Here is a 72,089-nt window from a genome sequence, read left to right as displayed (position 1 = left end):
CCTGTGATCGTAAACATGGCTATCACTTACTGAACACTTTGTTTTTTGCCAGGCAGTATGCTAAGAGCCTCACACACGTCCTCTCACTTCATCTCAGCAGCCTTGGGATGTACTATCATTATCCCTGTTTACATGTAAGAAAACTGAGACAAAAAGAGGTTAAGTAAAATTTCCCAAGGCCACTCACGTTCCAGGTGGCAGACCCAGCATCTAAGTCTAGTTGGTATGATTCCAAGTCTGTACCCCTATCCATCCCCAGGATGGCATCTCCTACATAATCTACGAGGCAGGATGAAGCCACCTCACTGCTCCCTGCAGGCGTGTGGTTACAGGCCTCCAGAGGCTCTCCTGGGAGTAGCCAACATCCCAGTGCTACAAACCAACAGGGATGCCCGGGTGGAACTGAGAATTATGGAAACAGCCACAGATACTGCTGACACTCCTGATGTCCCACTGTGGATCCCAAAGGACATCCGACATGTACAAGCCCCAGCCCCTGCTCACTGCAAGCTTTTGAAAGGAAATGTGGAATTAGAAGCAAATTAGGAAAGGCAGTGATGCCTGCAAAATTACCTACAGCATTGAAGACCTCCTGAGGAACAATTTCCAAATGTATTGATAGATTGATTTGATTTTTTTTAATTCTCCTCCAATCTACCCCTTGTTAACCCTAAACATCATTTAAATTTAACAGTCTTTATTCTTTTTCATTGTAAATCAAGTGTACTTCAATAAAAATTAGTCTGTAAAATAAATTCCTGCGGGGGCTTCCCTGGTGGCGCAGTGGTTGAGAGTCTGCCTGCCGATGCAGGGGACACGGGTCCGTGCCCCGGTCCGGGAAGATCCCACATGCCGCGGAGCGGCTGGACCTGTGAGCCATGGCCACTGAGCCTGCACGTCTGGAGCCTGTGCTCCGCAACGGGAGAGACCACAACAGTGAGAGGTCCGTGCACTGCAAAAAATAATAATAATAAAATAAAATAAAATAAATTCCTGGGGATGATTTTCTCTGTGAGGCTTCTAGTTCATTAACCTACAACCCATGAAACATGTTCATTTGTGTAGGAAGAGATAAAAATAAATGTAGGTGACACTTTAATGAAGTACAGGTAGTAGCATAATATTTACCAAGATGTTCAAGCCCCAGTTCTGATTAACCACTCTTGATTGTTCTCAGAGTCTCTTCTAGGGTAACAGAAATGGCGTTAAGTAAGAATGTTTTATTCAAAAGCACATCTATTTTTCAGGGCAGATAAATGACTGATATTGGGGGTCAGTGCATATTAGAACACTCCAAAGGCCGGAAGGCAATGATAAAGTCAGATAGTAATTAAATGTGCCCTAGAAGTTGTTGGGTTTTTTAACTAGAACTGTAATTACAGGGCTACTAAAGATGTGAAGGTTATAGTTAAGGTTTCGTCAGCGTTTTTATTGTAATACTTAGTGAGATTAGTCATTTTAGTTGTTCCCTTTCTATTCCAAAAATGGAAGACAGCTGTTTGTGCTCTAAAAACTGTTTTCTTAAGGATAGTCCTCTCTGTTTATCAAGTGTATTTTGCCACCAGGGAAACATATTTTAAAGCTTTGTGCACCGTCAAAATGAAGTGAGTAGGAATGATTGCTTTAGCTGTTACTCCTGGATAATGACAGGAAGCTTGAACCCATAGAAACGCCACACAGGGATGATGCAGAATATCTGGATTTCCATCTGTACCTGTAAAGAGGGATTTCTGATGGCACTGATCATTCTCCAGATTTATCCCCTGAGCTGGAGAGTTACTGCAGCAGTATTTAGAGGCAGTTCTGTGAAGGCCGGTAACCTAAATCACCATGAGCAGAAAGCCAGCTTCTTTTCGTAAAGCTGGTGCCTCTTAGTGAATCGAATCGAAATCCAGGAGTTGTGACTGGCCTACAGGAATCCATCTCCCAAAGTATAATAAACCCCAGGAATTTGTTTCCACCCGTATCTTAAATATCTGTAGCCTAACACACCTTAAAATTTGAAGCTAAATTAAATTTTAAACAAAGCCCACGTTTATCATTTGTTCTTAGTGCCAACTTGTCAAGTTTCTCTAAGAAAGGTAAGATTTATCTCTCTTTGTGTGGTTTGATGGCCATCATTCTTTTTATTCCAGAGGCATCCAGTTATTTTTGTTGCCCAGTTCAATCGATGATCTAATAAGAAACCTCAGGTGCTGCTTTGCAGAAGGGGTTTAAAAAAATCCATAAAATGGCGGACTCTTTTTTTGTTTGTTTGTTTTTACCATATATTACTTTGGGGGTTCGGTTGTTGTCCTGAGGCCCTAACTCTTTTTTTTTTTTTTTAATAAATTTATTTATTTATTTTTGGCCGTGTTGGGTCTTCGTTTCTGTGCGAGGGCTTTCTCTAGTTGCGGCAAGCGGGGGCCACTCTTCATCGCGGTGCACGGGCCTCTCCCATTGCGGAGCACAGGCTCCAGATGCGCAGGCTCAGTAGTTGTGGCTCACGGGCCCAGTTGCTCCGCGGCATGTGGGATCTTCCCGGACCAGGGCTCGAACCCGTGTCCCTTGCACTGGCAGACAGATTCTCAACCACTGCACCACCAGGGAAGCCCAGCTCTAACTCTTAACAAGGTTATAATCTAGTTAGTGAGGTAAGACCTCAAGACAGAAAACAAATGACAACACAAATCAGCAGCCTGAAAGATGCAGCTCAGATCCCCCCTTCAGGAAAGAATTCCCCGCCGAGCTGTGAGGACCATGGTGAGCTGACAGCCTCCAGCTATGAGCCCCTTCAGCTTTTAGCCAGGGTCACACTCTTCTCAGGAGCAAAAGCCCCGCCACCTCCAGAGAATAACTGAGCAAGGTAGCACTCAAGGGCCTGGCCATTTCCACCTGGTGAGTATTCCCCTAACAGCCATCTCTGCTCCAGAACTCTCCATAGGGCTGGCAGGGACTATGTCACGTCTGCATGGGGTTTGATGGTCCCCATGCCCAGTCTTGCGGCCCCTGCTTTTCCTCTTACAGTGGCCACTCCCCAATAAACCTTTTGCAATCCTCACTGTGTCTCAGAGTTCGCTTTCCGAGATCCTAATCCCAACAATGTCAAACTATAAAGAGAAACCAAGAAGCGGGTGGGACCAAGACTCTGTGTGTGCCTTCAGGGAAGTGAGAGGTGTTGGAAGAGGTATTTAAGTCCCCGAGGGAATTGTGATGATTAATGAGCTTTGGGTTCCACTGCCTGAAATGATACCTGCTCTTGGAAATCTGGGGAGATCAGGAACAAGTGAAGGAGAGACCTGGGTGGACCAATCCAGTGTAGGTCAAAGAAGGGCACCCAGGAAGAGAAGAGCTCACCCTCCATCATCCGTCCATCATCGCTCCACTGAGGAAAAAACCTTGCAGTGATGTAGTAGAGGAAGGTACCTATCCTGCATTCAGAAAAGCTCAACTTGTACCCTAGATCACTCTTTGATGACCTGTGTGACACTGGACAGGTCACTTCATCTGAGATCTCCCTGGACCTCCCTTGTTCACTGGGAATGATGCTGATTCTCCCGACACTTACATGGAATCAAGTAAAATGGTACACATGAAAGTGTCTTATTGGCTGAATGGCCCCATGAGAACTTAAGTTATTACCTTGCCACATCTCAAAGGCTAGGAGGAAACCATGGAGCACCACCTACTCCTCCTCCAGACATACTGTGTTAGGCTCATCCACCCTGGTGTGCTCAGCTCCCCACTCCCAGCATCACAGCCCCCAGTCTGAGTACTTATGCTGAAAATATAGTTAGCAGATACCTACCTTTCAAATGTATATCAGTTAACCATTTTATTATCTTCTTCCTGGTGTATTTATAGTTTAATTTGGTGATCCTGGCACAAAATATACACTCAACAAATATTTGTTGAGTTGAACTGATTTGATCCTTTAATTTGTCTCTTGGTCTCTAAATGTTTTGTGATAGCTTTTGCAAACTAATTTTTTTATGATACTGTAACATCCTGTTCTTTATGTCAGAGTGAATGATTTCGTCACTAGTTAAATAACATGTTAGTTACTCCTTGCATTAGGAGATAATGACTTGAATTTAATGTCAATTTATCAAGGCTGCATGAAAAATAAATATTCAGGGACTTTAGCTTATCTTTAGTGAATTTTGTCCTAAAAAAAATTTATTTTTTTTTAACCTAGAATAAAAATAAAGAATTTTATCCTAAAAAAAAAAATTACTTAAAACCCTAAGATAGGGACTTCCCTGGTGGCGCAGCGGTTAAGAGTCCTCCTGCCAGTGCAGGGGACACAGGTTTGATCCCTGGTCCGGGAAGATCCCACAAGCCACAGAGCAACTAAGCCCACGAGCCACAACTACTGATCCCCTGGGCCACAACTACTGAATCCCGCGCGCCTAGATAGAGCCTGTGCTCTGCAACAAGAGAAGCCACTGTAATGAGAAGCCGGCGCACCGCAGCAAAGAGTAGCCCCCGCTCGCCGCAACTAGAGAAAGCCCACACACAGCAACGAAGACCCAATGCAGCCAAAAATAATAAATTAATTATTTTTTTAAAAAACCCTAAGATATTTCTTATGATGTATATATAGTCTTAAAAATAAGTGTCGTCTAGACATGGGGGAGGGGGTAGATATTTTATTTTGTCTTTGTTTTGTCTTGCTTTTTCCTGTTCAGCACCCCTTCCCTCAATTTCTTCTGATGATAACACTCCCACTTTGCAGGGAGAACCACTCTCCCTACCTCCATTTAGCTTTGGTGGAACTGCCAACCACAGTAACTATGGCCCTGGCCTCAGGGTGAGCTCACAGCCCAGATGGGCTACACCATGGTACTCATCCCTCTGGCCTGGGTGACCGACCCAGGCCCATAGACACAACCCAAGCTGGGCTAATTGAAGTGATTTATGGATGGATAGTAGGAGAGCGGGGGGTCAAGATTGGGCAGGGGTAAACTTAGAGTGATCTAAGGTCAAAATCCTGCTTTTCCTCACCACGTGGAGGTCTGTGCGAGGTGGGAGAGATGAGCTCAAATTCCAAAAGAGCAAGGCTGGGGGAGGAAGAAGGGAGAAGAGAGACAAAGAGAGGGACAAGGAGAGGGAGAGAGGAAGAGGGAGATGGGGAGGGGAAGGAGGAGGGGGAGGGTGGGAAGGAAGAAAGATGGAGGAGGAAAGGAGAGAATGAGGAGAAAAGAGAAGAGGTTTAGAGAGAATGAGAACGAAGCAGAGGGAGGGTTATAGAGAAGGAAGAAGAGAAAGGGGGTAATAGAGAGGAAAGAAGGGGAGAAAAGAGGAGAAGGGATTGGAGAGACAGAGAGAGAGAGAGGAAAGAGGAACAAGGGGGAAAGAGAGGTCGAGATTACCGAGGACAGTTGTATAAACACTACAAAGTGAAATGTTTCAGCATTATCATGTTGGTTTACTTGTTAAACCCCAAAGAATTCTGAGAAAGTACATTTTGTGATTGAGAAAATAAGACTTTTCTAGAAGAGAGGATACAAATCATCATAGAGTAATTTTAAGATCATGACATTGAAAATTTTTGAAACAGTATGCAAAACAGAACAACGTTAGTATTTTTCCACCTTATGTAATTAAGATTCCTCAGTCAGAAATTACACCTTTGTATTCCCTTCAGTGCCTTGGACATAGTAGATACTCAATAAATGGCTGTTAAGTGAACATGGGATAGATGGACAGAATAAACACATTAAAAGTTAGAGGCTCTCAAATGGCATAGCCAAGGCTATAGCTAAGACCCCACAAGACAGTAAGACTAACATTTGACTGTGGCTTTCTCAGCCTCCTCTTTACGGACACTTTCATGTCTTTTTGGCAGCCACCGTGCCCCCCACTGCTTTTCCCATTTCCCATCTAATAAAACCTGCTTTCAAAGGACAATCCAACACTCCTGCTATAGAGTTGTAAAGGCCCAGGAGAACTTAATGATCTGTTCTCAATGGGGCCCTTCTAAGGGCATTTTAAACGGAGACAAAGGAAGGAAAGCTTTAAAAACCACAAAAATAAATGTTTAATTCTGGAATTTCTGGCCAGTGCTGGAAGCATTTCGAGATGATGGCGCAGGAAGGCAGGGGCCTTCTGGGGCCCCGTGGTTGTACAAGTGGTCACCTACATGCTAATTCTGGGTGACAGTGGTGCAGAGTCAGGGTTCAGACTCCAGATTCCTGAAATCCTGACCACCGCCCCCCGGAAAGAAACCGATCCATTTGAGTCGATTTCATTTGTTTATGTTTTGCATTTTTCTTGTAGGAAAGTACGTAGTTAGTTTGGCCACGTTGTGCCCACTGAAATCGCAGAATGTTTTCCAGTGCTTTTAATGTCCACCACAAAAAGAACAAATTTATAACTATTCCACAACTCCAGAGAGTTTTCTCAGGACCTCAAACCAAACTATTTCTTATTAATAAGCTAACACACACACAGAGAAACCAAAAAGGGGGCAACGAAAAATGCTCATCAGTGATTAATGTGAACCACCTTACCATAGAATTCTTTTAGTCTGTTTCTGCCTTGAGTTACTGGTGAGGAAAAGAATAGCTTTTTCTAGAAATTTCCAGGTATTTTTGCATCAAGGGCAGCGTTCGTCTTGCTTGGCAACTCTACTGGATTGTTAGTGGCTGACTACAGCACTGCCTTGACAAGGTTGTCAAGACCACATCCAGGTACAGTGAGACAAAGTACCATGACTGATGATCAATGTCTGCCATGGGTGCAGGAGGGAAAAAGGTGGCTCCCAGGGCATCAGTTGTTCTTACCGCTTGGCATTCATTCACTTTTCTCTTCGTAACTGAACCCAGATTTCCCCCTGGGAAACAACTCATCCTTCCAAACCAGCCCATATACTCAGGGCTCAGAGTAGAACATAAGACCTGGTCCAAGCTAATCAGTATTTCCTGTTCTCTGAATCATAATGACAGGTTTATGGTGGTCAAACGACCCTATCAGAGCCAATAACACTTCAGGAGGAGATGCCACAACAGGGACTCTCACTTTTTTCTGCAGGGTTTCACTTGGAAAGATTCTATAGCTCCTAGTAAATATCTTGCAACCATGAAAGAAGATTCTGCCTGAGAATGAATTCAACCCAGAGGAAGTGGAACCAAAATTGACAAGGGTAACTCTCCATGGCCTTATCATTGAGCCCTATTTAAAGCCACACCTGAAGTCATATTTTTGCTTTGCTTAAGTTGCTTTGGGTTAGATATTCTATTACTTGCAACCAGAAGATTCCTAACTGATATAGCCATTAATGCTATTTCCTCCCCTGGCTATGCCCTTTAACCAGTACATTTTAAAATTAGTTTACCCTAAGGAAGACATCAAACAAAAATTGAGGGTGAAGAATTGTTGATAGATTGTTAAGGGGCCTTTTTCACAACTTGGGGGGGCGGTCCCAAGAGGTCAGAGAATTTCCAAGCACTCCATACCAGAAAAATATAAGCTTCACAAAAAGGTTTTGGACCTTATCTCCATCCACACTCCCGGACATCCTCTCTACACGCTTAGAAATCAGAAGTGATTGGACAGCACAAGAGGGAATCCCTAGAATATGCGGGTGTTCTGTTAAAGAACCTCGATAACAATCAATAGGATATTTACTGAGCACCTGCCACGTGCTAGGCCCCGGGTCAAGGGTCTGAGTCTACAGGGATGAAGATAAAATATAATCTCATCAGGGAGCCTATGAGGTAGCACAGGACAATAGCCCACATTAGCCACCTGATCAGCATTCCAACAATGCCTTCTCCAGCCCTTGTGGGAGAAGCAGCTTGTCCAGATCGTCAGTGAAGGTTCCATGCATATTAATGGAGAGCATGCACTAGAGATTTTTTTTCACTCTTAATCATTCATTTGAGCACACACAGTCCTCTGTCAGGAAAGAGAACTCTCTTCTTCGCCTTTGCATCACCAGAAATTTGCCTTGCAAAAGGGAGGGTTCCCTGGCCAGTTTAGGTTTGCTTCAGCCACACCAGGGATAATTCTCAAAGGTGCCAATATCAGAACTCCCAACACCCTTCCCCTAAAGAGACTATGAAAACCTTATATCTTTATAGCATCACACTTTAGGGGTCCCATCAAGACGGAGGGAAACAACAGCTCCTTCTACACCTCTCTCAGGGCACTCCTATCTACTCTCCTGACTCCCTAATATAAATGTCCATCCCACATCCTTTTCCTGATTACGAGACCTGTAACAACTACTGGACACCTCTACTTGCTATAACATGAGCATTTAAAGCACACCATGCCATAAACAGAACTCACTATTTCTACCCCACCCTGCCATTCCCCGTCTCAGTGACTGACCCTGTGGTCCACTGGGTTGTCCACGCCAGAAGCCAGGTCCTCGCCCCCATCTTTACTCACCACTCCCTGTTTCTCATCAAACAACACTTCCTTTTAAAAATTTTTTTTTTGGAAGTATAGTTTAGTTACAAAATTGTGTTAGTTTCAGGTGTACAGCAAAATGATTTGGTTACACATACATATGTATATATAAATAGTCTTTTTTTATTCTTTTCGATTATAGTTTATTACAAGATACTGAATATATTTCCCTGTGCTATACAGTAAATCCTTGTTGTTTATCTATTTTACATATGGTAGTGTGTATCTATTAATCCTATACCCCCAATGTATCCCTCCCCCCGAATCCCCTTTGGCAACCATAAGTTTGTTTTCTATGTCTCTGAGTCTGTTTCTGTTTTGTAAATAAGTTCATTTGTATCATTATTTTAGATTCCACATATAAGAGATATATATTTGTCTTTCTCTGCCTGGCTTACTTCACTTAGTATGATAATCTCTAGGTCCATCCATGTCACTGAAAATGGCATTATTTCATTCTTTTTATGGCTGAGTAATATTCCATTACACACACACACACACACACACACACACACACACTTCTTTATCCATTCATCTGTCGATGGACACTTAGGTTGCTTCCATGTCCTGGCTATTGTAAATATAGTGCTGCTATGGACATTGGAGTGCATGTGTCTTTTTGAATTAGAGTTTTCTCCAAGTACATGCTCAGGAATGCGATTGCAAGATCATACGGCAACTCTATTTTTAGTTTTTTAAGTAACCTCCATACTGTTCCTCCATAGTGGCTGCACCAATTTACATTCCCAAGCGTAGGAGAGTTCCCTTTTCTCCACACCCTCTCCAGGCTTTATCGTTTGTAGATTTTTTGATGATGGTCATTCTGAACAGAGTGAGGTGGTACCTCACTGTAGTTTTGACTTGCATTTCTCTAATAATTAGCGATGCTGAGCATCTTTTCATGTGCCTGTTGGCCATTTTTCTTTGGAAAAATGTCTATTTAGGTCTTCTGCCCATTTTTTGCTTGGGTTGCTTGTTTTTTTATTATTGAGCTGCATGAGCTGCTTAAACAACACATCGTATTGATCTCTCATTTTCATCTGCTTCTTTCCATCGCCACTAGCACCACTTTGGACCAGCCCACTGCTCTCTCTCTTGCATTCCTGTTATTCTCCTAATTAACTTCCCCACCTCCAGTCTTACCTGCTCTGGTCCAGCCTCCACAGTAATTTTCATAGTTCAAAAGTATTATCATGTATCCCCCATCTAAAATACTTTTTTTTTTTTTTTTTTTTTTTTGCGGTACGCGGGCCTCTCACTGCTGTGGCCTCTCCCGTTGCGGAGCACAGGCTCTGGACGCGCAGGCTCAGCGGCCATGGCTCACGGGCCCAGCCGCTCCGCGACATGTGGGGTCTTCCCGGACCGGGGCACGAACCCGTGTCCCCTGCACCGGCAGGCGGACTCTCAACCACTGCGCCACCAGGGAAACCCTAAAACACTTTAATCAGACCTCATTGGCCTCAAAAGAAAGTCCTTAGTGTAACTCACCATACCTTTCATTATCTAACCTCTGTTTATCTATCTCGCTTCACAGGATCTTCCCACCTTATTCTCCATAATGCATACCGTTCTAATTGCAGCTCTTCAAATGAAAATGCCCTCTATCGTCTCTGGGATTTTGAACATTTCTGGTTGAAATGTTCTTTCATTGCCTTCTGTCTGTTCTCTCTATCAACTCCACGTTCCTTCAGTTTCCCACTTTTTTTTCTGCTTAACCTTCTAGGAAGCCTTCCCCAGCACCCAGACTCCTACTTCTGTGTTGATCTCTGAAACATACTCCCACAGTGTGCTCAACTTACCTTAAACTGCAGCTTGAACCCACTGAATTGAATGGCCTTCTAGACTGTAAACTTCCTGGGAGCCAGAACTATGACAAGTCTATTGTTGAGTTCCTGATGATTAATACAGAGACTGACACAAACAGAACATCAAGAAAGGTGAATCACATCACAGAATGAATTAACAAGGACTCTTAAATACCCACAGGTGAAGCGAAGGACATACGCATATCTGGATTTTGATGTCACATATAGTGTTTTAGCTTGTATGTTTACTCACAAAATATCTGTTACATGCTGTTTCCCATTTATCACACTTCTATTCCAGTGACCTTGTGAAGAGTCTGACAAGAGAGTGAAAATGTTTCTCAAAACTAATTACCTGGTGTTGCAATAATTTCTCCCTGAAACTATGCTAACCATAGCTACAGAGTGTGTAAGAAACCACCTGATTTTTTACTATATATATATACACACACAGATATATATATATATATATATATACACTCAAAACATTCCAAGTTGAAGTTGAAAGCTACAATTTCTGAATTCAGTGCCTCTCATGGTGGCTGCCCAGCTACTGTAAGTCACACGCGCTGTCCCTCTCGGGGCCCTGCCCATGGTGTTGGCAGGCTTCTAGAAGCCTGGTCTGTGCTGCGTGGTCCTGCCCCTCAAACCTCAGCTCACTGATCCGAGGTGGACATTGACCCTCACTGGCCCAATAAGACTTTCTCCCAAGAGTTGGGAATCTGGGGTTAATCTGGTGTCCATGGAGCTGAGTCATTTGACGTGATCTCTATAAATTTCCACGGTGCCTCCCCTTCCCAAGGCCTCCCTGTGCAACTCTCACTTAGGGCCTCTGAGGGTCTTCAGAATCATTTTAATAAATCACTATTTTTTTTTGTTTGTTTCTGGTTTTTTTTTTTTGCGATACGCGGGCGTCTCACTGTTGTGGCCTCTCCCGTTGTGGAGCACAGGCTCCGGACACGCAGGCTCAGCGGCCATGGCTCACGGGCCCAGCCGCTCCGCAGCATGTGGGATCTTCCCGGACTGGGGCATGAACCCGTGTCCCCTGCATCGGCAGGCGGACTCTCAACCACTGCGCCACCAGGGAAGCCCAATCACTGTTTTTTTTACATCACTTTCTGTGACTTCTCACCAAAAGTAGTCACTTCTCACTAATACAACAGCAACGTTACTGAAAACTATCAATAGTGTGTTTTCCCTGTTGGTTCAAATTTCTCAAAGGCTATATTCTCTATTATTAAGCACATTTCATTCCATGAGTTATAGAATGCCTTGTTAGATAAAAGGGAAATAATTGGATTGCATCTTGTTAGAAGTCTAAATTTCAAAAAGAGACTTTATAAGAAAACCTTTCTCAATCATTCTTACAGGAAAACACCTTACACCCTGAAGCCTCACTTTAATGCTCTACTCACAGCCTATGCTGTGGTACCTAGTGCAACCCTAAAGGAAGAAAGTGGCCTGAAAGATCTACAGGATGGCCCATGCCAGTGAAGCAATCCTTTATAGAGCATTCCTGGCATATAATCTATCCCTAAGTGAAAACACTGGTATAATTCATCAGGTTCTTCTGGCAATGACCAAGTATGTTTTGAATACCAACTCTTTTTTCAGAATCCTTTCTATATTGGAAAACATTAAAGCAAACTCTAATTTATAATTTAAAGCAGGCATTGAAAATCTCAGTGATAAGCCAGTAAGAAAAATTTCTAAATTCTGAAAGAGTACTAAGTCTCTATTAATTGATTATCCTGTATATTTACTATATATGCTGCTATTTATACTCATGCTATTTATACTAAGGGATTTTTTAAGTGTCCTAAAACCAACCTTTTTGCATCAGACACAAATCTCTAATTAGTTGAGAATAAGGCGACAAACAACTAATGCTTAAGCATAACTTTCAATGTATGTTATCTATTGACACAAACACAAGAGAAACTCAAATTCCAGAGGTTTGAGTGAATATTTTATTTTTAAAACAAACACCCCCCCAAAAAAATCTTCCCTCTATTTTTTTAAAATAAATATACAAGTAAGACAAGATTAAGTTTTAATGAATGTTCTGCCATAGTGGTAGACCAGAGAAATGTACCTTTATTACCAGCACACAGCATCTGTCTGTTTTTTTCCAAGCCCACCTGTTGGCGGTTCTCATGACTTCTATAGCAAATGTACGTTTAACAATACTCCATAGATTAGCAGTAGACTATACAAGTAGCCAAAATTCTCCTCAAAGGCTTTGTGAATGAGTGTATCCCTTTCTGGGTTAACACTAAAAGTCCCATGGAAAGGGAATTTACCACAGAAGTCCCAAAGATGAGACTGCTCTTTCCAATAAGAGAGATCATGAATGCCCAAAGCTTTGGAAACATTAATTATTTGATTAAATTTAGGGAAATTGGTATTACCAAAGAGTCCCTGCAAATCTAACTGAGTCTATTTCAGAGAACAGTGATACTGGCTGAAAACCATGGTTTACATTCCATCTTCAAAGTGAGATAATGCAAGAATGCCAAAAATTCCACAGAGCCGTCTCAAGTAACAGTTTTGTCCTTGAGAAAGCATTGGGATTCTGAGTTGTGGAATTTTCCATTCATTTATTCTTTCATTTTCCATCTCCCTTTGCCTTCAAGTGTCAATTGGCTTCTCTCAGTCACAGCTGTACAAATCACAGGACTTTTTTTTAATTGGCGGAAGACATATACATTATTCATCGATTCAGTTTCATCTGAAGGAAATAAAAAGAAAGACACAATTTTATTTTCCAACAAAATATTTAAAGCTGCTTTTTCCCCATGAGAAACTGGACAGAAGACCTCATCCGTGATCTATGTAAGAACAACATTTTTTGCATATCAGAGCGTGTATGAGTTCGGTTTTATTAAAATGTAAGCCTCCTCTTTTCCTGTTATGATTCATAGTACTTGCATATAAATTGTAGCAAATTCAATGTTTTGATTAGTTTGTGAAGCGTTACATACCATAATAATACCAAGAACACCCTGTGCTTTTCCCAGCAAGTATTGACTTAAAAGGACACTTTGTTTACATTTGTGCTACATCCTTGATAGAAAGCACGTTGGTATTGCATTGCGGGATGTGTTTTTCTCTAACTGTAAATACAGTGAAGCAGAAAAGTCAAGTCTACACCAAGTAATTACCTTGGCCTCTGGGTTACTGATTGAACTAGACCGCAGGTTAACGTCATGATGACCCTCATTTAGAAAGCTCTCCTGTAGCTAGAGAAAATGACCTGTGTCCAACTCAACACGCACACACCTTCCTATTTGACAAGCCGGTTCTGAGTCACAAAAATCCCATATGAAATGAAGGAAGAAAATGATGTTCACGTTGGTAGTGAGGTGTGTATCAGCCTTGCACCCTGGCCACAGCGATAGGTGCATGATATGGTATAAGGATAAAACTTTCTCTCCTCCAGGAGATAGTTTACTACCCTGCTCTGTAAAAGTCTTGTGGGACACACAGAACAGCAGAGAGGAACGTCCACCTGCGTCCCCATCTTCAACCCAGCTCACCGTGACGGGAGAACTCAATCCTTGAATAGTCACCACCAACTACTAACAAAAACACAGAGCTCCAAGCTCTCTGTCAGAAGATAAAAGCTCCATTATAAAAGAGACAGTCACGGCTTTACAAGCCAAACAGAAATTTCTCAACATCTCACAGGCATCTCATAACCGATGCTCTCTCATCATGAGTGATCATGGTTATTTAGAGTCAGAAGCAAAATATGGAGAGCTCTGTCTACAGGCAAGTGGAAACAAGGCATAATAAAGGAAGAGCTAGGTGTGTGAGGAAAGTGATGAAGTGGGCATATTTTAATGCTTAATTCATAAGGAAGAAAATGCAACTCAGGCAGGAATTTAACCCCTTTCTGGTTGGAAGTTCAAATAGACACATAAACAATTATTGCTATTTCTTTCGACATCAATCCGCCCTATATGGTTTGAACGTCTCTTTTGCCCCAATACTTGCATGTATTTCAAGGCTTGGTAAAGGCACTTCATAAAAGCCTTTCACATAGAAAAAGGTACAAATTTCACCATCTTTAATTGTTTCTGAAAACTCATTGATTCTAAGTGGAAGAAGTTATCATTTGTGATGATTCACTCCCAAGTGGCATCAAGTTTACCATTGAACTCACAGTTGGGCATCTCAAATGAGAGATGGAATTTTGGGGGGACCTCACACTTCAGGGGCAGCAAGGAGGGTGGCCCTACAGTAGCTGATGTTGAAAAAGACTTTAAATTCAAATAATACAGGGCACCCAGAACACACCCCAGCAGCATCTCTCAAGCCTTATCTGTTCTGCAGGGGCTTGTACACAAGCCTGGAGGTTTATTTGGTGATGTCACCTTCCTGTTTCCCCATTTCAGGTTGCCCTCCTGTTCATTTTAACCTAGTATTGTCCGTGTACAGTTGTTGGCGCAAAGGAAAGAACTGTGCGATTTGGGACTTTATATTCCTTCGTGGAGGATTTTGCATTACCTTTGAGTAAAGAGTTTGCTCGAATGAATATTTTAAGAAGTAAAGGGGGATGGAGGAGAGAAAGAGTGGTCATTTTTCCCCTGTTTTTCCTAAGTTAAAATGTTTAGAAAGTTCGTACGTTTAATGGTTATTTATATCTAAATAAAAATGATAATGATATGTGACTTTTGTTTATCTCTGGAAATAGGGTAAGATGGAGCAGAAAAAGGTAGAATAAGGTATGATGGGACAGCCTAGCTTCACAGAGCATATGGTAGCAGGTGAGGGGACAATAGTACTAGAACAAACTCTTAAGACCTGCTAGTTCAACACAATCGTTTTGAAGCTGAGAAACTGAGCTTCAGTGAGGGAAGGATCTTTGCGCAAAGACAAAGAATTGAACGGCTAGGGTTATTATATGAAAATACCACACATTTTTATAAGAAAAACAAAAATGCAGATCTTACTTACCTGCCATTTACTAGCTGTGTCACCAGGAGAAGGTTACTTAACCTCTCTGTGGTTCATCCGTAAAACTGAGATATAATGGTCATAGGCTTACTGGGAAAAGCAAATCAGTCAATACTTGTAAAGCACCTAGAAACAGTAAGTATTTGATAAATGTCAACTGTTTTTATTATTATTATTACCGCTACTAGTGTGAATTCAGCCAGGCCTTTCTCAAGTAAGTGAGCTTTTGTTGGTTGATGAACTGGAAAACTCAATCCACTATGGCTTGGCATGTCACAGTGGTGTAGGTGTCAACATTGTAAGATACACTGAGGCAGAGCCTAGCTTCAGCTTGGAGTCGAACCAAGTGGGGGGTGCCTGGGGACTCTTGTCCCCATGACTAATGGTCACTTGTACTTAAAAACACACAGGTAGCAACTTTCATGTAGCATAAAAAAACCCTCCAAGAATGCAGTTGAGGGCTTCCCTGGTGACGCAGTGGTTGAGAGTCCGCCTGCCGATGCAGGGGACACGGGTTTGTGCCCTGGTCTGGGAAGATCCCACATGCCGCGGAGCGGCTGGGCCCGTGAGCCATGGCCACTGAGCCTGCGCGTCCAGAGCCTGTGGTCCACAACGGGAGAGGCCACAACAATGAGAGGCCCGCGTACTGCAAAAAAAAAAAAAGAAAAAAGAAAAAGAATGCAACTGAAAACCCAAACCTTTCTTGAGTCCCAATTTTGATTTTTGGAAACCTTGACCAAGCCACTTCCATATCTGGTGTTAATAACAATCTTCACCTGAATTGTTATAAAGATTAAATGTATTTGAAAACACTTTATGACCTATAAATTCTACAGAGAATTGTACATTCTTAAAAATGTAATGATAAAGCAGAAACTAACACACCATTGGAAAGCAATTATACTCCAATAAAGATGTTAAAAAAAAGAAAACACAATGTATTACGGTTACAAAATGTTTCTCTTATTTTGAAATCACAGGGAAAAAAAAATCATTCTTGCTTTCTTCCAGGGATTTAGCGTTGACCATGAAAGTAGGGTATATGGCCAGAATATTCATGGAAAATGTCTTCGAAAGAAAGAACACTGAGCTGGGAAGCTGGGAGGTTTGGGTTCCAGCCCCAGCTTTTCCATGGACACAGCATACAGCCTCAGGCAAGTCGTTTAGTCTTCCTGGCTCCCAGTGTCCTTTTCTGTAAAACACAGGGTGAATTAGATGATGTCCCCCACCTCATTCTATAATTCTAAATGTCATATGTACATTTGCACGAATCCGTGAGGCACGAAAACCTGGCAAATTTCAGAAAATTATTTAATAAACAAAATGTCTCATAAGCAATCCGAGCGATCTTGGAACTGACTCCCCAAATATTGCATAATTGTGTTTAGGCAAAGACTTCAAACCCAAGACCAACATCTTGGAACTGGGCCTCTTTTTACCACCACTCGCAATTCACAGAAGACAGGCTGTCCAGTTCCTGTGTTCACACTCATTCTGCCCTAAGGGCTCAGATCATTTTGAAGGTCTCTCATTAATTTGGCGGGGGCGGGGGAGGGGGGTGCTTAGTAAACAGAAAATCATATTGCTTCTTTCAAAAATGAAATGAAAGCCTGCGAACGTGTTTTACTTCTATAACAAGTTCAGCATCTCCAAATGCTTTGATAACAACTTTAGCTTTTCCGCCCCCCTCATTTCTGATTTGATCAATATAACAACTTTGCGAAGTAGTCTGGGCCCAGGAATTTTTGTGCCCGTTTTACAAATGACTATCCTGGGGACAAAGAAATAAAGTAACTTGCTTTCCTCTTGGCATTGATGGTCCTCATTCTTGGATCTCCTGACTGTCACGTGAAACCCAACCCCATCTCGGAGTAATCTCCTCGCTAGGGTCCACCTGCCTGCAGATCAGCCCCTGGAAATGCCTGCCTCAGTTCCCTTCACGAGCAAAAGGCTCTCCTCTTCCTTACTGCCCAAATCATTCTCTGGGACCCCGTATAGAACTGAAGTGGTTCTCCGAGTGCTTTAGCCCTTTGAAAGAACTTCCATGCAAAAATAAAATTCCCAAGATAGAAACAATGGACTTATTGAGGACCGAATTAGACCCTGCCTCCATGCCCTGTGGTTTTGCCCTATAAATGTTTTTCCCGTAATTCACTGGCTGCTTTGGGAGAGCTGTCCAGAACTATTTCATCAGAGTTATTTTTTCATCCTAAGGTTTTGGCCATCTCTCAGTTTATTTTGAAAAAGGGGAAGGGATGAATCATGTCCTAGAAAGAAAGCTCTTACAAGGTCCTCAACATTTTATATCCATGGGGATAATTAGGAAGATTGGAGAATTATAGCCCCCTCCATTAACTGACTGAGGAGTAGACCAACTTCAAATCACAAATACAGGATTCTGAACACAAAGTATAATTTTATGGAACTCGCTTCCCGGCCCCTGTGATAGAGACAAGACAGTGACATGTTGGAAGTGCCTGCCCTGCGCTTTGCTGGCAGATGGAATCCAGCAGAGGCAGAGGGCTCTGAAAGATCACACAGGGATTTGCTCCACAAGGAACGTGCCTGTGTTTGCATAATATTGACGTTTCCACCTTCATAATGGCCTCATTTCCTTTATCCCCCAAATTAAGTGGCAGAGACAGCTACTCCTGGTGGCACACATGGTTCCATTGCTTCTTCTGCTGGACTTGTGAGGAGGGCACTGTTGCTTCCCTTCTGGCCACTGAGGCAACATAAACACAGCTCCCCATCTCAGACTCACTTTTCACTTAAAATGGAAGATACTGGCAGCCATACACATCCCTTCACCTAATTCACCTAATTTAAGAAACTACTGTGGGCAAGGTGGCGTGTTAGGTGCCTCAGGGGACCAAAATCTGAGCTCAGTCGAGTGCGTGATGGCTGGGACGGGATTGTGGCGGGCTGGCGATGGGGGAGATGAGTCTTCAAATTACTGTTTAGAATCAAAGGTTTTATAACAAAAGCGTACCTAATGATCAAACACAACAAACTGGTCCTATCAGACTAGGGACCATATCTCCTTTGAAATATCCTTGCATCCCACTCTGGTACTTTAAAAAAAAAATTTTTAAGCAAAGGGAAGAGAGGTATCTTGAGGGTTCAGAAAAAGGATGATTCTTAGGGGGATAAGTAAAGGTTTCATGAAGCAAGTGGCGCTGGAAATGAGTTCTGAAGATTGAGTAGATTTTAAATAAATGGGTAAAATAATAACAAATATATATATATATATATAATGCACAATATTTTTTGGCCATGCCACGTGTGATCTTGGTCTCCCAATCAGGGATCGAACCCATGGTCCCTGCAGTGGAAGCACAGAGTCCTAACCACTGGACCACCAGGGAATTCCCAGTGCACAACTTTAAATGGCACTATTTCATATCTCACGTTACTTCTTAAGACAAAGAGAGGAGGTCCCTCCATGTAGGGAGCAAAGGCAAGGGTCTGGGAAGCACCAGACATCTGTAGGAACCAGCAAATACTTTTGCGTGCGCACGCCAGACCTTTAGTGAGCACCTACTATGTTCCAGGTGGGCAGCGTAGGTGATACAAGGATTCTGAGGCACAGAGGTCTGCCTCCAAGTGTCACGCAGCCTGGAGAAGAGGTTGACGTAGTTGCCTCAGACTGTATGTGTCAGGTGGAAGCAGGAGATAAAGGTGGGAGGCTACCTCGGGACCAAGTGAAGAGGGTCTTTAAAACTAGGCTAATGGGGTTGTACTTATTTCAGTGGCAAGAGAGGATTATTAAAGATTTGGGGCTGAGGAGATAGGACCTGGGTTGAATACATGATTCATTTAGTGCCAACGCATAGGATTCATTCAGAACACAAAGAAATGAGGAAGAAAAACTAGTTGAGAAATGAAGGCAAAGTTCCCAGGCAAGAGATAATAGGGCTCTGAATATGGTAGCGCTAAAGAGGGGTAAAAAGGATGAAAAAAAAGAGGGAGTCAGCTAAAGTAAACAGTGTAGGACATTGAATTGTTTGAAAGGAACAGGACACGTCTGATATGGGCCATGCTGAGTTTGGAATGCTAGCGGGACGCAGAGAGGAGGCGTTTAGCCCACAGCTAAAAAGACAGTTGGGTCTGCGGTATTTAGGTGCTGGCCAGAAAGATACGTTTTGGTACTATCCACAAGGGGGTGACTGAGAAGATCATGGGACTGAACGAGATAGCTGAGGTAGCATGTATAGAAGGGAGAGGAAGAAGACATTCCTGGGGAATATGTACGTTGATGGGGTAGAAGTAGAAAGAGAAGCACGTGAAGAAGACAGGAGAAAAGAGAAAAGAGATAATGCAGTGCCAGGGAACGCAAAGCAGGAAAATGTTTAAAAGGGGAGGTATCAAGAGTCAGATGCTAAGGAGAAGCCGGGAGGTATAGACTGAGTTGGGATGAACCACAGGATCTAGTGCTTGGGGAGGGCAGAGTGGGTCACTGGCTGCCTTTGAAAAAGAAATTTCAGTGAGGATGAGAACAGAAAAGTCAGCACTCATCAGCAGAAAGTGAGCGAGTGGACAGAAGGAAGGAGACTTTAGAAGATGGATGGAGGGATGGAGAATAAAGACACACATGAGGAGGGAAGGAGTGATGGGCAAGGGGGCAAATGAATCAGGTTTGCAGATGGAGGGGTGAAGTAGCAAGGACAAGGGTGCGTACAGCCAAAGGCAAGCTGGAAAGAAGAAAGCATGAAGGGGACAGTGAAAACACAAAGCCTCTCTCCCTAGACAGTCTTGCCCATTCCGAAGGGCACAATTACCACCTCTCCCTGGGATGACTCACACATTTCTATCTCCCGCCCTAATCTCTTCCTGCGCTCCTGATCTATATATAATATGATCTGCTAGACACCTCCTGGGTTCAGGAAGGCACCTCAAACTTAACTGGCCGGAGTCAAATGCACGGTTTTTCCTCCAAGCCACATCACTCTTCCCTTCTCAACACATGGCATCTTTGCCCACCGAATTGCCAAAGTCGGAAACTTAGAACTTATCTCAGCACCTCGATTGCTCTCAAACCCCTCACCACCACTAAAAGGTTTTAATGTGTCTCCCCAAATCCGCCTTTGCCCCCATCTAACCTCTATAGTACAGCGAGGGTGACTTTTCCAAAACGCAAGTCTGATCACGTCCACCCCTGCCTGGAGGCTCCGGTGGCTTCCTGTCGGGCGGGGCCAGAACCTGACACGCCTCCCCGGGGCCGCAGCCTGTCCCTGCCCACCTCCCGGCCTCGCCTGGCGCTCTCCCCAGCCTGCACACCCAGCCACACCACCTCTCTTCGCTTCCACCTCTGTGCCCCACACATGCTGTTCCACCTGCCTGGCATCGCCATTCTCTCCACCTGCTTAACTCCTATTTCAAGCAAGACGGGAGACGGTATAGCCGAGTGGTTAGGACTCCAGACTTTGCAATCAAACTGAGTTCCTATCCCCATCCTTCTACTCACAGCTGGATGACCCTAAACAAATTATTGTCTCCAAGCCAGAGTTTTCTCACCTATATGTTAACATGAGTCCATAACACACACACACACACACACACACACACACACACACACACATATAAAACACTAACATCTGGACCTTTTACATAGGAACCACTTGGTAAACATCAGTCAATTGTATTAATGTTCTTTCCAAGTGTGGGTCAGTCCTCCCTTCCTGGAGATGCCTCCAGTGACCAGGTCACTGCCCCGTGCCATCTGCAGTCTCAGCCCCCTTGCACCCTCCCTTCCTTGTACCCATCACAGATTTAATGTTGCATTTACCATGAGATTTTTAGATCACGTCTGTGTTCTCCACCAGGCTGAAGGCTCTTTGAGACTCTGCCTCCTTTGTTCATGCAAATAGCCCAGCCCCTAACACGCCACCGCCGAAGTAGACACTCAACCAATACCTGTCCAGTGAATGAATGAATGAACGAGGAAACAGACATGGCCCAGCTGTGGTTAGCGTGTGTAAGGGTTGCACATTCAGCTCATCGGCTATGCAACAACCCAGTATTTTGTCACTTAGCCATTTCATCCTCGCTTTAGGGAGGGCCAGATAAGCAGCGTGTCATCTTATCTGTGAGTACCAGCACATTGTTATTAGCCATATTTATTTTTCAGAAACCAGGTGAGTCTGGGGTACAATCCATATTTGTGCAAGCCTCATTGATCAAGGACATTTGGTAATCCCTCGCTGCGGCAGACGACGACAAAAGGATGATCATCTCATAATTAAAAACGCTTATGAATATTAGCACGTTAAGTCCCAGAACACATTGGTCAAGTGGAAAGGACAGAACAGAAGCTCCTGAAGGCCGTCTTGTGTGCCAAGTGAGGAACGCTGAGGGAGAGCCATCTCCCGGGCTCCCTTTAACCCATCTTAATTTTCTGTGTTGTAGATACAAACACAGATGTAGAACTGGACCCCTCGCCGGGATGTGGCTTCTGCAGCTGTCTGACTGTGAACCGTGACTTATGGGCTCGTGAGGTAGGTCCCATCCTCCCTTCCTTTCACATCACCTTCCCTCTGGGTCTTTTCCGAGGAGAACATTTTATTCTAGGGAATATTTTCTGAAGAATTCTCTTGGTGTCTGCTGTTGGGCACATCCTAAATCCATGGGAAATTCTATACAATCCTGGACAAACCTTTTTGAAGAAACCCATTGTTTCCCAGAAATTCTAGTATAAAAGCACATTAGGGTTTCAAAATGCAAAGTGACTGGGAAAAAAGGCTTATGTAACATTAGAAGCAGAAACCTAAAGTCACGTCTACGCTAAGGTTGTAACTATATGAAAATTCGATAACATATTGATAGTAACGGAGGAAACATTAAAACAGCTGGTTTTTAGAATGGCAAGATTAGAGATATGTTTTCTTTCCCTTTTTTTCTTGCTTGATTTCTGTTGTTGTTATAGTATTGTTAGTACAATACACAGTTGTCAGCTAAAAATTTATATTATGCTTAAAATATGGTGGAAAATCATAATCACTTGTAGTACAGACATTAAAAATTATACCCCACCTTAAAGTTGAATATGGAAAATATGGAGCCATTCTACCTTATCTTTTAAAACTATTACTTATTCTACAAAACAAAGCGGGAACATCTTCTAGCATAGTTCTTAAAATTGGCAGAAACGCATTTCATTTATCTCCTTCAGCATCACGGCAACAGCCTCAAAACTTTTATTTTCTTCAATGAGAAATGATGGAACAGAATAAATTTTTATTAAATTTTCTGTCTGATTAGCTAGTAGACAAGAAAACCTGTCTAGAGAAACTACCCTATGTTTGAGGAATCCTTAGTAGGGCAGAAAATGCTTCAGCGTATATTTGCCTCGTGACAACAAATGCTTAAAGACAGAATGCTTGCTGGGTGCTGACAGCCAGGGTTGAAACACTGAATTCCAGGTCTGCAAATTCAACTCAGAAAATAACCACAAAGTCTCCTGTTTCTTAAGCCTTCTGTTTATTCCATGCTTCATTCACAGGGACCTATTTCCTGTAAACAATGCAATGTAGGGTTAGGATAAATCTCACACTGAAGGGGCATTTCCTTCTGTCCAGAAATTTCCACTTGCTTCTTCAATGAACTGATTCCTATCCCTAGGAACTGACTGGCTTGGCCCTCTGGAATGCCATTAAGAGGTTAAGAGGGCCTGTGGCTAGTTTAGACTTTATCTGTCTTAGAACTCAGGTCTCTCCTGTGTCCCTTCCATGCACGTCAGTCCAGCAAAAATGTATACAGCTGAGTGACTTCCCAGAGCTGTTGAGTCAACAGGCTCTGCCAGGAGGCTATGGAAACACCTTATTGGCCCTTGAACGCTGCCTCTCACCCACTGGTTAGTTAGCTCGGTTCATGCTGGACTTCTAAATAGTTCAATCCGGAGTCAGCTGGACTGCGTGTTCCTAACTTTCCTCTTCACATGACTGGTTATATGTGGTAACAGTTATCAGCTGCGAAAACAAATAAGTCCAGTGCTACAATAACAAGTGATCTGCTGACCAACAAATGAACGACTCAATACTGGTAAATTGATTTCCACACTAGAGTTCATGAACTTGATTCTGGAGGCAAAGGGGACCACAGAATGATTTTTAAGAACAGGAATAATGTAACCTGGGTTTAAGATAGGAACTAAACCTAGAGGCTAGAGGAAAATAAACTGGAGAGCGTAGAGATTGGCTGGAATCAGGAAATGAAGAAGCAACTGGAATAGCTGAATTGGCTCAAACCAAGGCAATGACGACAGGCATAGAAATCAAATAGATAACAATAAAAATGGATCAAATGATGCAACAGTTTGATGCAGATTAATGAAGAAAAACACCTGTCAAGACAGAGTTAAGGGGCTTCCCTGGTGGCGCAGTGGTTGAGAGTCCACCTGCCGATGCAGGGGACACGGGTTTGTGCCCTGGTCCGGGAGGATCCCACATGCCACGGAGCGGCTGGGCCCGTGAGCCATGGCCACTGAGCCTGCGCGTCCGGAGCCTGTGCTCCGCAACGGGAGAGGCCACAGCAGTGAGAGGCCCGCGTACCGCAAAAAATAAAAAAAGACAGAGTTAAGAAGACACTAAGTTTTTAGCCTAGGTTATTGAGTTGTTGATGATGTCATTAATACAGCTGAGGAACCAAGAGGAAAGGTTTGGGGGATGAGACAGTGAACTTCTGGTTTTAGGCCTGACAGTTTTAAAGTGTCTGGGAGATATCCATGAGGAACACTCTAGCAGGCCATAAAGAGATGCCAGGGCTACACACTTCCTTTAGAATAGAAAGGTCAAGAGGAGAAACACAAAGATCGCCAAGTGAATATCACAATACATGGGTAAAGAAATATTAATAGGGTCAGTTGCTTTCTTAATCCATAAACACTCTTTTTATTTTTTTAAAGATTTGTTATATTTCTGTTGTAAGAACAGGGAGTAAAAATAGGAAACACATGGTGAAAATCTCTAGTTTTTGTCATTGTTGTTTTAATTAAAGCCTTCAGTCCTAGACAGGAAAAAAATAAAAAAGATATGCCAGGGCTAGAAAAACACTTAACAATATAGACTTTGAAATTAAACCTTACTTCTGCCACTTAGGTTGAGTGGCCTTGGATAAGATATTTAAACTTTTGAGCCTCTAGTTTCTTATCTGAAAAATGAAGATAATAATTACATTATAGAATTGTTGTGAATATTAAAGAAGATCATGCATGGAAAGCACTTACAATGTCTGAAACATAGTAGGAACTCAAAAAAAGTATCTATCCTTGGACGCCTGCAGTAATCTCTTCCTGTTCTCCCTGTTTCGTCCTTTACCTTCCTCAGTTCACCTCTGCATGGCAATCACAGAGATCTTGTTATAATAAAAATGAGCATCCCATCACCCCTCTGCTTCAAAGCCTCTAAGTACTCAGCATTCCTATCCTCCAACATGACACTCTTGTCCTAGCCCCAGGGCCTTTGCATTTGCTGTTCCCTCTGCCTGGGGTGCTCTTCCCCAGATTTCTCAAGCTTGGCTCTTTTATATCCTTCTGCTATTAGTTTACCGGACACCATCTCATGGAAGCCTTTTGATAATACTTTCTTCATCTTCCCCAAGCACTCTACATATTCTTACTCTGTTTTTATTTTGTCGGTAGAAAATTAGTATTTGAAATGAAAAATTCGTGTATGTGTTTACATTTTCTGTCTGTTCTCCCTCTTCAATAGGAATGTGAGTTTCTTGACAGCATGTCTGTCTTAGTCCCCACTATAAGCAATTCCTGGCACACAGTCGGATCTCCATAAATAATTGTTGAATGAATGAATGAATACATATGGAAGTATATGGATCCTCAAATACAAAACATGCATTTCGGGGCCTTCCCTGGTGTTGCAGTGGTTGAGAGTCCACCTGCCGATGCAGGGGACACGGGTTCGTGCCCCGGTCCGGGAGGGTCCCACATGCCACGGAGTGGCTGGGCCCGTGAGCCATGGCCGCTGGGCCTGCGCTTCCAGAGCCTGTGCTCTGCAACAGGAGAGGCCACAACAGTGAGGCCCGCGTACCGCAAAAAAAAAAAACCCAAAAAAACATGCATTTCTTCCCCAGTAAGATTGAACAGTCTAACTCAGAAACATAATCCTGTGATGTTGAGTTACTCTAACCTGGGTGCTTCACCGAGGTAAGCCAATTAACCTCTCTGGCCCCCATTGTCCTCATTATGAAAAGGCCAACAATTGTCACTCTCCTGCCAAAGGCAGATGTAGTGAAGAATCAGCAAGATGAAATCTGGCCAGCGCCTGGAGTTTTACAAGAGGTAGACACTCTACTTAACTGTTCAACCCACAGTAAACATGACAGGCACAGGCCAAAACGACAGAATCAAAATCCCCAAAGTCACATCAAGTCACTGGACTACAAATCCCCAAATGGCCCTCAAACAATAGTCTGTCAGAATTTCTACCAAGCTACAGGATCACAATTCAGTGTGGCAGTTCCTGAAATCTTATGAAAAACAAGGCCACTCCCCTAATGGATCAGTGACCACAAAGAAAATGCAAAATGCCTTCTGCCACAGCATGGTCAACGCCCCAGTTCCTAAGCTCCTGGCTTCCCTCTCTCCATGGACAGCACCCATCCATGCCCCTCAGGTGCCCCGGAGCCCACTGCAGGTACTCAGCCAGCACCGCCTAGGAGCTTACTCTCAGAATACCTTTTTGAGATCCACCCAACCAAACGGAAGGAAATAGTTCAGTCTTGGGCATTATTTCAAGTTCAGCAAATGAAAGTTTATAAGTCTAGGATAATGACTCAGCTCAGGACCACTCTGATGTGAGCAGCAACCCTCTGCAGTTACAAACCCATTGCTGTCTGTGAAGTCTCCGTTAGAACAAGGGAAGCCAGGAAGCTCATCACACCTGGTGTTGGGATTAAGAAAATGGACTTTGCTTTTTGTTTTACTTGGGGGCTCCCAGGGTTTTCTTGATTTTGTCTTCACTTGCCAGTTGTGTAACTTCAGGCAAGTTATTCTAAATCCTCAGGGGCTTCAGTTTTCAATTTATACAATGAGGATAAGAATGACTATCTTAGTGGGTTGTGGTAGAGGAGACGAAGGAGATAGAGTAAAATGCTAAGCATACTCAATGAATGCTAGCTCTTATTGTTCATCAGTAGGTAATCATTAATTGTTAATAAAAATATCTGAATTCATGTTATTTATTTTTTATTCATCCAGCAAATATTTACTGAGCATCTACTTGATGCCCAGCATTGTGGTAAGTGCTGGCTATGCATCAACAAACATGGGAGACTGAGCCCTGCCCTCGTGCAGGCAACAGATTTGTAAACAGACAGTTACAGGGTGGTGAAATAAGTGCTACATGGGGATGGTTCAGAGTGCAGTGAGAACACCTGAAGGACCTCAAACATGGGGCAGGGAGTCATGGAAGGCTTCTTGGAGGAAATGTTGCTTAAGCTATATCCCGAGAATGTCATCCAAAGGTTGGAAGAGATAGAGTAAAGAAAACCCTCTGCAGAAGAAACACTCTTCACAGATGCTCAAAGAATAGACAGCAAGGCATTTTCACGTTGCTGAAAACAGGCTTGAGCAAAGCACATTAGGCTGATAAAGGTCCTAGTAAGTCCTTGTTGAAGAGTTGCTGTCTTAATCTGAGTGCCTTGGGGAACACGGTAAGATTTTAAGCCAAAGAGTGGCATGGTTGCATTTGTATTTTAGAATGATCACTCTGGCTGCTGTGTGAAGAATAGATTTAGACAAAGAAACCATTATGAGTCCATGAATCCAGAAAATATCCCACAAGGCTGTGGAGAAGTGGTCATACTCCAGGGACATTTAGAAGAACAATGACGGGACTTGACAATTGATAGAGTGAGGGAGAGGGAGGGGAGGAAGGTAATGCCAGCTTACATGGTGGTTCCACTCACTGAGCAGGAAACACAGAGGAGGAACAACTTTCGGATGTTCAGTACAGAATAAGCTGAGTTTGAAATGCCTGCGGGACTCTTGGGGCGGGGGGGCGGGGATATTCAGCGGCACAGCTACCTTCCTTTAGTACTTACTCACTGCCACTATGTTCCAGCCTCATAGGACTTCTCTTGCTCAAACACACCAAGCTCATTTCCACTTGTAGGCCTTTGCATCTGCTGTTCTCTGCAGCGGGGATCCTCTTCCCTCAGATGGCCAAATGCCTGGCTCCTTGAAACTCAGATGTCAAATCAGACATTACCTCCATCGAGGGGTCTTCTCTGACCACCCAGCCTAGACTCTTCCCAAAGTGACTCTCAGTCACTCCATCCTAAATAACATCATCACTGCCCTGGTAAGTGATAACTCTTGGAAATTATCTTGTTCTTTTATTCATTTACTTTTTTCGTTTGTCACCCACACTCTAGAACTGTTGTCCAATACCACAGCCACACGTGGCTTTGTAAATTTAAATAAATTAAAATGAAATACAATTTGAAAATTCAGTCCCTCATGTGCACCAACTACATTTCAAACACTGAAGAGTCACATGTGGCTAGTGGCTACCATATTGGGCAAGACAGATACAGAGCATTTCCATTATTGCAGAAAATTCTAATGGACAGCTCAGCTCTGGGAAGAAAGTTCCGTGTGGCCAATGCTTCCATATTCCCAGAGCCTAGAAGAATGTTTTCTAAACTGTAGGCCATGTTTCATTTGAGGATTGGGAAATTTAGTAGATAGTAACCAGTATAAGTTTGTGAAATGGAATAGAAAATAACAAAGCATATCACATTAAACATAAGAAGAGTAAGAATCTCTGAAGGAAAATTTGTTTGTATGTATGTGTGTCCTAGTGGCGTTATAAATTGTATTTCTTATTGTATGCCACAGTCCAAAAAACCTTGTACATAGTACCTGTAATATAGTATGGGCTCAGACTATTTTTTGAAATTTTTGTTGAATCAATCAATAAAACGTTTTATCGTTTATCTGAATACATTGACTCCCAACTCACACCCCAGTGAAGTGGGAATTATTATGCTTATTTTGAAGTCGAGAAAATGGAGGTTATGAGAGTTAAGTGACTTGTCCAGATGACAAAACTTAAAAGGGCTGGAATTAAGTGTCAAATCTGAATCTGGCTGACTCTACATGGATGTGGCTGGCTTACATAATGGGAGAAGAGACGAGGAGCTTGGAGAGGACTGGAAGGGCACCTGGGCGTTGGGAGATAAGCCATGGAGGAAGAGTCTGGAAGACAGAGAAGAGCGTCAAGTAGGAAGAGAGAGCCTGTTGGGAAGGAGGGAGTGGTGGATGCTACAAAGGGGTCCAAACTTCAAGGAAAACGGAGCCTGCAAATTTCAGTAAAGTTATCATGGAAGAGGTCGTTAAAGACTTTAGCAAGAGTGATTTCAGTGAAGCGATGGGTTCAGAACCTACCACTGAAGGCTGAAGGGGAAATGAGAGGCGAACTACACTTCTGCTGGCTGGGAGGAAACGAGGTGCCGTCGAGGCAGAGTTACTGCTGATTTATTTTCAAAGTAGGACCTTGTGAGCACGATAATATATTGATACGAAGGGAGAGGTTGATATAAAGAGAGAGTTCCTGCGTGCACAGGAGGGGGTGAAATCCAGGGAAGAGATAGAGAGGTAGCTCTGCATAAAGGGAGGACTGCCCCTCTGATGTAACAAGGAGGAAAGGAAGGGTCGAGAAATGGGTCAGAGACAAACTAGAAGCAGGAGGTTGCCGGAGCTTCTCCCCACTGGTCTCTTTTCTCTGGGAAACAGGAGAAGTGCTATGAATGAAGAGCAGGAAAAAAAGCGTGGAAAGGGTATTTCCTTAAATTTATTTTTATTGAAGTATAGTTGATTTACAATGTGTTAATTTCAGTGATTCAGTTATACATATACATGTATCTATTCTTTTGGAAACGGTATTTTAAAAAAATAAACAACAAGATTTTATCGACATTCACATGTGCATAAAACCCTCAAAAACCTGTTCCTACTTCTCCTAAATCAGAAAGCCAAAACTTCCCTCCATCACAGTGCCCTGAAGGAAGGTACTATAAAATGTTGAGAGAAGGGTACTCTGATCAGGTGAAATGGATGACAGGGCTGACCCAGAAAGCAGGAATGGGGGGCAGCACAAAGGGGCCCCGGGGAAGCTGCAGCCTGTGAACGTTCAGTGACACCAGTCAGCAAACTTCCTGGAAATGCCTGGACAATCTCTGACTCTAATTGAGCTGTTTAACACATCAGACTTGAGCAGTAAGAACCTGACCTCATTCCTCCCAAGAAAACTAAAAGCTGAAAGAAACAAACCTCCAGCAGAGAGCAAAAGAGAAATATAACCAAGGGAGCCATTGTTGTGGGATTTAGACCCTCAAGTATATAAAAATCTAAACTAAACTTGTACCGTTTTTGCACCCTCCTTTTTGCCTTATGCATTCATTGAAAGTTTCCAATCCTGCACTTATAGGTACCTAAGATGATGTTAGTATTACAAGGTTTGTTTAAAGTTAGAGAAACATAAGCCCTCCGTATTATAAAAACTGTTCACTCTACCTCCTGAGTCGGGAAAAAAACATTTTCTTTCCTACCGCGTGTTTCTTTCCTGTCTGCCTCCTTCACTGCACACTCACTCTCACTGCACACTTCACTTCTGGTCACCAAATGTGTGGGAGGTTTTACCCACACCAAGCGCTTCTCCATGACACCAGCTGGGTATCCTACAACTTAATTATGACTCTGTCTACCTGGAGAGGCATCTGATCCCACACGCTACTAGCTCAGTCCCAGCAGACTGTCCCCCACTTTAGAGGGCTAGAGCGAGTCCGGATTGTCACCTGTGCTTCTGACCGTGGGCTATAGACCAAAAGCTCTCACAACCCCTCCTCAGGTTTGATTAATTTGCTAGAGCAACTCACAGAACTCAGGAAATCAGTTTACTACATCTACTGGTTTATTAAAAAAGGAAATGATAAAGGATACAGATGAACGTCCAGATGGAAGAGATGCACAGGGCAACGTATGTGGGAAGGGGTGTGGAACTTCCGTGCCCTCTCCAGGGGTACCATTCTCCCCACGCCTCTACCTTTTCACCAGCCTGGAAGCTCTCCAAACCCCCTACTATTGGGATCTTACGGAGGCTTCCTCATGTAGGCATAAGCAATTCTTAACTCCATTTCCAGCCCCTCTCCTCTCTTTGGGTGGTGGGGTTGAAAAATTCCAAGCTTCTAACCAAGGCTTGGTCTTTCTGGTGACCAGCCCCCATCCTATCACTTAGGAATTTACAAGGATATTAGGAGCCCTGTGTCAGGAACTGGGACAGAGACCAATATATACATTTTCTGTTACCTCACACCCTCAAAAACTTGTGTGGAGTTGTCCTAAATCAAATTTTAAAAACTTCCTCCATCATTGTGTAGTGAGAACAGCATTCAACAATCAGATTGGCAAAGATCAAAATATTTGAAAATACTATGTTGGCCAGTATTTATAGAAACAGACACATTCCTGCATGGGTGGTGGGAATATAAATTAGCACAACCACTTGGAAAGCAATTTGACAATTATCACTAAAATTGAAAGTTCACGTATTGCTCAAACCAGCTGTTGACTCATGGATATTTATCTCACAGCTGTATTCCTACAGGTGAAAATGCACCTTTGTTTGTAATATCAAAAGATTGGAAACAACCTAAATGCCTTTCCATGGAAGACTGAGACAGTTTTTTATGTATTGAGATGGATAGACCTCCAAAATATAGTTAAGGGGGAAATAGTATAGCTCAGAACAGTGTATAGAGTATGCTACAATCTGTATGAAAAGAAAAAAATGTATATACATACATATACTTATCACCTGTATGAATATATATATACACATATACATATATATGTATATGTTTGTGAATATGTAACAGAACTCTAAAAAGATATATATATAAAGTAACAGTAATTGGGAGAGGAATTAGATGGCTAGAAGATAAAGGAAGATTTGCTCTTCAACATCTCTATGTGGATGTTTCGAAATTTTTTATTGAAGTATAGTTGATGTACAATATTCTATAAGTTACAGGTGTAAAATATAGTGATTCATAATTTTTAAAGGTTATATTCCATTTATAGTTACTATAAAATGTTGGCTGTATTCCGTGTTGTACAGTACATCCTTGAGCCTACCTTACACCCAATAGTTTGCACCTCCCACTCTCCCACTCCTATATTGCCCCAGCCCACTGGTAACCACTAGCTTGTTCTCTACATCTGTGCATCTGCTTCTTTTTTTGTTATATTCACTAGTTTGTTTTATTTTTTAGATTCCACATACAGGTGATATCATACAGTAGTCGTCTTTCTCTCTCTGAGTTATTTCACTTAGTAGAATGCCTTCCAAGTCTATCCATGTTGCTGCAAGTAGCAAACTTTCATTCTTTTTTATGGTTGAGTAGTATTCCATTGTGTGTGTGTATAGCACATCTTCTTTACCTGTTCATCTGTAGATACCTAGGTTGCTTCCGCACCTTGGCAATTGTAAATAACAGTGCTGTGAACATTGGGGTGCAGGTATCTTTTCGAATTAGTGTTTTGGTTTTTTTTTCGGTTATACACTCAGGATTGGACTTGCTGGGTCATATGGTAGTTCTATTTTTAGTTTTTTCAGAAATGATCATATTGTTTTCCACCACGGCTGCACTAATTTACATTCCCACCAACAGTGTACAAGGGTCCCTTTTCTCCACATCCTCGCCAACATTTGTTATTTGTGTTCTTTTTGATGATAGCCATTCTGATAGGCATGAGGCGATATCTCATTGTGATTTTGATTTGCATTTCCCTGATGATTAGCGATATAGAGCATCTTTTCATGTGCCTGTTGGCCATCTGCCAGTCCTCTTTGGGAAAATGTCCATTTAGGTCTTCTGCCCATTTTTAAGTCAGGTTGCTTGTTTTTCTGATGTTGAGTGCCATGAGCTGTTTATATTTTTTGGGTATTAACCCCTTATTGGTCATATCATTTGCAAATATTTTCTCCCATTCAGTAGGTTATCTTTTCATTTTGTCAATGGTTTCCTTTGCTGTGTAAAAGCTTTTAAGTTTAATCTGGTCCCATTTATTTATTTTTGCTTGTATTTCCTTTGCTTTAGGAGACCAATCCAAAAAAATATTGCTAGATGTTTTGAATTTCTAACAGGCACTAACCAATTAAAATTATCAATGTCCAGCGAGCTAAACAAGAATACCACCAACTCTTATAAACACAAAGCTCACTTAACACTGTATAAAACTCCAGGAAGTCTGATCAGTGATCAGTTGGAATCACCTCCAAAAGATTAGAGCTTAAAATATGGAACCCTGACGTTCATCTCTAATTATGAATTCTGGCTGAGCATTACAACTTAACGTTCTTGTGAGTGCAGAAAACACACATGTGCAGTGACCAATAGCCCCACTGCTCCCAGTGAGCAGAACAGAACAATTTGAGGAGCTGATCTACGAGTCAAGGATGTTTCCTTGCCAGCCACCATTATGTGACTGTGGCGTACTTCCAATCTCAATTGAACATTAATTTTTTAATGATTCGAATAAATATAATCACAAAAAGTAAAACAATCAAAGGAAAAAAGAAAATCCCCACATTGTCCTGAGCCGAACTAGAGGAGTATTTCCTCTGGCCCACTCAAGGAGAAGCCAAAATAGCCTCTGAATTATTTTTGAGTCTGATTAAAACCTCGCTCCCAAGACTGTACTTAGGCCCCTTTGTGAACTGCTTGTCATCACAGAAATCTGGCACATTATGTCCAAGACAAGGATTAATATGATTCCCAAGTAAACCTCACAGTGACGTTCAACCACAGTTACTCAAGTTGAATAAGTTGCAGCACCGGCTTCACTGTTGTAAAACACAGTTGACTGTTTATAAGACAGGGAAGTGATTTCTTTTCTTGCATTTTCTCCTCCAGCCTTTCTGAGCAGTTACATTAGGGGGTGGCTGTTTCCCCCTGCTGCTGGGCTCTGTACCTCCAGCCCCTGAGGAGCAATTCCCCGTGCTACAAACACCTAGAGGCTGGCTTACTACAAAAGAAGAACTTCTGTTTGGTAAGTGAGTCGTAAGAACAGACTGTAGACCACGCACTAAACGCTAGCGTTAATCACTGCCACAAAGGCAATAGTTGAATGCAGGTAGTTTGATGAAGTTAAATACAAACTTATTTTGGTAAAATTCAGTACCTTGGACTCTAGGTCATAGGTGAACAATGAGGCTATGGGGCCAGCACACGTGTGGCAGACAATTTTCCTTTCCCTTAGAATTCTAATAATTTATCTTACTGAGCTGTAGTGACACCTCTATTTTCTCATCTAAAAAATTAAGCCTGGACTACCTATATTAGGGTTGTAGTGAAATTCAATTTACTGTGCCTAACGCCATGTAAATTCTGGTAGAAGTAGCTCATAAAAATAAATCTTTTAAAACTTGTAGGCAAAAATAGAAAGTAGAAAATATGTCGTTTTGTGTATCACAAAATTTTATAGCTAAAAATAACAACTATACTCACAAATACATATGTAGTGATTTTTCCCCTCATTTGCTTGCACATTTCCATTCTTTTCTGCCATGAAACAAGAAAAAAATTATCCCTGGATACTTCCCAAAGTGGATGCTTTTTTTTTCTTGCCTGATGTACAGCCAATAAAGATTAAACTGGTGACCTTGGGCAAGCACCTCAGGATGCCAGTTTCCTCTTCTGTAAAATAAGAAAACTGGACAGGTAAGTCCTTCTGAAACCATAGTGTGTTCTGAAATCACCCGGGGACCGGGTATCTTGGCCATTGTAGTAGGGTCTATGCAATTACATTTTTTTTTTCCAACTTCCCAAGAGATTCTAATGCACACCAAGTTAGAGAATCGTTAAATTCAGTGATCTTTGGGTCACTTCTGGCTCTAACAATTATTAATCTTTTTGAAACATACTTGCTCTGTGTATATAGACGATTTCATAAAAATGCAAAACTGCAACCATACACACGCTCTGGGGACATTTCTTTTCTCTCTTCCTTTTTCTTGAGGTTTCTTCTGCTGCTCATCCTGTTCTACCCGTAACAGTCACCCTCCTCCCACAGGACCCCATGTGAACGAACCCTCTATCAATGATCTTAATACATCAAGCAGAGGCCTGCCTGGTCCCTTATTCTAGATTTAGGGTGCTGACTCCCAAGCTTTAAGTATATTTTTTTAAATCTAACTGAAAATATCAATGATGTGCCGGTTCTCTGTCTCCTCTCATTCTGTCTCCCTTGCCGTCATCCAAGTAACCTCATGGAAAAGCAGTTGCTCCTTCACAATCACAGTTGTCTTTGCTTCTGCGTCTCCTGAGCCCCACTCAGTGCTTAGCTGGCACATGGTATTGTTTGTTGACTGACTAACTGGTTTGGAAAAAGAAAAATTTCAATCTTTGCGCCTGATTGTTTTGTGACTCGGTGAGTCATTGTCTTTACTGAATAGATAGGAGTAAGAATGTCAGAGATGAATGAAGGCTGCAAAGGAGATGGAGAGCCAGAACCCAGAGTCTCCCATGATTCCATCTCTCTCAATTCACAGGCAAAAGAGACTCTGAAACTGGACATTGTGTATATAAAAAGAAGCAGCAGAAATAACAACTCCCTTCAAACTAGGTAAATAGATCAGACCCAAATCAAAGTACATACTAGGTGGCATCTCATAAAAGTTTTTTACCTTCAATTTAATTTGACTGTATTTTGTTAAATTTTTACATTTGGCAAGAAATTGGTAAATATTTTACTGATAGGTGGATTATCTTCATGAGACTGAAATCTGATTATTTCCTTTGGCAAATGTCTATGAATGGGAAGCTGAGATAGGACTGTGCACCCCACGTCCCTCACAATGTATTAGTGGTCCCGTTCCACGTTTGACTCTGTGTCCACCCAAATCACCCTGCTTTATAACCAGGCGTAAGAGCGGACATAACATTGCATCGCTCATCTCTGAGATGCCAGGAAGGATTCTTCCAAAGCCATCGAGAAAATGGACCGTGCTGCCTACCTTGGCATCACAAAGCCATGCATAACAGCTCTCCTAGTTAGGTCACTCTTCCGGTGCTGTTAATATCTATTACACATTTAATTAAGAATTCAGCAAAGGAGCCAAAGATCAAAAGAGCATGGCTGATGACACGCCCTCGGATCCCTAAAAAATCAATACAGAGCCCATACATTGACCTGTTCTGGAGGACATTTCCAGTGCTGTCACACTTGCCAGATAGCTCTGCCCAGAAAAGACTTTGGTCTTCAGGGCCATCGGGCAAACCTCCTGACACGACTGCAGTCAACATCAATCATAGTGACACTATTAAGTCAGATCTTTAAACAGCTTGGGACATTATTCAGAATGCCTCAGAGTCACACTTCCATCCTATGACCTTCCCACATCTGTGAGCCACGGTGACTACGTCCAGGATTGGGATGAGAAGAGTCAGTGGAAGCGCCACAGGAAGGGGACTCTTCCACAGCCCCTTCTGGGGTCTTTTGGTGGCTTCTGTCAAGTTCTCCTCTTGTTCTTGAGAGTCTTCATATAAAATAACAGAGTTACCTCCTTTTCTCCAGATGCACAATGAACCACACTATTCTCAGGACCTAGTGTAAATGGGTGTGTATTCAATCCTCACTCCCTTAAGAGGACCAGAGCTTAGTGAGGGGTGCAGATCTTGGAACATAAATATGTCTGAAATGTTTAATATGGCTAATCCATATTGTTTTGACAAACTTTCCATATAGTTGCTCAGTTAATGTAGAAGTGTGAACTTGATCCAAGACGAAGCAAGGAAGTCAAGCAGTTACTGCATGTGAGATCTAAACATAAACAGATAGCTAGATTCTATTGTCACTGACCTCCACATCTGGAGAAATAAATCTAATTTAAACTAATGCCCACCAATTTTTTAAATTCCGTAAGAGACATCAATATCTGGAACTACAAAAATATATACTAATTATTATTTTTATGAAAATAAATATGAGCTATAATATACTATTAACATTCATTTACATACATGGTCACCAATCCTTCCATCAAATTACCCTTCGCCCTGTTGTTCAAACCCAAAACTATTATCAATAGTCTCCTTGGTTCCCTGCTTTCCCTCAATCCCACACCCAATCCACCATTAGCTCTAACACAAAATATATCCTATATTTTCCCACCTCTCCCCAGTTCCCTGGCCCCTGTTCTAGTCCGAGCCAAAATCGTCTCTCTCCTGGACCACTACAGTAGCTTCCAAAATTTGTTTCTGTTTCCCTTCCTGCCCTCCTCAAAGCCATGCTCCATTAGCAACCAGAAAGATCACTGCATAACTCAAACTTCCTATGGCTTTCCTTTACACTTAGGGTAAAACCCAGACTCAGCCTGGCCTTTCACAATCAAGCCCATGTCTACGTCTTCAACTCCATCACCTATCACCCTCCCCTCCCTCAGTATCCTCCAGCCACTTTGGCTTTCACTCTGACTTTTCTACCCACCGAACTCCCCCTACTCTCTTTTGCCAGCAATCCTGCCCATCATTTAGTTTTCTAGGTCTCAATTCAATGTCAGCACTCCCCCAAAAAGCATTTCTGAACCACTCTTTCTGAAGTAGGCTCCCAATCCCAGACTCTTGATTACATCACCCTGATTATTTCCTCCATAGCAGTAATCATTCCTTTGACTGTCTTTAGCTAAAGAGAGCTGTCTCACCCAAGGTTATACTCCCTTCCTGTGGTCAGTCTGTATCCACTGATTGGTCTATGCAACAGTGGAAAGAAGAGCCCATTCTCTACAATGAAGGCATCTCTGAAAAGCCAGCCCAGTCTCAGATCTCCCTGCAGAGTTGGTGGAGAACTTCCCTGAGTGGCAGCCCAATTTCCTGCTGCCCAGTCCTACTTCCACCCCTTCCATCCACAGATAGGTGATCCCAAGAGCTCTCCCTAAGAACTTCCTACATGCTAGTTGTTTCCTGAGTCAGCTTCCCATCCCAACCTATAACAGAATTGCTCATATTCTGGATAAGTCTTGAAGGTAAAACCAACAAAATTTGCTGATGGATGTGATAGAGGGTGTGTGAGAATAAAAGGGAGGCAATAATAACACCAAGATTTTTATCTTAAGCAACAGGAAAAACCAAGTTGCCATTTACTGTCATGAGTAGCTCTGCTGGAAGAACATGTTGGGGATGCGGATGGGACTCACTGTTTGGTTCTGTTCCAATCATGATGCCTACAAGGCACCTAAGAAGAGCATCAAGTAAGCACTTGAATATGTGCTCAAGGGAGAGGTCAGGGCAGAAATAGAAATGTGGGAGTTGTTAGCATGTGGATGGTGAGTACTCGCAGCTGGATGAGAACACTTTTAGGTCAAAAAATATATCCAGGGCTTCCCTGGTGGCGCAGTGGTTGAGAGTCCGCCTGCCGATGCAGGCGACACGGGTTCGTGCCCCGGTCCGGGAAGATCCCACATGCTGCGGAGCGGCTGGGCCCATGAGCCATGGCCGCTGGGCCTGCGCATCTGGAGCCTGTGCTCCGCAATGGGAGAGGCCACAACAGTGAGAGGCCCGCGTACCACAAAAACAAAACAAAACAAAACAAAAAAATCCATTATAATTTTGGTCAGCATTCCCAAAGTAGACTGTCTGCATTATGATTACAGTATTTTCATTTTGATTAATTTTAATTAATTTTAATTTTGTCATGAGATGTCTTTTGTCACTAATTAGCTATTCTACCTTGAACAAGTCATTTACTTAACTTATTGGCCTCTTGGTTTCTTCATCTGACATGTGGAGATGAATTATAATCATAAACTCCAACTTTAAGGGTTAATCTGAGGGTCAAATTAGAAGATAGATAGGAAGACACTTAAAGAGTTAAAACTTATCCTAATGAGACATCTTATTTCTGTTAGGTTTTTTTTAGAAATATAGTTTCTTTGTTATTAAGAATGAAAGTGAAACAAGAATTAAACATCCATTGAATTTCATGTGGGGGACATAACAAATGAATCCAAAGGAAAATTAAGTAAGTGAAATAACATTAGCAAAATGGAAATAAACACATTGGAAAACATTAAAATTCTCGACCAGATAAAACTCAAATTTTCAATAAGCTAAAAAATACAAAAACATTTTGCAAATTAGGAAAAACAAAAAATGAGCTTACGCATTAAATGACAATTGAATAAACCATAAAAGATTTTTGAATAAAAGTGAATATTTATCAAAAGTAAGGATGTTAATTTACATATAAGCTTCATTAAAATGATAATTTTTCTTCTTAAAAAGAAACATAGAAACAAACTTGTTTCTCCTAGAAGTTAACTGGAGTTCCTACATACCTGAACAAGATATCATTACGTGTTGTCATCCTTGATCCATACCACTACTTTTTAAACCGGGAAATGCAATTTTACTTGTCTACGGAATTATCTTTTTAAAAATATTTTTAATGGGAAAATCTGAAAAGAGTAACTTAAAATATAAGTCAGTCCTATTCTTCTGATGCCCCGTTTCAATTATGCTATCTAGATGTACCTCATCCTGCTCTACTCACTGCATCCTTGCTTGGGAGGAGGCAGGGTGGGAGGTCCATAGAAATCCTTTTTAATTGACTTACAATATTGTATTCGTTTCAGATGTACAACAAAGTGATTCAATATTTTTATAGATTACACACCATACAAAGTTATTATAAAGTAATGACTAAATTCCCTGTGCTATACATTACCTTCCTGTGACTTATTAACTTTGTAACTGGTAGTTTATATCTCTTAATCCCCTTCACCTATTTCACTCCTTTCCCCACTTCTCTTCTCTCTAGTAAACGTTGTTTGTTCTCTGTATCTGTGAGTCTGTTTCTGTTTTGTTATATTTGTTCATTTGTTTTGGTTCTTTTTTTTAGATTCCAGATATAAGGGAAAACATACAGTATATGTCTTTCTCTGTCTTAATTATATTACTAAGCATTCAGGTCCATCCATGCTGTCACAAATGACAAAATTTCATTCTTTTTTATGACTGAGTAATACTCCATTGTGTTCTTTACTTATTCCTCTGTTGATGGACATGTAGGTTGCTTCCATGTCCTGGCTATTGTAAATAATGCTGCAATGAACACTGGGGCACATTTATCTTTTCAAATTGGTGTTTTTATTTTCTTTGGATAAATGCTCAGGAGTAGAATTGCTGGATGCTTTGGTAGTTCTATTTTTAATTTTTTGAGGAATCTCCATATTGTTTTCCACAGTGGCTTTACCAATTTACATTCCCACCAACAGGGTACTAAGGTTCCATTTCCTCCATATCCTTACCAACACTTGTTATTTGTTGTCCTTTTAATGACAGCCATTCTGACAAGTGTAAGGTGATATCTCATTGTGATTTTGATTTGCATTCCTCTAATAATTAGCTATGTTGAACATTTTTTCAAGTGCCTGTTAGCCATCTATATGTCTTCTTTAGAAAAATATCTATTCAGGCCTTCCACCCATTTTTTGATTGGGTTGTTGGTTGTTTTTTTGTTTTTGTTTTTTTGGATACTGAGTTATATGAGCTATTCTTATATCTTGGATATTAACCTCTGGTCAGTAACATCATTTGCAAATATTTTCTCCCATTCTGTAGGTTATCTTTTCTATGGCCATACCTCCCTGAATGCACTGGATCTTGTCTGTAGGTTGTCTTTTTGTTTTGTTGATGGTTTTCTTTGCCATGCAAAAGCTTTTAAATCCAATTAGGTCTCATTTATTTATTTGTGCTTTTTGTTTCCCTTTCTTGAGAAGATAGATCCAAAAAATATATATATTGCTAAGACAAATAGCAAAGAGAGTGTTGCCTGTTTTCTTCTAGGAGTTTCATGGCTGCAGATTTTACATTTAAATCCGTTTTGAGTCTATTTTTGTATATGGTGTGAGAAAATATTCTACTTTCATTCTTTTCCATGTAGCTGTCCAGTTTTCCCAACACCACTTATTGAAAAGACCCTCTTTTCCCCATTGCATGGACTTGCCTCCTTTGTCATAGGAGGCATTGACCATATAAGTGTGGGTTTATTTCTGGGCTCTCTGTTCTGTTGCATTGATCTTATGCGTCTGTTTTTGTACCAGTACCATACTGTCTTGATTACTATAGCTTTGTAACATAGTTTGAAGTTAGGGAGCATAATAACTCCAGCTTTCTTCTTTCTCAAGACTGCTTTGGCTATTCAAAATCTTTTGTGATTGCATACAAATTTGGGGATTAATTTGTTCTAGTTCTGTGAAAAATGCCATGAGTATTTTGACAGGGATTGCATTGAATCTGTAGATTGTTTTGGAGAGTATGAACATTTTAACAATATTAATTCTTCCAGTCCATGAGCACAGTACATCTTTCCATTTATTTTACCATCTTCATTTTCTTTCATCAATATCTTATAGTTTTCAAAGTACAGGTCTTTCACCTCCTGGGTTAAATTTATTCCTAGGTATTGTATCCTTCTTGATTAGATTGTAAATGAGGTTGTTTTCTTGAGTTCTCTTTCCAATAGTTCATTATTAGTGTATAGAAATGCAACAGATCTCTGTATATTAATTTTGTATCCTACAACATTACTAAATTTATTTATTAGTTCTAGTAGCTTTTTTGGTGAAGTGTTTATGGTTTTCTATACATAGTATCATGTCATCTGCAAATTAGTGATAGTTTTACTTCTTCCATTTCAGTTTGTATGTCTTTTATTTCTTTTTCTTGTCTAATTGTTTTGACTTCAACTTCCAATACTATGTTATATAGAACTGGTGAGACTGGGCATCCTTGTCTTGTTCCTGATCTTAGAGGAAAAGCTTTCAGCTTTTTACCATTGAGTATGTTAGCTGAGGTTTGTCATAAAAAACTTTTTTATGATGAGGTACATTCCCTCTATATCAACTTTATTGAGAGTTTTTATCATGAATGGGTGTTGAATCTTGTCAAATGCTTTTTCTGCATCTACTGAGATGATCATGTGATTTTTATCCTTCATTTTGTTAATGTGTATAACTTTGATTGATTTGTGGATTCCTAAATTTTCCTACCTGTTTTCCCCTTCATCGTCTTTGTATGATTTTAAAGCTGCAAATAATTTCTTAAGAATTTAAATAAACTATTAATTATTAATAAATATCTCCTGTTTCTTTATGTATTCTTTTTAAGAATCTAATCTAAACTTGCATCTTTTTAGAGACTTTGTAAAACATAAGAATACTGCCATGTTTTTTAAGAATACCTATTTAAAATAACATTTTAGGTCTTGTAACTAGTTTACATTATTCCAGGTCATGTAAGCATGACTTGAAAATGACTAATGATGACCAATTCATCTGGCTCATCCATGCAACTCTAGTCAAGTGATCCTCTCTGTCACCACAGGTAACTCATCTTTCTTGGCAGGGCAGCAGTCAGTTTCCATGTCTGTAATACGGAGACTGTGAAGGTTCAGAAAAATGTGTCCTCAGTAGAGTACACACTCTGAAAATCTTTGCTCAAGATAGCCCAGCACATAGTAGGCATTCAGTGAATATGCAATAAGTAAATCAAACTGGTAAAATTACTGACCAAACTCACAAACATATGATATCTCTAGGAGTTAAAGTTCTAAAAATTTTAACAGTTCAAAGATACTATTTCAGAAAGTCACACTTACTCTGAATTGTACTTTTTTCACTGGATTCAAGGAGGACTGGGATAATGGAAACTAACTCTTAGATTATCAGAGTGGAAGAAAAAGAACCAAGAACACCTTAAGAGGTATCAAATCCAATAACCACTTTTTTAATTAATCATAGTTTGGGGGTTGTTTAAATGACTTAATTTCTTTTAGTATTCCACAGTTAGATACTGAATGAAGAGTCTGGTTTCTCCTCAGAATGAAGCAGATTGCTCCCAGCCCGTGAGCTCAGTCTGCTTTCTCCCAGTGTATTTTTAGACTGCACAGGAAACACTTGAGACTAAGGAAGTCGGACTGTGACTGACATTTTACCTGTAATGATACTGGCAACACTGGCATTTGTCACCAGTGTCGTGGAACAGAGCTGACAGGCACTCTTTGCTCAGCAACTGAATGGCTTTTCTTCGTTTGACCTGATATCTATCCCTGCAGTTTTGCCATGTCCTATAATTACCTCAGACATCATTGATTTTAAAACAGGGCATACCACACTTTATATCATCTACTCCTTTTAAAAGGAATTGTTAAGAGTACTACCATCATTTTGTTACCCTTGACTGAAGATCCAAACAGATGAATGAAACGGCAGTCCAGCAAGATTATCCTCAGCGTATGTAGCTCGATCATTCTCTGTACATCAATGTGAGGTCTCCCTGTGGAAGGTGTCTCGTTAGGAGAGCCTGAGTAAAATGTCTGAATCATTACAATGTCTGGTCACATAACATAAAGAAATTTACCAACATTTTGGTCACTAATAGGTAACAGTGCAGCAAAATTATGCTTTAAAAGTCTTTCACACTCAGCCATTAAATAACTATTGGAGAACTTTGGATCCAATTCATAGAAAATCTTACATAATACCTGCTTCCTTCATAGTTATAAACCAACAGAAGATGACATATTCTTTCTTTCCTCTCATTTATTTATATGAATCAGAATCAGGCTTTTAATTCACAGAAGGTAATAAGTATACAAAAGCACCTACAGACATTTTGTATATATTAATTGAAAACATAAATTTATTCCATTCCCCTAAAATGCCCCTGACAGGGTTCTGAGGTAGGAATCTGGGAGCTTTCTGAAAGGCAAGTCTGATAATGCCTCTCCCCAACTTAAAATCCTTCAAGAGATTCCCACTGCTCTAAAATACAGTTCTGACTCTTGAAGAGAGTCTAAAAATGACTGGACCCTTAATGCTTTCTCCAGCCTTCATGCCTCACCCTATTGTCAAACCATGGCGTGTTCTTACTTTCTGGAGCATTCGCTAAAGAAAATTTATGTTTTCATAATGTTCAGGTAGCAGCTAGCTTTTGTAATAATAGGAGATGGATACTTTTATATTATTATACAGAAAAAGCATCTTTATCAAGCTTATCGATCCCTAACCAATGAATCATTTTGGTGAAAAGGACATGAATGTGGCAAAGAGGCACATATTTTAAGTGACTAGATGATTTTATGATATAATGGCTACAATTTTTGGAGCTTTAAATATGTGCCAGTCATATATACGTGCTTCACATATATTAAATCTCATCTAATTCTCCCATGAGCCCTTTGAGGTAGGTAACATACCATTTTCATTCTATTGAATAGAGTTGAGATAACTGGGTGCTGGGACTGAATCTGCTCACTTAATTTCCATTCATTCTCATTGAAGAGGTTGCAAAGACAAAAACTAGATTTCCAGCTAGGGTACTGGAAGAAAATTGTGTCCCAAAAGGTAGATACATGCAAGTGAGACATGACGATATAGAAGGCAGAAGTGAGGCAGAAACCACTTTCTTATCCTTTCTTGACTGTTTCTTCTGGCAAAAAATGAAGGCTCCTTGGCACCACGCTCCAGCATCCACTCTATAGATACCTTGGTGTTTAGAGACAGCAGCAAGTTCTTGATCCTGGCAGAGTTTTGCGGCTGGTCTCAGAGGTAGTAACCTCCAGTGGGTCAGTTTTGTAAAGTTTTGTGGTCAGAACCTGTTTCTTCAACCCTTCTAATGTTTTTTAAGTGCCTAATCCCCTGTATTAAAACCCTTTCAGTTTAAAATACTTAAAGTAGGGGCTTCCCTGGTGGCGCAGTGGTTGAGAGTCCACCTGCCGATGCGGGGGACACGGGTTCGTGCCCCGGTCTGGGAGGATCCCACATGCCGCGGAGCGGCTGGGCCCGTGAGCCATGGCCGCTGAGCCTGCGCGTCCAGAGCTTGTGCTCCGCCATGGGAGAGGCCACAACAGTGAGAGGCCCGCGTAACGCAAAAAATAAATAAATAAATAAATAAAAATAAATAAATAAAATACTTAAAGTGGTTTCTCCTTTCTTGTATTGAACATGAGAGTGTGCAAAAGCCTACGTGTTCATTGGACTACAGGTTACGCTGAAACAAAGGCACTTAAAAAATAGTGTGGCTTAAATAAAACCAAAGTCTGTTTTTCTTCCATGTAACAGTCCAGAAGTGGGTGATATCACACAAGTGGGATGGCTCTATTGTCATCAATATGCAGCTCTTCTCTTTGGCCCAGGGAAGCTCCAGTTTTTGTCTATTCAAAGACATGGGAAAGGGGGGGGGGTTGTGGAGAGAGAGAGTAAATAACCAATGATTTTCGAACATACAAAACCCCCTCTCACATACCATTGGCTAGAAATGAGTCACATAGTAAACTTAATCCCAAAGAAAGCTGAGGGAATATAGTGACTAGGTAGGCAACCGTGTGCCCTGCTAATACTTGCCAGGGGGAATTGGATATTTTGTTAGAAAAAGAAAGTAAGTAAAAATGGTTATTAGGGTAACATCACTCTCTTCCATGTCTACCCCTCTGCCTGATAGTCATGCCTACCCTTTTTTCGGCAAATAGATCACACAACCCAAGTGGAATTCTAATCTACTGGCTTCCATGTGAAAGTAACAGTAGCCAAGGATCTCTCTGGTCACAGCTCTTGAGCCTGGCCTCTCTGTTCAGCCTTTCCCTCTTTGCTTCAGTTTAATGTTGGCTACCTTTAGTGGCAACCATTTGAAACAGTTAGGAAGGCAATGTCTTTTATCCAGTCTTTGCTTTGGCCTGATGTCCATTTTCTGGCCGAGTAAAATACTTAACAGCAGGTCCATGAGAAAGACCTCCATCATCAAACTTATCTACTGCTGTCTGGGGACACAGATCTTCCAACCCTGCATGGCCCAACTTTTAAGCTCTGAGCCATATTAGATTGCAAACCATAAATGAGAGCTATATTCCCTTATCAGAGCTATATTCCCTTCTATCTCTGCTTACTGACTAGTAATTACCTAACTTCCGTTTCCTCTTATAATACATTGTTAACAGTAGTGAGGACTAGCCAACATATACGTATATTCTGAGTTGCTCTCCTTGAGCTAAAGGTCAGTAGGCCCATAGCCTGTCTTCCTAGTTATAATAGGTAACTGTCTTACCAAATGATATTTCACAGAATAACAAGTGCTGTCAATGTTCCTAGATGAAATATTGTGCCCACGTCACCTCCACTTGTTGCTATCCAATGCCACAAAATTTAGGTTTTTTATGTGGTCACATCCCACTTCTGGTACCAATTTTTGTATTCATTGGATACATGCTAAGGTCTCTTTTCAATTAAAAACAAGAAATCCCAAAATAAAATGTCTTCATAACATAGAAGCTTGTTTGTCTTTCACCTGACAGTGCAGAGGCAAGCAGGGAGACTCTGCTACCAATATGTGACTTTCATCTCTGGGACCCTAGAACTAGCTGTTCTAGTGTTATCGCCTCCCAGTCAGCAGGAATTGTCTTTTAAAAGTAATGGCATGGACATATATACACTAACAAATGTAAAACAGATAGCTAGTGGGAAGCAGCCGCATAACACAGGGAGATCAGCTCAGTGCTTTGTGACCACCTAGAGGGGTGGGATAGGGAGGGTGGGAAGGAGACGCAAGAGGGAGGAGATATGGGGATATATGTATATATATAGCTGATTCACTCTGTTATACAGCAGAAACTAACACACAGTTGTAAAACAATTATTCTCCAATAAAGATGTTAAAAAAATTTTTTTTTAATAAAAGTAATATCCAGAAGATGCCACATCACTTCTGGTGACTTCCCATTGGCAAGAACTTCTTGTTCTTGTAGTCTCGTAGCTACAAAGGATGCTGTGAAATATTGTCTCTAGCTGAGTAGCTGTGTGCCTTGCTAATACCCAGGAATCCCATCACTAGAAGAAGCAAAGGAAAAGGGACCCTAGGAGATAGTGAGCATTCTCTGCCACACAAGGACCAGAGGATTACAGCTGCCTGACTCTAGATCCCTACGGCAAAACTACTTCCAAAACTCTCTTCCAATATTTAGAAAGTCTCTTATTCTTCCTCAGTACTCTGATGGTCCATATTCTCTAGAATAAGAAAGTCATGACTCTTTGTTTGCCATCTTCTTTTAACTTATTTAATCATTCATTTATTCTAGCAGCTATTATTCATTAAATACCTACTATATGCCAGACATTTAGTTAGACAGTAGGAATACAAAGATAACTAAGACAGAATCATCTGGGATCTTTATTCAAAAGTTTCTATTGATTTGGAATAGAATAGTTATTTAGAAAATTCACTATTCTCTTCCGAACATACCGTAAAACCAAAAATTTGTTTAAAAATAATAATTCAAGAGAAGCACACAAGAGAAAGAGTTTATTTTTCACTTTCCTTCCCCAATTTTGTATCACTTACACCAACTGGCCTAACTAAAAAGTATAATTTAGTGTAAAATGAGTCACTTAAGGTACAAAAATCTTGGCAGTAAGGATGACTTGCAACTCAATTTCACCTACACACTCTTTCTAATCAACTGTTATATTGATACCAGCTTTCATCATGAATATGGAACGGCGATATGCAAAAGAGTTTTTTCCCTCTACTTCTGTTGGATCTAAGTCAACGTCAAAATATTCCCCAAAAGAAGCCAGACACAGATGAGTACATACTATTTTATTCCATTTATACCTAAAGCACAAAATCAGGAGAAAGCTAATTTATGCTATCAGAAGTGAGGACCGGACGCCCCCATTGATTGGGGACATGCAGGATGCTTCTGGAATGCTGATAGTGCCCTGTTTCTGGATCGGGGTGGTGATTATACCAGTGAATTCAGTTTGTAAACCCCACTCAACACTCTCTACTGAAACTTCTGGTAGCAGAATTTTTTGAAGGCATCTAGGGAGACTTAGGGGGTGCTAAGCATTGTACCAGCCACTGAAGGTTTCCAACAACATATAGTACATGTGTCACCTTGCCATTTCCCATCAAAAGGAGGCAGCTGTGATGTGAGGGGAAAGATGGGGAATCAGGAGCTGGCCTGTGTGTCCATGTGTAAGTCCAAGCTAATATTCATCTCTCCAAGTCTCAGTTTTCTGAGCTATAACTGAGCGCTAAGGCTCTCTGCTCTATAATTTCCTCCTGGTCAGTCATGGTTGCCATTTTCCTCTTTTCATCTAAAGCAGGTTTTTTTGGAACTCAGAATATCAAATTAGGTAGACACTGAAAATAATTAATATAACAAATCCACATAGCTCTGTACCAAAGGCAGGACATATGACTGGAAAACCCTGGGACCAGGCATCCCTTGACTCCTGGTTTATGGTCAATGCCTGGTCACTAGTTTACTGCATAGCCTTAGGCAAAGCACTTCACTTTTTTGGACTTCAGTTTTATCATTTGTAAGACAAGGGGCTTAGACCCCAAAGGTTCTGTTTCTGAGTTAACTTGTTCAGAGTTAAGAAGCAGCAGAACCCAGACTCTGGTTTTATGGCTCAATCCAAGTTTTCTTCCTACAAATACGTATCTAAACAAAAATAACCTAGGGCTTCCCTGGTGGCGCAGTGGTTGAGAATCCGCCTGCCGATGCAGGGGACACGGGTTCGTGCCCCGGTCCGGGAAGGTCCCACATGCCGCGGAGCGGCTGGGCCCGTGAGCCATGGCCGCTGAGCCTGAGCATCCGGAGCCTGTGCTCCACAACGGGAGAGGCCACAACAGTGAGAGGCCCGCGTACCGCAACCAAAAAAAAAAAGAAAAAGAAAAAAAAACCCAACCTAAATTCAGATTTAAAAATTCTTGTTGTCCACTATGTGTTGAACATAGACATCAACCATGTGAGGGAGATATATTACCCCTGCTTTTCAGATGAGGAAACTGCCCATCAGAAAGTTAAGTGACGTGTCCCCCCATGTGTGCCCTGGTCAGTGCCAGAGGCAGGAGGGAAAGTCTGGTCCACAGGCTCAGAACTTTCCTTGCCCCGCGGGGGATTGTAATGGGCCCTCAAATCAACAAATAAGCTGAAAATAAATCCAATCCCAAAGCAAAAATAATCTTTCCTTTTTTAGTTTCCGCCAGTTGAGAAAGAAAAACAAGAACTGGGAGTTTCATTAGTAAGTATAAAATTTCATGTCATTTGTTAAAATGATAAAATTATTGGATCGGCAAAAAATTCCTTCGGTTTTTAAAGTAAAAATAAAAGACACACGTTTTCATTTTCACCAAGAACTTTATTGAACAACCTATTCACCATTTTGTTCCACTAACCTTCTGCCATTTCTTCAGGCAACTTCACGATTCCATCTTCCCCAAACTGCCAGATGCGGTTGGCACTTTTTTATCTTTTTGAGCAAAGAACTGTTCCAGGTGCTTTTTACAGTCTTCCAGGGAATGGAAATTTTTTCCATTAAGAGAATTTTGTAAAGACCTAAATAAATGGAAATCCGAAGGTGCAATATCTCGTGAATATGGCAGATGAATCAGAACTTTCCAGCCAAGCTGTAACAGTTTTTGCCTGGTCATCAAAGAAACAGTCTTGCGTTATCCTGATGGAAGATTATGAGTTTTCGGTTGACTAATTCCAGACGCTTTTTGGTCAAGTGCTGCTTTCAGTTGGTCTAATTGGGAGCAGTACTTGTTGGAATTCATCGTTTGGTTTTCCAGAAGGATTTCATAATAGAGGACTCCTTCCAACCCACAATATCCACAACATCACCTTCTCTGGACAAAGACCCGCCTTTGGTGTGGTTTGTGGTGATTCATTTCATTTGCCCCACGATGTCTTCTGTTCCACATTATTGTACAGTATCCACTTTTCATCACCCATCACAATTTGTTTTAAAAACGGAACATTTTCATTACATTTCAGTAGAGAATCACATGCAGGTATATGGTAAAGAAGGCTTTTCTCGCTTAACTTTTGTGGAACCCAAACATCAAAGCGATTAACATAAGCAAGCTGGTAAAAATGATTTTCAGCATCTCCTGCATGGTATAACATTGACTATCTCCTGCATGGTATAACATTGACTATCATCTCCTGCATGGTATAACATTGACTATCTCCTGTATGGTATGACATTGACTATCTCCTGCATGGTGTAACATTGACTATCATCTCCTGCATGGTATAACATTGACTATCTCCTGCATGGTATGACATTGACTATCTCCTGCATGGTATGACATTGACTATCTCCTGCATGGTATAACATTGACTATCTCCTGCATGGTATAACATTGACTGTTCTCAATTAACGTGTCACTTTGATCGCTTTCAACTTCAACTGGCCTCCCCCACCGTGGAGCATCGTCCAGCGAGAAATCCCCAGCAGGAAACTTCGCAAACCACTTTGACACATTTGATCAGTCACAGCGCCTTCTCCATACACTGCACAAATCTATTTTTTGCGTTTCAGTTGCGTTTTTACCTTTCTTGAAATAATAAAGCATAATATGCTGAAAATGTTGCTTTTTTCTTCCATCTTCAATATTAAAATGGCTACACAAAAATTCACCAATTTTGATAAGTTTTTTTTAAAAAACGCATGCTGATATGACAGCTGTAACAATACAATCTAACAAAACTGTTTCAAACGAAGTTAAAGAGAACTAAGCACTGCTAGAGCTATCTTACGGAAAAAACCGAATGAACCTTTTGGCCAACCCAATATATACAGTTGACTAAAGCCTCACGATGGATGCAAAATCCCAGCACACTTTTATACTTGACATACATCATTGTGTGTACCGCAATTCACATTTTATCTGGAAGATAAGCTATTTGGGGCATAAAAGACTTTATGAGCCCAGAGTCAAAGATGAACAAAGATTTTCTTTTTTTTAATTTTTATTTTATATTGGAGTATAGTTGATTTACAGAGTTGTGTTAGTTTCAGGTGTACAGCAAAGTGACTCATTTATACATGTACACATATCTATTCTTTCTCAAATTCTTTTCCCGCTTAGGTTATTATAGAATATTGAGTAGAGTTCCCTGTGCTATACAGTAGGTCCTTGTTGGTTATCTATTTTAAAACTAGTAGTGTGTATATGTTAATCCCAAACCCCCAATTTATTCCTCCCCCGCACCTTTCCCCTTTGGTAACCATAAGTTTGTTTTCTAAGTCTGTGAGTCTGTTGCTGTTTTGTAAATAAGTTCGTTTGTATTAAGCGATATCACATGATATTTGTCTTTCTCCGTATGACTTACTTCACTTAGTATGATAATCTCCAGGTTTCTTTTCTTTCTTTTTTTTTTTTTATAAATTTCCTGCTAAAGCAGAAAGGCTTAAAGTTGACCACTCAACCTTACACGATGCCCCTGTCAGCTGTCATGTATGACATGGGGGCGTGGCCCCCATGGAAACAACTCCAAAAAGCAGAGGATAAAAACTCTGGGGTGAGATGCTATGAACAGCACTCTTAGCAAACCTAGAAATGTTTTTAATGGTGTTTCAGCCCAGCTGATGATTGTTTTAGAACAAGTCTCCTGTCAAGGTCTGGCCCTTGATCTGCAAAATTCCTTCAGACACTGCGTCTGGCAGGCAGTAATATATCATCTGCCCGGGGAGAATACAAAACGTCATGGATGTTGCCATGACTCTCAAGTTGTTACAGTTCACTTAAGTACTTCTAAAAATACAATGGGATAGCCTTCCCAGGCTTCTTTCCTTTAGATACTACACCGTCAATTAAGAGGCAAGAAACAGCTATTATAAGATAGCTTTGAGAAAAATGTACAATATTTAATCAGTCCTTAACGTGTGGTTTTTCTGTGCTGAATCTCCATTCAGTTTTTTTTTTTTTTTTTTTTTGCGGAATGCGGGCCGCTCACTGTTGTGGCCTCTCCCGTTGTGGAGCAGAGGCTCCGGACGCGCAGGCTCAGCGGTCATGGCTCACGGGCCCAGCCGCTCCGCGGCATGTGGCATCTTCCCAGACCGGGGCACGAACCCGTGCCCCCTGCATAGGCAGGCGGACTCTCAACCACTGCGCCACCAGGGAAGCCCTCCATTCACTTTTTAAGCCCTAAATTCTACCCTAAACTGAAAACTGAGGTTTGGGGTTAACACTATGTATAATAGGACTAGTTTCTAAATCAGGCGTTATGAGCCTGCCTGTTTGTTTGCTCCTGTAATTGTAAACGTCCGGGGTTGTTCCCAATAAAGGCGTGTTCTCCTGTCACTCTCCAACCCCACCCTCCCCGCTGCAGACAGGGCGACCCCACAGAGTGCACCGATGTCTCTTGGAAACTGCTTATGCCCTGTAGTACTTTCTAGTGTTCCAGGTATCATTTGTTAAACATATTTTTAGAATCTATTCTACCAGAGGCCAGGAGTTACAGATGCAGCATAGCAAGTTGGACATAGCCCCGTCCCTGCAGAACTGACCGCCAAGGTGGATATGGCCAGGAGCCCTGGGCTACCAAGTGGGAGGGAATTAGAGGGGCCTATGGAGGATCACTGGAGGCCAGCAAAGGCTTTCCAGAAGAAGTTCCATCCAGGATGAGACTTGAAGGGCAGTAGGAATTCTCCAAGTGAAGGAGAAGTTCAGGGAAGGGCAGGGAAGGGTTGTATAGGGGAAGACGGGAGAAACAGAACATCTGTGGCTGACAGCCTGAGCCTCGGGGCGCCCACACAGGCCTTCATCATGACCCCAGTGCCCAGTCTGAGGCCAGGCAGTGGCTGTGTGCAGGTAACAGCCTTGCTATGACACTAACAACGTCGATAGGAAATGCTCTGAGGCTCACATACTGAGCCAGACTCTGCACGCGGGTTCCCGTCTGCTGTCCCACCTCCTGGGACCGCTCGCCCAGAAACGGGAACCAGAATTCTCCTCAGAACCTCTTATCAGCCTGTGCAGTTTGAGTATGTATGTAGGGTCCCTACAGAGGGAGGGGGCAAGGTGAGAGGAGGGCTCTCCTGCCTGTTGTCTGCAAGCCTGCATCTGGAAAGCACTCACCACGCGGTGGGCAGGCTGGTGGGTCCTGTGAACAGTCACAGCGAATCGGGAACCAGGCACTGTCCTAAGCCTTTTACATATATGCAGGAATTTTCTCTTTTAATTCTTACAGCCTCTATGAGCCTGCCTGTTTGTTTTTTCCTGTAGTTTTTTTCCACACTATGGGATACTCTGTTTTCCCTATTCTACAGATGAGGAAATTGAAGCAAAGAGAGGCTGAGTAATTTGTCTGAGGTGGCACAGCTAGTTCCTGAAGAAGAACATTGGAACCCAGGCAGCCCAGCTCCAGCCTGAGCTCTTCAGTCCTGCCCTCCGTGGCTCTTACTCCAGCACAAGGACGAGCTCGGCAAGCCTCACTTCCCCCCAGGAGCTGGGGGGAGGTGGACATAAACACCTACCCAGAGCACCGGGGCTTGACCAGAAATATGAATCACATGTCTGCAACTCAAAAACCAAACTTCAAGGAGGCCTAGCCCACAGCATGTAAACAAAACAGAAGCGATCCTGCCTGAGAGAAATGGCTACTTCATTTAAATTATCTCATTGCCCTCTCATAAACACTATGCGAGGGAGACAGCATCACCTCATCCGATATAAGAGGAAACTGAAGATAAGATAAGTTGTGTAACCAGGTCCAGCTAGTGAAGCCAAGGTCCTTGCCCTATTCATTGAGGCCTCCTTAAAATACAGAGCGTTGTCTTCACTCCTCAAAGTTGGCAAACATTTCAGGTAACTTCTCTTTGACGTAGAGAGTAAGGGGAAGTGTTTTCATTTAGGCGGTTACCAGATTCGCTTCCTAAACTCTGCAATGGGAATCTGATGCAAACACACCAAAACATCGTGTTCATGAGAGACCTCTAGCTCCAGACTATTCCATCTGAGGCCAACAGGGACTCTGCACTGTAAGATAGAAGGGTACCATGTTGGAGTTCTAGATCCCACTTGGTCCGAAGAAAAGGTATCTGAAGATCGCTGCAAATCAGAAGGAGATAAAGAGGAAAAAGTGTGAGGGGGAGGGAGGCGTGGGTGAAGGTTGGTTACGAATCAGACATCACAGCACAATCAAAGCTTTGATCCTTCCATCAGGACCTCCCTTTAACAGTAAAAGTTGCCTAGACTATGCTGGTCAATCCAGCGTCTGCTTTGGCTGCAAAGTGTCTTCCTGGAAAAGAAAAAAGAACTATAGAGCCAGGGTTTATAGCCAAGATTTCAGAGAGGAAGGTACATTTTAGCCCTGAAGTACAAGATACATTGCTTCTAAGAACAGGGGAAAAAATGAAAAGTATAACTTTGTTCTTAAACATAGACTCCAGTTTTATAATAACAGCTTCCTTTCTCCTTCCTTCAATCCCCCAACCCTGTGAGATAATGCCAACTGTACTAATTAAATTCGCAGACAGAGAACCTGAAGATCAGTTTATATTAGGTTTTACTCTTTGTGGGGGACAAAAAGGGGCAAGGTATTAGACTTTCCAATGAGTAGAAAAGAGAAAAGAACATAGAGGCATAAAAGTAACCCAGCATTTGGTTATCAAGAGTAGCAATGATTCAAGTAAGAGTATAGCAAAGGAAGAGATATGTGGCTGAGTCAGAACCGTAGTGACTTGTGTGAAAAAGAAAGGGAAGTGAATCTCGTCCCTTCTGGCCGAGGAGTGCAGACCGTGTGTGGAGCCTGGGGGCAGCCTGCTTCCCCTTGGGACTGCTTGGGGGATTAGATAAATATAAACTTCTTCAAATAACCCAAGATGTGAGAAATTGAGAACATAGCAAGCTGGAGTAGTCATCAGAGGATATATTTAGGAAGAGCTTATTTTGCAAGCTAGAATTACAGAACAGCAAGATGCAGTCAATTAAAAGTATTTAAGGACAAAGTTTCTATGATTGGGAGGGAGTTGCAATCTATGACAAAAAGCCAGAAGGGACCACCTTTCTCCAAAGATCGGGCAATAACTTTAATAAACTGGCTCATTCACCATTGCCCCAGCAGCCAGTTTCTACATCAAGACTAGTTCAAGATTTCCACAAAAGGAAGTGGTTTACAAAAGAATCAGCAGGAACCCAGAAATGTTTAATGGAAAAAAAAAAAAAAAGACTGCACAAGGAAAAACTTGCTCTGTATACCATTTAGGTTACACGTTTTTTAAGTAGGGGTCCTGGCAAAGGGCAGGAACTTTAAAAACAGGCACTGCTAGAAAATTCCATTACATTCACAGAATTCTTTATGGCTTTTTAGGCACTGTCGTGTCCCTTACTTCAGTGGAGCCTCATAATTACCTACTTAGGTAGAGCATGAATTATGGTCATTTTACAGATGAGGAAACTGAGACTCAGAAAAGGTTAAGGGCTTCCCTGGTGGCGCAGTGGTTGAGTGTCCGCCTGCCGATGCAGGGGACACGGGTTTGTGCCCCGGTCCGGGAAGATCCCACATGCCGCGGAGCGGCTGGGCCCGTGAGCCATGGCCGCTGAGCCTGCACGTCCAGAGCCTGTGCTCCGCAATGGGAGAGGCCACAGCGGTGAAAGGCCTGCGTACCACAAAAAAAAAAAAAAAAAAGGTTAAATACATGGATATGGTCACACAGCTAATAGTGCAGGACTGAGATATGAACCGTGTCTGAATCATGCTTGTTTTTCCTAGGCCATATATACCTCAAAAAATAAAATCTGAGCTCAGAGATGTTAATTGCAGAGAATTGATTTCAACTTTCTTGACCTGCTCGGTGAAATTCATCTCCTGTAGTTGCCTCAACTCTTAGTCGCCATAGCTTTATTTGCCTCCTCGGATGCACTTCTCACTTCTTTGCAGCTAAAAGGGGTTCCATCCTCTACAGGGAGCTTTCCTGAAGACGCTGAACACAGTGCCTCTCCCCTTCAGGCCAAAGCAACGATCACATCATTTTCTGCTTCCTGTCAGGTTTTGCTATTTAAGCTTTTTCTATATGTGACTTGCTTTACCCAGAAGGCTGACACTTTTGGGTGGAAGAATCATCTCTGCGTCCCCTGTTTTGAGCCACCTGACTTATCCCCCAAAAGGCCAGGCACTGTACTCCACACACAGAAGATGCTCACTAAATACAAACTGAATTGCAAAGAATCGGTTATTTTCTAACCAGTCCTATTCTTCCTTGATACATTTCTTCTTGGCATGATATCATCTGGGCACTACAGTAATTTGCATGATACGTTGTGGGAAGTTTATCAGTTTTATAAAATATGATGTTTCGGTTGCATGAGGTTCAAGTTGCTGACTTTGCTTAAATCAAAGATTTTATCTTAATCTAATTTGCTATTTTACCAGCTTTCCCCTCTCTCACAGGGAGGAGTAGAAATAGTGACAGTAAAATAATGATGATAAAAATAGCTAATACTTCTTAAGTGTTTATCATGAGCCAGATGCATGCTAAATTATTTATATTTATTATTTCATTTAATCCTCATAATCACTCTCCTCAATTTACAGATGAGGACATTGAGGCACAGAGATGTGAAACAACTTGCCCAAGGTCACACAGCTAGCAGGTGGCAGATTCAAATCCCCTTCAGAGGCCACATTTTACATTGGCCATTTGGTGCGATTACAAAAACAATTATTCTGTAGTCTTTTTTTCTTCATGTTGATCGAGATATTATCAATTTACATGATGTTTCTGCTTTAATTTTCACAAAAACACTTTGAGATGTGTAATATTGTTCTTCTGGATCCAGCATTTAAAAAGCTCTGTATCTTTTACAACATCACTGAAGCTGAGGCCCTCTGCCTCAGTTTCTTCCTCTCTAAAATGAGAACATGACTGATCATCATAAAGATTAAGCTAGTTTATTCATGGAAAACACTTGTAAGTAGCACCAGGTGCCCATGGCAGGGTCCTGTTGGTGTAAACTATTTTTATTATTGCCCGTGGCCTGCCTTCCCCAAGATGGCCAAGAACCTGAGTTGTAGACATTCACTCATTACCTTTAAGGCTGATTCATGTGTCTCGCCAGTGTTCAGGATGTGCTTTAAAACAAATTGGTTTTCCAGATGTAACAGAAATATGCTTAAACGAAAACCCACACCTCTATAAAATATAAATGCCCCTAGAATGGTAACTGGCACATATTATTAGATCATTGAATATTTGATGATAAATGTATAGATTAATGAATGAGTGGCCAAATAAAGGAATAAATGATCAAAAGCTCAAACAAGAAAGTGAGTGACTAATAAACAAAATTATGAAGTTTAAAATGATCTGCAGGACCTGAAAATAAATACCTCTAAACAGGAGTAAAATGGAAACCACATTTTTTTACTTTCCAAGAAATGCATTTCACTTAATTCGCTGTAAGCCACATCTCTATTAACATGCAATTATTATTTTCCAGAAATAAGTTGTATGAAGTCACGTAAAAAGCTCATAAAGTCCACATCCAATTACAAGAGAAACTTACTGAGATCTCACTCAAAATTGAGGAAGGAAGTCTATGGTCAGGTTTTTATTTCATCTTTAACTTCCCACGCTTTTCAAAGAGTCATACGATAACTCTCTCTCAAACATGTGCAAGGAAGTATTGTGATTGTGAAAACAGATACTTCGAATATTTAAGCTAAATATTTACATTCTGCCTTTTTAGTTAAACAATTGACTTTGTTCTTTAGCATTTAGGTCAAAATACTTAAACGTTTTAAAACATCAATAACAAGAGAATATGGTTTTTCACCAGGTAACCTGAATTTACTGTTTTAGCAAAAGTTTCACAAGAAGGAATTGGGCAATTAAAAAATATTAATGCACACACACACACCCTGGAAATAAGAAAAACAGGTGGGGGAGGTGTTGGTCATTTATTTTGGGTGGCACAAAAAACACATCTCTCCTACTTCCCTATGTTTACGTAGTTAAGACTTGCTGAGCATTTACATCTATTTCCATCATTGCAACAATAGCCTCTATTTTCTGACTTTACATAGGATTTACTTCGAAGTAGTTCTTGGATTGGCATGCCTTGGTTTATTCATTTTCAGAGCATCCCTGTCCATAGGCATGGGACTAGCATCTTATCTTTATCCTACAAAATTAAAACTGGAGGTACTAGGGGATGAAGGGACTTGCCCAAAAGAGACAAAGTCACCTAACTATGACTATGAAACTTGGCCTAGAACTCTTATCTTCCTTAATACAGTAGGGTGTTTTCCCACTAGATTATTCTTCCTTTACATAAGGAAGTAGTCCTTTAAGCAGTCAGGTTGACAGCTGGGCAGGACAGGCTGACAACCTGGGCACATTCCAAGAACATTTTTGGTGGTTTGGGTTAACGTGACCCACCAGTGACTCTAAGGCTGGAAAGAAAGAGAAGCGAGGCTGAGAACACCGTGTATGTTTTGTGATATTCAGTGAGAAACATGTAACTACTATTAACAGAGCAGTCAGATCAAGCTGTGTCAGAAATGATGAGAAACAGGAGTGTTTTCCAACAAATTTCTTTCCGTGTTAGTTTCACTTGAAACTTCCGCTCAGGCCCTGAATTTTGTGTCTGCTCCTCATGCCAGCCCTGCCGTGTGTTTTTGGAGGAGCCAGAAGACCAGCTTCTCCGGCAGCCAAATCGGGGCAGGTGGCTATGTGGGAAGAGGCTACAGAGGGGAACGCCCAGTTGCACCGAACCGGTCACATTTACCACGTTGGGATGACACCTTCTTCAAGAAGGAAGCCGTTCAGAGACCCTGCAACAGTCACAAGGAAGCATCTGGATTCCCACTGTCACCTCTCTCAAACCTGACTTGAGCTGCCAGGACTGAGTCACTTTCTTTCCACTGTGGCTCACGTTACGGGTGGCAGGTTCCACCTGTTTCAATATTCGGTTGATGACAAAAGTGAACCTTGAGAGCTGAGAGACGTGGGCAGCTGAGCAGGCTTCCAAACCAATTGTGGGAGAAACCAAGATAACCTGTCCCCTATAAAAGGGATTACGAAGACAACTAAGGCCAGAAGAGGGTGTCCCAATAGGTTCTTTTGTCTAAAGCTTTTTCTGAGGGTTAACCAGTGTTGGGGGAGAGATCAGTTTAAACAGTAGCAGGAGAGGGCATAAGCTTAAGTTATAGTAGAAAGAATGAAGGTCAGATATATTAAGGACCTTCTGGACACAGGAAAGCTAACACAGGAGGAGAAAGAATAGACCACGGAGATCTCTGAAGCAGATCCATCGCAAGTCCTTCTCATACTAGAATTCTCTACAAGGAAACAGGCTTCTACCAAACGAGGCACCTTGAGAAGAGAAGACGCAAAATCCTTCTTCGCCATCTTGAAATACTCTTCCCCTAAATCCCCTCATCCTTGCCCTCCATGCAAACCCTAAATACAGGTTTCTGAGACAAAAAGAGAGAGCAGGGCTTCCCTGGTGGCGCGGTGGTTGGGAGTCCGCCTGCCGATGCAGGGCACGCGGGTTCGTGCCCCGGTCCGGGAGGACCCCACGTGCCGCGGAGCGGCTGGGCCTGTGCTCCGCAGCGGGAGAGGCCGCGGCAGTGAGAGGCCCGCGTACCGCAAAAAAAAAAAAAAAAAAAAAAAAAAAAGAGAGAGAGACCAGAATTCCTGAATCCCTGGCATGGAAGGATGACTCTATCTCCCCTCTTTTACTGTGACATACATGCCCAAAGGGATATAGCAGCCACCACACTGTTTGTCCCTCAGCTTCCTTGTGATTTACAAGTAACACTCAGGCCCACAGAGTTGAAGCCACTTGACCTTGATTACATAGCTAGTAAGAGAGGTCTCCTTCCTACTTACTCACCAGGGCCCTTTCCCTGACATTGCACTGCTCTCTTGCATGTTTCATCCCAGAGCAACTGGAACAGACTCCCTCACTCATTCAACCAAAATGTACTGAGAACCCGCTAGCAGGCTAAGCCCCAGGTGGAAGGTCAATTCTCATCTGCTAAAAAATGTTCCTCTCTCCCCTCAATGGGAAAAAAAAAGATCAAAAGTCAAACTGTACAGGCTCCTAGGTAAGGAGAAGCCTTAGACAGGCTTTAAGGTTAGACAGACCTGGATGTGTAGTCTGTCTCTACACTTGGCTAATGTGTGACATTGGGCTTCTCAGTCCTCTTCCGTAAAACTGTGAAAATTCCTCAGAGGCGTGAGAATTAAATGAGATAGCACTTTTTTTTTTTTTTAATAACTTAGTGTCTGGACATAGCAAGGGGATGAATAAGCGGTAGCGGTTAGCACTACTACTGACTAAATCGGGCTGGGAGCAGAAGTACTTTTGTCCGTTTTCCTTCACTCTCCCGTCAGGTGGCCTCAGAGAACTCACCTCCTGCCTCCTGAACCGCATCACCGCAGAGTTACAGGTCAGTTACAAGCGGCCTTGCGAGAACTCAGTGCGTTCTGTTCGCAGGGCTTCCTAATTCTCTCTCTCTCTCTCTCTCTCTGAGGCTTTCTCACTAAACCATGGCTTTTAAATTCCTTAGAACCTATGAGTCATCCACCAGTCCAAACTTGCACACCTTCCTGCAAGTAAAACTTCAGAACCTTGCCTAATAAATTTATAGTTAATTGTAAGATATCAGATTAAGATGAGAATTGCTAAACTGAAAAGCAGAAAGAAGTGTATTGAGAGTTTCCCGCATACAACCTTTATTTGTTGTCTCTGTAATTCCTTTAAGCCATAACAATGCCAGGCGCTACGTGAAAAGAGACATGGGATCCCGAGCCTCTCAGCTAGGACTCATGCAGGACTTAGGATAAGTGCTGTTAAACACGGAGTGACGGGCATGGACACACCAAGGCAGTTAGGGCTATATAAAGACAAGCACGTCGGGCTCCCCTGGTGGCGTAGTGGTTGAGAGTCCGCCTGCCAAGGCAGGGGACACGGGTTCGTGTCCCGGTCCGGGAAGATCCCACATGCCGCGGAGCAGCTGGGCCCGTGAGCCATGACCGCTGAGCCTGCCCGTCCGGAGCCTGTACTCCGCAACGGGAGAGGCCACGGCCACAGTGAGAGGCCCGCGTACCGCAAAAAAAACCCAAAAAACAGGTGCGTCAATGTTCAGGAAGGGGAATATCTGTAAGACACAGGGGTTAGCAGGATGACGGTCAAGAGTGAAGCAAGATAGCACCTGTTTGGAAAGGCTTCAAGGAAAAGAGTTCTGAAGGGCAGTGGGGTGACAGGCACACGTCAGAGTTGACAAGAGGTGGCAAAGCGGAGATGGCAGGAGATAACAGAAAAAGTGACCTCTTGGGAGCAGAGAGCAAAAGGGAGGGAATTTGCAAAACTTTTCCAGGACACCTTGATACCCACGTAGTCACAGAGAACCAGAGAGCAGAATAAGTCTGATTAGAAGCAGACATAATCATGTTGCCCACTTTTCCCCCTTACGTGTTCATCTGTATTAATCAAGCAATGAATTCGCTTTCTACTTATTTATCACAAGTGGGAATGTGAATGCCTCAAAGTCAAACAAATAACTTCAAAACCCCAGAAGTGAACTGTTAGCCCCACATGGATCACTGAAAAGCAGAAACATCTAGGAAGAATGGTAGAACTTTTTTTAACTACAGAACTACCTCTAATGTAAAAATCAATAAATAAATTTCTAGAAATGATTTTGTTAACATGTCTTGCCACATATGATTGCAAGTTTTTAATGACTAGAAGGTTTACAATTTTGCTTTTTAAACACTGATGTCTAATCCAGCAGCACCGTGTTGTCACTGGAGACTTTTATAAATACTCGTTCACTAAGCTGGTCATGCTCTTGTCTCAGGTCATGAGACTCACACGCATATCCCTTTCAGGAAACCTTGATTTGATCCTCCACGAAGGCCCCGTGGGCCACGTGGGTGACAATTTATATAGTAAAATAATATCTCCTTTCATGCGCACATTCGAGGTGACAAGCACTATTCTAGTACCTTCCTCATCGTCTCCAATCCTTGATTAAGGAATCTCACCCTGTAATAAAGGGGATGTCCTTACAGATGAGAAAACTCATCTTTGAGATGAGCATTTTCGGGCTTCGCGAAGAGAGACAGTGTTCCCAAGTTACATAATTAATAAGATCACTGAAAGGAGACTACAGTCCAGCTCTCCCTAATTCCACACAGAGGTGCTGGGGGAATCCTACCCAAGAATCAGACAGATTACACGAAGAAATCTCTTAAACCTATACTTGAAATTAAAAAACAAAACAAAACAAACCCCAGAATGAAAACAACTATCTTTGTAGACCTGTAAATAGTTTTTCAAATAGCAAATTAAATGCCCAGTAAGTAAGCTCCTACAGTCCCCCCACAAGATTGGAACCAGACTCTGAAGCTCACTAAGAGCCCTTCCCCCACCCCACCCACTGAGTAAAGGAGGTCAAATTTCTCCAGGCGCCCCAACGCCTCCATCCCATCCGCCTCCATCCCATCCGCGTGCCAGGAGCTCTGCCGTCCAGGTCTGACACCAGAGGTTGAAAATAACTGCAGTCTGAGCTCTCGCTTCATTGCCACTGGCAGCCAGAATCAATGTTACTAGTCAAGACAATCTCATAGGAAACAATCCGTAATGTCCCGCAGACACCTGCCACTCAGAAAGATGGATCTCGTACATCACCTCCCCCCTATCCCCGCCACCTTGCCCCTCCCCCATCCCCTCCACCTTGCCCCTCCCCCACACCGTTCGGCTGGCAGGGGGGAGGCGCCTGGGGGCGGAGAGGAAGCCGCCAACCTCAACACCCGCCTGGCCTCCCAGGACCCCGCTGGCCCCGCTGGCTCCTCATTCTTGGGCCCCGGGAGAAAGCCTGGCCCGCGCACAGGAATAACATCAGCCTCCACGGAGGCAGCAGCGGGGAAAGGCCAGTGTGTTCAACTTGTTGTTTCTGGAACGGTGAGCCAGTCTGGACCTCAGGAACCAGGAGGCCACCTGGGGACTGGCAGAGTGCCCTTGCTGAAACGGAGCTGCCTCTCCTGGGTCCTGCGTGCCTTCCAGGGTGACGTCCACTGCTCCTGCACCCCTCATTTTCTTCCCTGAACCTCCGAAAAAACACAACCACAACCCTGGGAATTCACTGTGACCACAACGCCCTGAAAATGACATTTCTAGCTCAGCTGGACAATCCCAGCAACGCCACAGTCGTTAAGAAGGTGTAGGTGAAGGGGCTGGGTGGGGCGTGAAGCAGTGAAAATGTGCCTGTATCATGTGAGACAGGAGACTGGCCAGGAGATACAGCACAGCCTAGACGACACCAAAGTAATGCTGATCACAACAGAAAGAAATTAAAAATCTAGAAGAAAGCGGGGGCGGGACTAAAAAACATGGCGCCCTTCTTAAAGAAGGCGCAGCTGCAGAATTCACATCAATTATATTTTCCAATACAGAAAATGTTTATCCGGCTGCAAATTTATTTGGAACTCCAATATCATTCTATAGCCCCTCTTTCCAAATACCCTTCTTCTATTACTTTTTTTACTAGATTTTTAAAAAAATATTGATAAATCATCTCTCTGAATCTCTCCCTCTGTCCCAGCTTGAATTTCTAGGAAACATAATAACAGTAATAATAAAGTCAAATATAAAGGAGAGGACCAAGAAGAAGGAAGCTCTTTAGATCTGAATTCTGATTTCAGAATTCCCTTTTGAAGCATACTTTCTTTCTAACCTGCCTTTATGAACACATGCTCAATAGTGGCTTAATGACCCCTTTCGCTAGGAAACATGCAGATTTTCAGGACCCACAGGCCTCCCCTTTCTACTGCACTTGCATTGCTTTGGTTTATTCCCGCCTTACTTTTTGCCTCTCAGAGCGACTGGCAGCTACTGCTCTCCAGTGCTCCAGGCTCACCTTCTCCAAGCCACCCTCCACTCTGCTACCCAAGTAGCATCCTAAACTTTAAATCTCTTTGTGTCCTCCTTAAAATTTTTCGGTGGCTACCCGTGACCTAGAGCAGAGGTTCTTAATAGTTTTGGGACATTTGATTAGAGCTTTGGTCACTTTTTTTCACTCCTTGAAAGCGAATCACTCAGGATAAATAATAAATCTTGAGTTAAGCATCCTTGGTCTAGAGCAGAGTTCTCCAAAGTGGTGTGCGTGCACCCCAGAGGTACATTAGGTGATCCATGGTGGCACAGAAAAAGCAATATTAGCAATTTTGTATTTATATATTCTTCATCTTTCACAAAACTAAAAAGAATATAATTAGGAAGTCATTTAAATGTATATTAATATCGAATGTATAAAACGACACTGGGGCCCTTGCCCTGTCTGTCTTTCACCTAACACATCTAAGGTTCTCTAAAGAAGAAAGGGAATTCCACAAACAAGGGGCAATGCTGCATCCTCATTCATTTCTTCACCTTCAGTGTATGGTCATGATTTGCATTCTCCAGGCTATAAGATGCCATTGATGGTTAGGTTATAAAATTGAGTCCTTCATAAAGTAGATTCTTTGCAGTTCTTTTAAGTAAGATGAAAAATTTTACACCCATACCAGTCTGCTAGTTATTTTGTATCCAAATGCTTAAAAAGAGCTATCCAGCTACAAGATGACTTGCATGTTTTTCTTTTGCAAATGACAAGGCTCCCAAGTTGTCTGACCTTTCCTGTGAGGACTAGTGGCTGCCAGGATTATGCAGATATTTTCAGAAAAATAAATATGCTTAACAGGTCTCTTTAAGGTAAAGATGACATTTTAACGGTGAATGAGAAAGTAACCGTGTTTCTAAATTAATTTGCTGTTTTGAAAATGGGTGTGGTAGGCAGCCTCTGAGATTCCCCTCTCACCCCTTCCCATCCTTTCCTCCTGGTATTCATGCTCTTGGGTCATCCCTCTCCCCTTGAGTGTGGGCTGGACCTCGGGACTCACTTCTAAGAAAGAGAATATAGGGTTACCTCTGAGATTGTTACAAAAAGACTGTGAATTCCGTCTTAGGCTCTCTTTATGGAGAAAACCACCGGCAAGGAAGTAGTGTCTCTGCAATAGCCAATGAGGACCCAAGCGAGGCCTGACAACAGGCATGTGAGTAAACCTGGAAGCAGATTCACCCCCAACCCAGCCTTGAGCTGACTGGAGGACTGGCCAGCACCTCAGCTGCAGCCCTGAGGCAAAAGAACACAGCAAAGCCACTCCCAGATCCCTGACCACAGAAACCATGAGATAATAGATGTCTGCTGTTTTAAACCACTAATTTTAGGGATACTTTGTTACACAGCAGTAGATAACTCATGCAGTTGGGGAAAGTTTCCCCATCATTATTGAACTGATGGCTAAAATCATGTGAATGTGTTCCCTTTAAAAGAAAACAAAAAACAAAAAACTCTCCCATCTAAACATTAAAAAAAAAAAAATTAGAAACTGAATTTCCTAGCCTATTTTAAAATATCCCAGATAAAGATTACCAATGTGTTTGAACCAACTGTTAAAAATACAAAACTGCAACACATTCCAAAGAGTTTGCAAGATTGACTGATTGACATCAGGGAAGATGAAAAGTTATATATTTCTTTAATTTATTAATTTTATTTATTTATTTTTGGCTGCGTTGGGTCTTCGTTGCTGGGCATGGGCTTTCTCGAGTTGCGGTGAACGGGGGCTACTCTCCATTGTGGTGCACGGGCTTCTCATTGCGGTGGCTTCTCTTGTTGCGGAGCACGGGCTCTAGGCACGCAGGCTTCAGTAGTTGTGGTGCATGGGCTCAGTAGTTGTGGCTTGTGGGCTCTAGAGTGCAGGCTCAGTAGTTGTGGCGCACAGGCTTAGTTGCTCTGCGGCATGTGGGATCTTCTCTGACCAGGGCTCAAACCTGTGTCCCCTGCATTGGCAGGAGGATTCTGAACCACTGCGCCACCAAGGAAGCCCATAAAAAGTTATTAATTAAATTTCAAGAACAACCTAAGCATAGTGCTTGAGATTGAAAAAAATAGTGTCACGATTTGGTTAATCATGCCAAACAAACACTTCTTCAGTTGAAACTCTGCCTCTTTGTGAAGTACCTTGTTTTGATTAAGACTAAAAATTATAAGACAGGAACAAAGACACAGACTTACTAGAGAACGGACTTGAGGATATGGGGAGAGGGAAGGGTGAGCTGTGACAAAGCGAGAGAGAGGCATGGACATATATACACTACCAAACGTAAAATAGATAGCTAGTGGGAAGCAGCCGCATAGCACAGGGAGATCAGCTCAGTGCTTTGTGACCGCCTGGAGGGGTGGGATAGGGAGGGTGGGAGGTAGGGAGACGCAAGAGGGAAGAGATATGGGAACATAAGTATATGTATAACTGATGCACTTTGTTATAAAGCAGAAACTAACACACTATTGTAAAGCAATTATACCCCAATAAAGATGTTTAAAAAAAAAAAGAAAAGAAAGTATCATTTATTCCAGAAACAAAATTTTAAAAAAAAACTAAAAATTAAACTGAACTTAGAGCCAGTCCTTTAAATTACCCTAACACAAAGTATTTAACCAAAGTTTTCAAAAATATGTAACATTTTCAAGCCCATTGCGCATGCTAATATTTAATAATATTTTTGTGGGAGCAAAAGTTTAAAATATTGTCTATATAATCTTACCTCTGTGTATTTTGTAAGATATATAACAAGCTAGTATGAGAGTTCATGTATATAAGTAACTAAATGTCCATATAAATTATTAAAGAACTACCTATTTGAAGAGTACATGCTCAAGTTACTTTTACTCATAAGTGTATGCAGTTGAAAGAGTTTATATACACCTGACCTCAAAGATAAGTCCAAGTGCTTTCCCTTAGCTTGCACAGCTTCCACCTATCTTTCTAGTTCTGCACTTAGAGCCACTTGCAATCCTCAAGACCCTCTTGAGTGAGCTTAGAAGGGATCCTCCCCCAGGAGCCTTTCTTCTAGCACCACCCCCACCCGGCTGCCGTGTCCACTGAAGAACTCCTACTCATATTTCAATGCTCAGCTTACTTGTCAACTGTTCCATGCATTTCCTCGTCCCCTTCCTCTCCCTCCACCTCCCAGTGCCCTCATAGCACTTTTGTAATTCCTTTATTACAGGACTTACCACACTGTGGTATATTTTAAGGATTTGTTTGTTTTTCATCTACGCTTCCCAAACTGAGGGCTTCCTACAAAATTTACTCAGTAGATGAATGTACAGATGGACTCATTTTTTCAGATCATTTTTCTCATGGCTGAAAGTCTAAAAAGGTGAGAAGAGACTTTTCCTTCGTCTCAGCCTGGCTAGATATCTGGAAACTTCACCACCAAAATTTAATTTAATAAAATGTTTAAATAATTTGTTTCAAAAAAATTGAAAAATTGATTTAAGGACCAGAGCCAGCCTTTTTGAGCAGATTTCTTATAATATTGAGTAAGCCAATGTTGTCTGCCAGACTGCCTCGGGTTAAATCCACTTCTGCCACTTGGGCACATTAAGTATCCTCATTGCATCTCAGTTTCCTCATCTAGTAAATGGAGAAAATAATAATTTGTGTATATAGGTATGGCACAGAGTAAAAGTTCAATAAGCGTTGGTTATTATCCCGTTGCCTTTGTGCAGAGATATTCAGCAAATGAGTAATAAGTGCTAAATAAATTCCCAGAGTGGACCTCCCATGCACCTACCCCTGTGAATAGATGTATTCACCCACAGAGAGAAGCACCTTCAGGGCAGGGCTGTGTCTACTTTTATTTTCATTGTTGTAACCCCAGTGCCTGGCATAAAGTAGGTGCTCATTTAATGTTTGTTGATTTATTTCAAAATTCCCCGTACATTCCTGCCTTGTACAGATTTGAATTCACATTGTAGTTCAGACCACCCTTTGGAAAGCATTCTCAGGGTAGCTATTGTCAGAAGCAGGATGTGGGGAAACAGTTAACGTGGCTAATGTTGCAGGAAAAGCTGAGAAAGAGACACAGGAGGAAATGACAGTTCAATAGGGCATAAAAGTCTATCAGTAATGTAGTGGGAAATGATTCACAAATGCAGTATTTACACACAAGTACAAAATGTTCCAGTGACTTCAGAAAGTTAAAAGGTTTATTTAAAAACAAACAAACGACAACCTTGACAAATTCTAACACAGAATAAGAACTTTTTAAAATCAAATCGATTCTACTGTCAGAATTCTTTCAGTTACTGACAGAAGGATAACTGGTATAAGATTTATAAAGGAATTTTGTGGGCTCACATAAATGACAAACTCATCAGGTGAGTCTATCAATCTATTTATTCCTTTCTCTAGGCATCCACACGTCCATCTCTCTGACTCCCGATCTGTCTAGCTTTTGATCATCTCTTACTGCGGGCAAGTGTTCTCCATTTGGCAGAGGCAAAAAAGGGCAAAACTGCCAACAGCTCCAGGCATACGTCATCCCAGTTCATTACCCAGAGGTGGGAATTACCTTTTCCCTCTTGGTTCCATGTAGGGTGGGAAGGGTTGCCGGGTAAGCTGAACAAGATCTGTCTACCACATCCACAAAGGAAAAACCACTCCAAATTCTGCTAGTTCAACACACAAACCACTTGCCACCGTCACATTCCCTGGCAGTGCTAGTGAATAACTTTTATATGATATCCTGGCACATATTTTTTCATTTGGCATTTCATCATAAGCATTTTACCCGTTGCTACATAGACTTTATAATGATCAGTTTTAAGGGTCGATATAACATTTAATTAAGTCATTATGTAATAATTTACTTATCATTTCCTTAATGATTAATATTTCTGCAATTCCCAACTGTTGCTGTAATTTAAAAATAGAGTAATTATTCTCTTCTTACCTATAGCATATTAGTTAAAAAAAAATTTCCTTAAGATACTTCCCAGAAATTGGATTAATGAGTGAAACGGTAAGAACAGTTACATAGTTCTAGTTCTTAAGATACATAATCAAATGTATGTTTAAAAAGTTGAACCAATTTTCCGTGTATTCAGTGATGTGTACATGCCCAGCATCACCATGTGATACGGAGTATCATGTGCAGATAAACTTTCATGAAGTCATGGTGCCTGAACAGTCTCACCAGTTCACAATGTCTTCATTAATCCTACGATATTTATAGCCTAACTTTCTCACTTGAGGAAACATACATGAGATTACCTAGCACAGTACGTAGCACATAATAGGCCCTAACAGTTACGTAAAGCTGCAACAGAATCTGTTATATTCCCATTTATCTTTCGAGGGAAGACCACCTTTTGAAATGAGGGCTTCGATCACACAAAATACAGAACAAAGATAAGCAAAACTAAATCTGTGGTTCATTTCTACACAAAACTATGCAGAAGAAGGAGTACTTAACCTTTTTATCTGCCGACTCCCTTGAGCTTCTCTTACCTGTTTGGGCAAACAATCAAATAAATCTGAAGGTGTTATTCTCATAGAAGCACAATGCAATGAGTGTTGGTCTTTCTCTAATAGTTTGTTTTATTTTGTTTTGTTTTTAAGATTAAACATGCCCACCATTGCTCAATGTTGTGTGTCAAAACCCTGCATGAGTCAGAGTGACCTATGAAAGGCCAGGTCGTTTTTTTAATGCAGTTGTCTGGGCCCCATCCCCAACCCTCCCATTTAGAATCCCCACAGGTAGAGCAGGGTATTTGTAACTTTTTAAATCTCTGTAGGTGATTCTGACACAGAGCCAGGACTGGGGAAGAAAATAAATCAGCCAGTAATGAGGTATTAGTATTAACGTCAGTTCTTCAATTTAAATTGAGAATACACTTGATTGGGGGTTTTTCCTGATACCTTTCCCCTGTCTCGTGGTTCCATGGGGTGGAAATACCACCCCCCTCTCTGAGCCCACCTCCCACAGACCCTCTGCCCACCCTGCGGACCAGCCTCCTGCACATCCTGCTTCCCACAGGAGGCTGTGGTTCTTTAGGTTGCCAGTGCCTGCACCTGGGGACATCCGCCCAGAGCCCGACTGAAGGGCCAGTGGGTGCCCTGCGCTAACAGATCCAGGCCACATTCTCCAGAACCCACCTGGGTCATTCTCCCAATCTCCCAGTTCCCAACTCAGCCAGGAAAAGGGGTGCTATCTCTTGGACTCCCTCAAACCCCACGAGGAGTTGTCTATTTATGCATTTCATCTTCCTTCCTAGACCACATGCTTGTTGAGGACAAGCTGACACATCTCCCGTATGGTTCGTAAGGCACAGAGCCTGGCACCTAACAGACGTCAGATAAATGTGCAGTGAACGGGGCATGAGGGGAGGTGTGACATTCACTCCACACCCGCTGTGTGCCAAACAGCATGTGAGGTCTTTACCTGATCTCATGCTACCTGCATCACAGCCCTGGGAGGTAGGATTTAATATTCCCAATTTGCAGGCAAGAATAGAAATTGTCATCAAATGGAGTCCATTCGGTCTGAGAGTATTTATAGGCAAGAACATTACGAAGTGAGAATTTATTCCCCTTTTTCTACGTACTGCCTAGTTCTCTTGAGACGATTTGCTCTCAGCACACAATTAAAAGTCCACAGATTCCTGATATAACAGACATATAGTTATCTAGAGATGTGTGCTCTTGGTTAGAAATTATCAAATTGATTAGCGTTAACCCAGACAAGTGCCCTTTCTCTTTCTACATTGTTCATTATCATAAGATCTTGGTATTTCGAATAGGATTATGCCATTTGGGCTGGGCACTTAAGATTTCCCTAAGGGCCAAGGCTGAGTAATTTTCAGGTAATGAGCTTTAATGTCTAAGGAAAGAGACATCCTGAATCACCTTCTGAACCTGTGCCACGGATCTGCTGTAATACTCAATATCTGTCGTTCTAGAACCTTACATAATTGATCTTGTGACTTGAAATTGAATCACTTTCCAGGCTTCTTCCAAAGTAGTTGCCCTCCTGAACTGTAATCTATTACAGCTACACTTAGCCAGGCAGATGAAGAAAAAGAAAATGCTCATTCCTGGTGCTTCCACCTTCACTGAGGAAACTTTGAAGTCACTCTGAGCCCCCTTTACCCTCAAGGGCAGAGTGAACCACAGGCAAACTTTTCCCCAGACTGAAAAATTACTGAGAGTGAGAATCAGAGGAAACGGAGATCCTTCCACAGACCCAGGGATTCAGGTCTTTAGTTGTCCAAGGGCTCTGAGCCACCACCCTGAGGAATGACCTGAGTTATACAAACCCTTGTACACATCACCAGGGAGAGAAGTCATATCAGCGTGCAATATCAGTGTGCAAAGTGTAGTAATATTCATTAAGCCATACCCCACTCATTCAAAATTTGAGATCGTCAAACCTGAAAACAGAGGCTCAGTGAGGTTGAGTGACTTGCCAGAAATCACACAGCTCTCAAGTAGCAGAACTGTGGTTTGAAGGTAATTCTCCAGAACTTAAGTTCGGTGTTTTGCTTACTAAAGAGTACTGCCCTTACGGGGAAGGGAAAGCTGAAATGTAACTTTATTCTAAAATAATTTATCACCTAAAAAATAGCATAACAGAGGATGTGTAGAGATGAGGGTAGATAGAAAGATACATGGTTTTCCTACTTAAAAAGAGATTGTTAGGGGCTTCCCTGGTGGCACAGTGGTTAAGAATCCACCTGCCAATGCAGGGGACCCATGTTCCGGTCCGGGAAGATCCAACATGCTGCGGAGCAACTAAACCCGTGTGCCTAGACCCTGTGCTCCGCAACAAGAGAAGCCACCGCAGTGAGAAGCCTGTGCACCACAACGAAGAGTAGCCCCCCGCTTGCTGCAACTAGAGAAAGCCCACGTGCAGCAACTAAACCCCATGCAGCCAAAAATAAATTAATTAAATAAATAAATTAAAAAAAAGAGAGAGAGAGATTGTTAGGAATGAGGAAGAAATAGGAGGTTAGAATTAAGAGTCCACTCTTCAATATGCCAGCTGGATAATGGGAGTTAGTTGATTGCTGTGACCTTCAAATTTTCTCATCTATGGACCTACTCACAAGGACCTACTCACAGGGTTATTATAAGATTTAAATGAAATAATACAGATAAGCTAGCTGAAACTGAGGTACTCAATAAACATTACTTCTCTTCCTTGAAACAGATATAAGTTAACCATCAGTCTTATCCATCCATTAGAGAGTCCTCCCAAGGACTCTTACATAATGGTTTTCTTGGCCTGTTATTGTGTTTCTTTATTTGCTTAATTATTTATTTTCTGCCTCTTCCCATTAGGAGGTAAGTTCAGAGAGGACAAGTCCATTTCTGTCCTGTTCCCCTCATCTGTCCCCCAGACCACTTTTTTTCTCCCATACAATACAGAAAATCATATGCAGTAACTCGCCGATGTCTAATACTTGAAGTCTTTGGTTACTGCCAAAAACATACGAATAGAGATAAATGCAAATTACCCCACTCCAAGAAAAAGAGAAATTAGAAATTTACAGAGTACATTTTCCCAACGCTACGCAGGAATTAAGGAGTCTATTTTCAACTCATAAAGTCGTTCTGATGCACACAAGGGCTAAATACAGAATAAACTTCAACAAGCCACAAAAGCACCTACATCTCTCTACAGACTCTTATCTTTGAATAAAAATAAACTGAAGCATGTGCCACTTGTGTTAAAAAAAATTCTGGGCAGTTCACCAAAGCCAAATTGGGGGAAATTACTGTAATGTCAGGTTCCTTGACGGGCATATGCGTCATGGTACCACACATAGGCTTGGAGTCCAAACATCCCTGAGTTGGAATCCCGACTCTCCTGTTTACCAGCTGCGACAACTTGAGTTATTTACTTAAATCTCTCTGAGCCAGTTTCCTCATTTTTTTTTTTTTTTTTTTTTTTTGCGGTACGCGGGCCTCTCACTGTTGTGGCCTCTCCCGTTGCGGAGCACAGGCTCCGGACGCGCAGGCTCAGCTTCCATGACTCACGAGCCCAGCCGCTCCGCGGCATGTGGGATCCTCCCGGACCGGGGCACGAACCCGTGTTCCCTGCATCGGCAGGCGGACTCTCAACCACTGCGCCACCAGGGAAGCCCCAGTTTCCTCATTTTTAAATACAGATAATAATATCTGCCCCCTCACAGTCTTGTTA

Source organism: Leucopleurus acutus (genome assembly GCF_964270905.1).
Source record: "Leucopleurus acutus genome assembly, chromosome: 11".
Lineage (NCBI taxonomy): Eukaryota > Metazoa > Chordata > Mammalia > Artiodactyla > Delphinidae > Leucopleurus > Leucopleurus acutus.
The sequence above is the reverse complement of the archived record's forward strand: the minus strand, read 5'-3'. Positions refer to the sequence as shown.